Here is a 72,089-nt window from a genome sequence, read left to right on the forward strand (position 1 = left end):
TGCACAACAATCACATTGATACCAAAAATTCAGAATCCAACAAATATAAGAGACTTCAGACCTATTTCATGTTGTACAGTTTTATATAAGATCATCTCAAAGGTGATTACTACAAGAATGCAAGGGGTGATGGAAGATTTGATAGACAATTGTCAAGCTGCTTTTGTACCTGGAAGATTGATTACAAATAATATTCTTATGAGACATGAATTGGTCAAAGGTTATAGAAGAAAGAATATATCTCCAAGATGTATGATTAAATTAGACATGTAGAAAGCCTATGACTCTGTGGAATGGATGCACATAGAACAAGTGCTGAAACTTTCCTGAAATATTTGTGAGGTGGATAATGGCTTGCATCAGAAATATCCTACTCAGTGCTCATCAATGGTAGACCAACTGCACCATTTGAGGCAAGGAAAGGTTTAAGGAGGGAGATCCACTCTCCCCTTTCCTGTTTGTTTTGGCTATGGAATACTTGAGTAGGTCTTTGAAGACACTGAAAGAAAACAAGAAGTTTAGATTTCATCCAAGGTGTGCCAGATTTAACTTAGTTCAGCTGGGATTTGCAGATGACTTACTACTGTTTTGTAGAGGAGATGTACAGTCTGTACAGATCCTGCACAAGCACTTCCAGCAATTTTCTGCAGCATCAGGACTGATTGCCAATCCAAATAAAAGTTGCATTTATTTTGGAGGGGTGAGCAACTTGACTCAACAACAAATTATGGAGATGTTAGGCTATACAAAGGGAGAATTGCCTTTCAGATACCTAGGGGTCCGTTTGAGTACTAAGAGGTTGTCTACTATACAGTGTGAGCCCCTAATAGAGAGGATGTTAAGCAGGATTCAGAGCTGGACCACAAAATTCTTGTCATATGCAGGTAGAGCAGTACTGGTTAAAAGTGTGCTATTTGCTATACAAACTTTTTGGGCACAGATTTTCATATTGCCTAAGAAAGTTATCCATTTCATAGAAACTATCTGTAGAAGGTTTCTATGGACAGGTAATGCTGAACCAACAAAAAGGGCTTTGATAGCCTGGGAGAAACTATGCTCACCTAAGGTTGCAGGAGGCTTGAACTTCATTGATGTGGAGCTGTGGAACAAAGCTGCTATTTGCAAGCTGCTATGGAGTATTTGCACTAGGAAGGAGAAGTTATGAGTACATTGGATACATACTATATCAAGGATCACATAGTCTGGAGTACAGAACCAAAGAGTGCTTCATGGGTAGTACAAAAGATCTTTCAGGCAAAGGATTACTTTGCCAAGGCAGGTCTTAATGAAGAGGGTATTCAGAGGATGGTGAAATGCTCGGTCAAACAAATATACAAGACCTTACAAGGAGGATTTCAAAAAGTGCCATGGAGGAAGTTAGTATGCAATAATCAGGGGCAACCCAAGTGCATATTCATTCTAAGGTTGGCAATTCAACAAAGGCTAGCAACTAAAGACAGACTAGCAAGATGGGGTGTAATTACAGAACAAACATGCTCTTTGTATAACAAGGAAAATGAGATAGTGCAACACATGATCTTTGACTGTGAGATAACAGGGAGGATATGGAATGGTCTGCTGAAATGGCAAGGAATATGAAGAACACATCATGCATGGCAGGAAGAAATAACATGGCTGGCAAAGCTGACCAAAGGAAAGAGTGCAAGGGCAGCAATATGTAGGATGACAAAGCGCTGCTGTCTATCACTGTTGGCAAGAGAGGAACAATGTGATTTTTCATAAGAAGAGAAGAACAGACACTACTATACTTCATCTTATCATCCAGGAAATACACATAAGGGCAGCTAAATTCCCTTGTCTAGATAGAGCAATGGCTGAGTTGAATTGGTATCCGGAAGTTAGCAAGAGTATGAAACAGTATTGGTAGAAGACGAAGCAGTAGAAGCAGTCAATGATAGGTATCACCAAACTGGGGCTTCATTCCCAGTAGGTGGTACGCTAGAGGAAATTTTGTAACAGTCTAGATGAGTTGTAAATATTGTTACTTGGTAAATAAAATACTTAATTACCAAAAAAAAAAATAGTCTTGAGCACTAATTTTGTTCTTTAAGTTTGTCAAAAATGATACTTTTGATCTTCGCCAATATTTAACAGACTCTTCCAGAATTGTGATTTTCACTGGGTTTGAGAAATTTTGGTTACACGTTGAATTTTTTTATTGATATGTGTATAATTGTATAAATTGTGTTGGTTGGTATTAACCAGTTGGAATATATATAAAATTATAAATCGTGTAAATTGTATTTATTGGTAACTAGTTGTAATATTTTCTTTCCAATGTAATATTTGTGATTTGCACAAATAGGACACTTTGGTAGGGGTGGGCATATATCGGGTAAAACCGATAACCCGAACAGTTAATTATTTATTGGGTTATCGGTATTGGGTTATTGGGTTAACGGTTCGGTAACGGATTAAATTTTTTTTATTGGGTTATCGGTTCGGGCTCGGTTTGGCAATTCTGTTATTGGGTAAAATCGATAACCCAATAAAGATTAACTAATTTACTAGTTTACCCTTAAGTATATACATACTAGGGTTTCATAATTCATACTTCATAGTCCACTCTTTGATTTCTCTATTCTTTCTCAGTTTCTCCGCCTCACGCCCTCACCAATCAGCCCGTCAAGACTCAGGCCGGCGTCAGTCGCATCACGCCCTCACCAGTCAGCCCGTCAAGACTCAGGCCGGTGTTAGTCGCATTTCTCAGCTTCTTTCTTTCACTCTTCAGTTGCATCTTCACTTCATTTCTCAGATCCATCATATTCTTCAGTCGCATCTTCTTCACTCTTTAGTCACATTTCTTAGCCGCATTCTTCAGCTTCATCTTGATTTTTCGTGTAAGTTTTTAGTTGCTTCATCTTCATCTTTTTCTTAGTTTGTTTGAAAGAATTCTGGCTCTGAATTTTTCTTAGTTTGTTTGAAAGCTGAAGTGAGATTTTTGTTTATATTTTTTGGGTTGAAGAATGAAAGATAGAAACTTTGGTTAGTGTTTATTTTATTGGATGTTGCAGTAAATTTAAGTGAAATTGAACAGTTCTGAAAAGAATTTTAGCAAAACAGTTTTAGCAAAACAGTTCTTAAAATCTTATAAAACTGTTTTAACAAAACAGTTTTATACTGAAACAGTTTTATACATTGCGAAACTATTTTAGTTGTTTTATCTTATCGGGTAAACCGATAATCGAACCGATAATGATCGATAACCGATAACCAATATCTTATCGGTTTGGTTATCGGGTTATAATATTTGTAAACCGATAACCGATAGGCAAAACCGATAATATTCATAACCGAACCAAACCGACCGATGCCCACCCCTACACTTTGGTGTCACTCCTTTTGCCCCTGGTGGTTCTCTTGGCAAAATTTTAAGTTTAATACGTATTGTGGCTCGCTTGCCTCATGAGGACCGTAAAGGTTTGCCTATGAGGCAACTGAGGGTCAAAAAATCAACACCATTCATTTTTTAGGTCATTAAGTGTAATTTACTGTTACCTAGGGTGCGTTTGGTATAACGGAAAATGTTTTCGGTAAAAAATGTTTTATTGAAAAATAAGTAATAATCTTATTCATTTTCAGGTGTTTGGTACGCAATTTAAGGAAAATAACTTCTCAAGACTATTCAAGAATAACTTAGATATAATAAGCATGAAGCCATAAACTTTCTAACCAACAACCTTCCAAACCCACAAATTTCATAAATTTCCGAACTGCTAAACTTTCGAAATCGCAAAATTTCGAACCCGTAAACTTTATAATTTCTAAACCCGAAAACTTTCAAACACATAAACCTCCAAACTTATAACTTTGGAACTTGTAAAATTTCGAACCTGTAAACCGAAAGATGAAAAAACTAAAACTGAAAATACATAAAAAAAAATATTTTTTTCGAGGGGTGGGGGTGGGGGGTGGACAGTGGGGTTGGCGGGGTGAGGTGAGGGTGCAGTTAAACGAAAAAATAGAAATTTAAAATTACAAAAAAAAAAAAAAGTAAAAAAAAATTACGAGGGGGGGATGTAGTAGGGTGGGTGGTGACGGAATAAAAAACTGAAACTTGAAAAAAAAAAAAACCTTTCTCGAGAGAGAGAATCGGGTGAGTAGGCATGACGCGGGGTTAGGTGGGTGTGTGTGGAGGTGTGGGGTGGGTTGGTGATGGCGGGAAAGGTTGAGAAGGAGTTTTGAAAAATGTTTTCTCTTATCTTGATAAAGAAAAAACTTTTCTCCAATTGAAGAAAAATATGTTGATAAGAAAAATATTTTCTAAAATATTTAAACTAACCAAACATGAAAAAATTAGAAAATATTTTTCGAAAAATATTTTTCTTCGTACCAATTACACCCCTAGTCCACTTAAAGGATTTGACAGACAGGGTTAAGAATGTATTTTTTTCATTCATATAGAGACATGGAACTAATGAAAGTTTAATATCATATGAAATACGAGACTTAGTAATGTTGATAAAATCTGACTGTGGGACAATCACCTTCTTCTCCTTTCTTTTCCCCCTTTTTATTATAAACGTATATTTTTTGGCGCTCTCAAAAATAATAGTCGACAACCTGTGTCTCAAACAAAGATTATTCTACTCCTTGTTCCACAAGGAAAGGGAAGATAGAAATTTAATATTTCTAGTCCTTCTTCCACTTTAAAGAAAAAGGATTAATTATATCATTTTACTTTGACTTGTATGTTTTTTCCAGAACTTAGCAACCAAGCATTGGAAGTTCTAGATAAGCTTAATTAACTCGTACTAGGATGACCCTCCTTTCCTTAGACTTTGAATTTGTGTTTGAATCTTTAAAATAATAGAATTTTGAGTTATATACATTGAATTTTGTATATCACCAAGTCATCTTTATCTATTGTGCATCTAAATTTTCTTATTTTATGATTGCAAATCTCATACTTATAAAGAGATTTACCTGTAAATATTATTTGGATAATCTGATAATATAATTTTTTAATACCGATACGTTTATAACTTAAACTCAAAAAATAATGGATACTTATTCAAAAAATATTTTTTGCACTTTTAGCTCGCGTCAGAAACTATTTATATTCGATAGTCGAAAAAGTGTATAAAATTTGTATATAACATACTAAATGTATACATATTTTAAAAAATATACTTTTTTCGGCTATTATTTTGAGAGCGGCTATACAACGTCATTTTCCCAAACAAAAATCTAGACAGAGACAGAATGACGTGTATTTCTTCATAAACTTTAAAGACGCGTGTGATCATTTTGTTTGTCAAACAATTTCTTAATTATAGTCAAAATTTAGCTCATAAAAAAATAATCCTTTTATTTTCATCAAATATATAATACTATCAAGATCAAAGAGCTCAGTGTGGAAAAAGCCTACAATGGAGATATCATATTACAGTTTAAAAATTGCAGTCTCATCATTTGTAGTTATCTTTGTATTAAAATGGGCATGGAAAATCTTGAATTGGGTTTGGTTCAAACCAAAAGAATTAGAGAAATGCCTTAGACAACAAGGTTTCAAAGGAAACTCTTATAGATTCTTGTTTGGAGATGTGAATGAAATGATGAAGGTGGGTAAAGAAGCTTTGTCTAAGCCTATTGATTTCTCCCATGATATTTGGCCTAGAGTCATGCCCTTCTTCCACAAAACCATCACCACTTATGGTACGTAGACTCTCCGTCGTTTTATTTTCTGTGTCTTAGTTTGACTTAGCACAAAATTTAAAAATATAAAGAAAATTGCCGAATCTCGTGATTTGAAATTAAAGGTGTGTTACCATACCAAAAGTATCTCTTAAATCTTGTGGTCTTAAGCATGTCATGTTATATTGTACGATAGGGATGGAGCTAGTGTATTGCGTATGGGTTCGGCAGAATCCAATAGCTTTAGCTCAAACCATGTATTTTATTAAAAAAACAAAAAAACATATGTACAAACTACAAAATAATTTATCCAAAACCTAGTAAGCCTCTTTTTTCTCCAGAATCAAGAACTTATATACTCAGAATTCTAATTCCCCCTCTGCTATAAGAGAGTATTATTAAGGGTAATCTGAGAATGTTAAGATTAATAACTTACTAAATGTTCTGGAACTAGTTACCTAAGACCTTGAAAATAATAAGGATTTAAGTTATTGTCACTGACTTAATTAGTTATAGTAAGTTAGCTACTATGTTACCGATGTTTATCATAAAAATGTATCTTATTTGGCGTAAATATGTTTACACCGTGATAAAATTTAAAGGGATCTTTACACAAATAATCAGTTATATTCATTATTTATTTTTTTAGCCGGTAAATTATATACTGATTATACATAATTATACACATAATATACCTGAATTATTTACATATTATATATCTATCGACTGTTTTAAGTTTTAGCGATGGGAGACGGCTATTTATGTTAATTCTTCAAAATTTTAAACTCAAAAGTTGTTGTACTTTTGTAGGTAAGAATTGTTTGGCATGGTATGGGCCAAGACCAGCAATTGTTATCGTAGACCCTGAACTTATAAGAGAGGTGCTAACGAAAAATTACATTTTTCAAAAGCCACCTGGCACTCCACTTACTAAGTTGGCAGCAAATGGACTTGCTGGCTATGAAGCAGATAAATGGGCTAAACATAGAAGACTTATCAATCCTGCTTTTCACCTTGACAAATTGAAGGTTTTTAATATGAAACTATCTTGTGTCAATTTGCACCACTTTTTTTGTAGTAGTTTATTGTAGACTTGCTTAAGAATTCCGCCCATATAAGCTTGCTCAAATTGTCAGTCTCAAATCCAAATATAGGAGGAGGATTGTGGTAGGCTGACAACCAGCGTAGAATTTGCTAAATTATTGACTTGCTTAAGGTTGGATTCTTTTTTTTTTTGTGTGCTTATTTTACTTGCCATTATGTTGTGGAAACAACCTCTTGTAGAAATGCAGGGTAACGCTGCGTACGATAGACCCTTGTGGTCCGACCCTTAATTCCCCGAACCCCGCGCATAGCGGGAGCTTAGTGCACCAGGCTGCCCACTTATCATTAGTGGCGGATGCACATACGGAGTTTTTATCGGCGAGCACTCATAACATTAAAATCCTGGATCCGCCATTGCTTATCATTATGTTGTGGGATTAGGGCAAGGAAAGGGGAAAGGGGGTGATGAGTATCGAATCCGCACCTGTTGTGTGAGATATTCTCATCGATGTCACTAAACTATAAGTTTTGGTGGTTATAATAAGGTTAGATTCTTATTTGTAGAATACCTTATTATATTTTCTTCTCAAGTATAATGCCTTTTATATGCAAATAACTCAAAAATTGGAAAGTAAAGTTCATTTGATCTATCACCACTACTAATAAGAGGAGGATCTAGGGTGAGTTCGGTAGATTCAACTAAACAAATTCCTTTTTAACTCACATAATGTACGCATGTAATAAAATCGTACATATTTTGATATTACTGATTTAAATCTTGGATTCACCTCTACTGATATTATTTTGTCTAATGCATAACGTGCAGCATATGCTACCTGCATTCCAATTGACTGCTAGTGAGATGTTGAGCAAATGGAAGAAAATTGTCTCGACAGAAGGATCAGAGATAGATGTGTGGCCATATCTACAAACTTTAACAAGTGATGCCATTTCAAGAACTGCTTTTGGCAGTAGTTATGAAGAAGGAAGAAAGATTTTTGAACTTCAAAAAGAGCAAATGGAACTACTTTTACAAATAGCACGCTCATTATACATCCCCGGATGGAGGTACAATTACTGATTTCATTGGGTTCTAAATTAATCACTATCGTATTTTAAATATGTGATTTCTTCTGATAATGAATGGTGGTGAGACTCGAAAGCATATCGTTGATTGCTTTGATACCATATTGAATTGTACGATCATCTCATCTGAAAGTTTAAACTGTTTGAGAAAAGCACACTTTTGTTTTCTTTTAGTATTACCTGTTATTCTTTTCGTTTCGATTTCTTACTAGCTTATTGTTGTTACTGCTTGGTGCTATTATTTTCTCTTGTCTTTTGTGAGCCGGGGGTCTATCAGAAACAGTCTCTCTACCTTCAAGGTAAGGGTAAGGTCTGCCTACTACCCTCCCCAGACCCCACTTGTGGAATTATACTAGGTTTTTTGTTGTTGTTGTATTTAATTGTGTGTTCATAGGCGGCCATAGTGTTGAAAATTCCTTCTGATATTGAATGGTAGTGAAACTCCAACATATATCGTTGACTGCTTTGATACCATGTTGAATTGTATGGTCATCTCATCTAAAGGTTTAAACTATTTGAAAAAACACACTTTCTATTACTTAATTATGTGTTCAGTATCTACTATGAAACTTTTCTTATTTGCAACTTCAATTCTACTTAATTTCTTGAACCATAGGTTTATACCAACAAAAACAAACAGAAGGATGAAGCAAATCTTTAACGAAGTGCGCGTATTGATATTGGGAATTATCAAGAAAAGAATGAGTATGATTGAAAATGGAGAAGCTCCTGATGATTTATTGGGAATATTATTGGCATCCAATTTAAAAGAAATTCAAAACCATGGAAATAACAAGAAATTTGGTATGAGTATTGATGAGGTGATTGAAGAATGTAAGCTATTTTATCTTGCTGGGCAAGAGACTACTTCAGCTTTACTTGTATGGACTATGATTTTATTGTGCAAGTATCCTATTTGGCAAGAACAAGCTAGAGAAGAGGTTTTGCAAGTGTTTGGAAATGATGAACTTGACTATGACAAGTTGAATCAGCTAAAAATAGTAAGTATTCTCTCCATGTTCACTTCAAATTACTTCTTCCGTCCTAATTTCTGTGACATTGTTTGACTGAACACGGATTTTAATAAGAATAAAGATTTTGGAAACATTTGGTCTAAAATAAGCCTTAGAAATTTACGTGACTATAAATCATCCATTAACAGTAAAATAAGAATTTTAAAGTTATTTTTTTTAAGTATAGAAAGTTGACATTATTTTAGGACCGAATAAAAAGAAAAATATGCCACATAATTTGAGACAGAGGACGTAAAATTTTCTTAATCCTTTGAGCTAGAAAAGAGTGTCACTTCTATATACATATAATAAAAAAGAATTTTTTTCACTTAAAAAATAATCAGGTAATAGTCCATAGAAAGTGTGACCGATTACCCGAAAAGTAGGACAAATACCTACTGCAATAAGTTAAAGGCATTAGCAGCAGTGGCGGAGCTATGTTGGCCAAAGGGTGGTCAACTGACCACCCTTTGCCAAAAAATTATACTACATATAAGATAAAATATTATTTGTTATTGATTAAAAATAGACTTTGAACACCCCTGCATAGTCCACTGACAAAGGGTGTTCAAAATTTGAACACCCTTATTAAATTTCCTGGCTTCGCCACTGATTAGCAGTATTATTTTGTTTATACTTCTAGTATATATATAAGTACATAACTTAAATATCCTAGAAAAAACCATGTCGTCGTGATGGCAATAATCACATGTGGTGGAACTGTTACACAAATAGCCAGCCAGATTCATCGTTTACCTTTTCTAGCCGGTATATATAGATTATATATTAACTATATACAGTTATACACATACTATACATGAATTATATACATCCCCCTATTACGTAGACGGTTGTTTGGGTTAATTCTTCTTTTTTGTTTGATAGGTGACTATGATCTTAAACGAGGTCATGAGATTGTATCCTTCAGGATATTTCATTAATCGAATGGTAACCAAAGAAACAAAGTTAGGGAATTTATGTTTACCTGCTGGGGTGCAACTTTTATTAGCTACAATTTTGTTACATCATGATACTGATATATGGGGAGATGATGCAATGGAGTTCAATCCAGAAAGATTTAGTGAAGGTGTAGCCAAAGCAACAAAAGGACAACTTGTGTTCTTTCCATTTAGTTGGGGTCCAAGAATTTGTATTGGCCAAAACTTTGCTATGTTAGAGGCTAAGATGGCAATTGCCATGATTTTGAAACACTATGCATTTGAACTTTCTCCATCTTATGCTCATGCTCCTCATCCACTTCTGCTTCAACCTCAATATGGTGCTCATTTAATTTTGCACAAGTTGCAGAAATGATCAGAACGGGAGTCTTACAGCTTGTTTGGATTGTTGTTACATGTCGTTTCATAATGTATCATATTGTATTCTACTGTATTGTATTGTATTGTATTGTTTGATGAATAGATTGTATCGTTTGCCGTTGTTTCATGATGTCATGACACACCAATAGTATGAAGATTAAATTTGTAACATTACTAAGAAAAGATAGGATACAAAGTAGAATTATTATATAAAAAAAGTACGATAAGGGATAAAATATGATTATTTAATGATAAGGAGGGGCAAGATGAGCGAAAAAAGCAAGAAAACGACATCACCACACCAAATCCGTCGTTCCATAAAGTGACACTTTTCGTCGTTACTTAATGATGGATTTAACGATATGATACAATAAAATTTAAGTAACATGAAGATAAACATTATTTTTAAAGTAACAATACGATATAATACAATATGTAACAACCATCCAAACAAGCCGTTAGAGCAACAGTAAAATTGTTTCCGTGTAACATATACATCACGGGTTCAAGTCTGTGAAAGTAGCCATTGTACTTATCTTAGAGTAGGTTGTCTACATTATACCCTCGAGGTATAATTCATCCCCGCCACCCTACGTGAATACATGATATTTTATGCGCCAGGCTGTACTTGTAAAAATGATGAACCGGAACTTAGTTATCAAACCTGTATGTATCATTGTAATCAACTATCAAAGAATTGCCTTTTCTTGTAAGATATTTATCATACTCTTCGATAAATTTAGTAGTACTATTTTATTCGGCTTATTAATGCAACTAGTTGGAAACCATTTCACTTTCATAAGTCTTTATTATTGTTCTTTTTTATAGTAGTGTTTGTAGAATTTAAACACATACATAGAGCCAACGCGGCGAAAATTATACAAGGAACGTACCTTTAACCATTGTTGTTCAAGTGTTGTTGGGAATCGCCTTGGAAGAACCTTGACAGAAAATCTAGAGTCTTCTAGCATGTGCCTATCGTTGGATGCCAGACTGATGGAGTCACATGCGTATTTATAGGTAGGCTAGGGACTCTTAGGCAAATACTTTAGCCCTAGGGACTTCTCATTAAATTATAATTACCCTAAGGGCTACTAATATATGATAGTTTCTTTCCATCAAAGAAATTACCATATATGCATAACTACAGAATATTATCTGATATATTATTTCCTTTGGGAGACAAGGTAAGTAATTTACCTTATATGTGGGCCACACTAGAAGTCTCTAGAAGAGACAGTAAATTTCTAACATTCTCCCACTTGGCCCACATATTAAAATCAGATAATCCTTTATGAGAGATAAACATATAATATGACCATAGACTTTATCACTCAACTAAAAGTTATGCAATAATCACATTAGCTAGAACATATCATTACATGAATCATGGCGGTCATGCTCTTAAACAAACACTTCATTCCATGTATTACAATGCACAATACATTCTAACAAAGTGTCAACAACTTTATGAATGAACTTAATATAAGTCACTCAGAGTCCAACTTTATTGATCCAATGATCACAAGATAATACATGAAAAATCAAAGAGTGCACTGTCATGTACATCAAAATAAACATAGCGTCTAGACAAACTATTAGAGAATAAAGCATGGCTAAATTGATCTACTAAGAACCATATGGGTTACATGATCCTTGAAAATATTAGGCGGTAGACCTTTAGTCATAGGATCAGCAATCATCAAAGTAGTACTAACATGCTCAAAACTCACATCTTGCTTCTTCACATAGTCTCTAGCCATCAAGTACTTTATGTCGATGTGCTTGCTTCGGCTGTCACTTTTGTTATTCATAGAAAAGAACACTGCAGCTGAATTGTCACAGAAGATTCTCAATGGCCTTGAAATGGAGTCGACAATCCTAAGGCCGAAAATAAAGTTCTTCAACCATAACGCCTGTGATGTAGCTTCATAGCATGCTATAAATTCAGCTTCCATTGTGGATGTTGCAACAATGTCCGCTTGACACTTCTCCAAGATACAGCACCTCCAGCAAGAAGGAAAATGTATCTTGAAGTGGATTTACAAGTGTCTTTGCATCCACCCAAATCAGAGTCTGAATATCCAATCACCTCCAATGAGTCAGAGTATTTGTATATGAGCTTAAAATCCTTGGTTCCTTGCAAATATCTCAAGACCCTTTTACCAGCTTTCCAATGGTCAAGACCGTGGTTACTTTGATTTGCCAAGCATTCCTACCGCAAAAGCAATATCAGGTCTAGTACAGACCTGTGCATACATAAGACTCCCAACAAGCGAAGCATAGGGAATGTCTTTCATTTGCTCCTTTTCCAATTCATTTTGTGGATATTGATTCAAAGAGAATTTGTCACCTTTAATTATGGGTGCTTCTTTCAATGTAGGCCTTTTGAGACAGTCCAAGTAATCTTTGGGATCTGTCTCTGTGAATCTTTATGCCAATGACATAAGAGGCTTCACCCATATCCTACCGCAAAAGCAATATTAGGTCTAGTACAGACCTGTGCATACATAAGGCTCCCAACAAGCGAAGCATAGGGAATGTCTTTCATTTGCACCTTTTTCAATGTATTTTGTGGACATTGATTCAAAGAGAATATGTCACCTTTAATTATGGGTGCTGCTATAAGTGAAAAGTTTTTCATCCCGAATCTTTCCAGAATTCTTTCAATGTAGGCCTTTTGAGACAGTCCAAGTAATCTTTGGGATCTGTCTCTGTGAATCTCTATGCCAATGACATAAGAGGCTTCACCCATATCCTTCATCTCAAAATTCTGGATAAGAAACTGTTTAGTCTCGTGCAACAATCCCAAATCACTACTTGCAAGCAAAATGTCATCCACATATAGAACTAGAAAAATATATTTGCTCCCACTTATCTTAAGGTATATACACTAATCAATGATGTTATCCGTAAATCCAAATGAAGAAATAACATTATGAAATATAATATACCATTGGCGGGAAGCCTGCTCTAGCCCATAGATGGATTTATTCAACTTGCAAATAAGGTGACTTTTGTCCTTATCACAAAATTCTTCAGGCTGACGCATGTATACCTCCTCTTCAAGATCTCAATTCAGGAAAGCTGTTTTCACATCCATTTGATGTAACTCTAAATCAAAATGAGCTACTAATGCCATGATTATTCTCAATGAATCCTTCTTTGATACTAAAGAGAAGGTTTCATGGTAATCAATGCCTTCCCTTTGAGTAAAATCCTTAGCTACAAGTCTGGCTTTTTATCTTTCGATATTACCCGATGAATCTCTTTTAGTTTTAAATACCCACTTGAAACCTATGGTAGAGGATCCCTTTGGCAATTCGACGAGATCCCCTTTGGCAATTCGACGAGATCCCCGACTTTATTTTTAGCCATAGATTCTAACTCTTCTTTCATGGCATCATACCAAAGTGTGGAGTTTTCTCCACTCATGGCTTGTGAAAACGAGCATGGATCATCTTTTAGTCTAATATCATAATCAGACTCTTGGAGATATACAACATAGTCGCTAGAAATTGCTGATTATCGAATTCTTGAGAATTTTCTCACCCCCACTGGTTCAGACACTTCTTCAGTGGGTTCAGGTAAAACGGGTTCATCTTCATGTGGCTCCTCAAGTGGTGGTGGCTCTTGAACTTGTTGTTGTTCAGATAATTCATGAGAATTTTTCCGAGCAACATTTAAGTTCCCAATGTATAAAGGTACCACACGTGGTTCCCTTATTTCTTCCGATTCCACCATTTGAGTCAAATCACTCCCACTTTCTTCATGTTCCTCAAGAAATTTAGTATTTCTAGCCTCAACAATTTTAGGAGAATGAGAAGGACAATAAACATTTAAATCCCTTAGAGTTAACTGCATAGCCTATAAAATAGTCGCTTATTGTTCTTTCATCCAACTTCTTTAGTTGTGGGTTACAAACCCTCACTTCAGTTGGACATCCCCAAACGTGTAAACGATTTAAACTAGGTTTCCATCATTTCCATAACTCGAAAGGTGTCTTGGAGACAGCCTTGGATGGAACCCTATTTAAAAAATACACAAGGATTTTTAAGGCTTCACTCTATAAGGATAAAGGTAAACTTGATCTGCTAATCATGCTTCTTACCATGTCCATTAATGTCCGGTTCCTTCTTTCTGCCACACCATTTTGTTGTAGTGTTCCTAGCATGGTATATTGAGCAATCATACCTTCACTTTTAAGGAACTCAGCAAATGGACCTTTAACTTGTCCCTTATTTGTGTGTATACCATAATATTCTCCACCCCTATCAGTCTTACAATTTTGATCTGAGCACCAGTTTGTTTCTCTACTTCTGTTTTATAAACTTTAAAAGCATCAAGTGCTTCTGATTTGTTAAACAGAAAATAGAGATACATATATCTTGAATAGTCATCAATAAATGAGATAAAATATCTCTCACCCTTCAAGCAAGGGGTAGGAATAGGTTCACAGATGTATGTATGTATGATCTCAAGCATTTGAGAACTCCTTTTGGCACCTTTAGTTGATTTGTTGGTCTGCTTACCCTTTATGCAGTCCACACAAGTCGCAAAGTCAGAAAAATCAAGAGCTTTTAAAACTCCATCATTAACCAACCTTTTGAATCTATCAATAGAGATGTATCCCAAACTCTTGTGCCAAAGACTTGATGAGTTCTCATTGATAATACATCGCTTAGTGCCAATTTCTTTGTCATGCAAAGTTAAAACATTGCATTCAAATGTGGGGTCTAGCTCAAGTTTATATAAATTTCCATTCAAATTTCCAAAACCAATAACTTTATTATCTTTCAAAAGTTTCACAGAAGGATAATGAAAATTCAAATCATTTCCACTAATTAATAGTCTTAAAAGAGAAATTAAAATTCTAGAATATTCTGGAACATAAATAACAAGACATCAATAACAACGACCAGCGACACACGAGGATCTAACCTCAAGTCATGTTTCCTCAATATGGCTGGTTACAATGATAAAAGTTCCATAACAAGTTCCAAATTGACCATTTCTACAACTTATACAAAATTAATTGAGCACCATATTGAGGTTGAAGTAGTAGTGGATGAGGAGCATGAGCATAAGATGGAGAGAGTTCAAGTGCATAGTTTTTCAGAATCATATGCCATTTTAGCCTCTAACATAGCAAAATTTTGCCCAATACATATTCTTGGACCCCAACTAAATGGAAAGAACACAAGTTTTCCTTTTGTTGCTTTGGATATTCCATCACTAAATCTCTCTGGATTGAACTCCGTTGCATCATCTCCCCATATTTCAGTATCATGTTGCAACAAAATTGTTGGCAACAAGAGTTGTACCCCTGCTGATAAACACAAATTCCCTAATTTTGTTTCTTTGTTTACCATTCGATTAATCGCATATCCTGCTGGATACAACCTTAAGACCTCGTTTAAGATCATAGTTACCTATAAAAAGATAAATCAAACTAGTGAATATTGCTCTCAAAATATATGGCTTTTAGAAGATGAGAAAAAGTTCAAAATTAGGTGAAGCATTCAATGGTGTCGTCTCGTAGTAAATGACATGGGTGAAAACTATTGAAGATCAGGGGTGTGTTTGATATGAAAGAAAATATAAGTCATTTTCTTGCAATCAAACACCAAAAAATATTTTCCTTGAGAAATATCTTTCATTAAAAGAGGAAAATTAACTCTCTTCGCTTATGTTTTTCCGATCGTCCATTTGAAATAGTTTCTAAACCTTAGAGAGTGTTGGATAGTGACACAAAGTTTCTTCTGAAAAATATTTTCTTTAAAGCAAACACGCCCCATGGTTCAAATTAAATCCCAACAGGAGATAAACAACCCTAGTTGATTTCTTCCCATATATCTAAGCTTTAGTGATAATGTTTTCCGGTATCTATGCTGGTAATAGGTACCTGTTCAGGTATAAAAAACTTACTTGTACCAGGTGTTTACACTAAAACTGTACCAATTTAACATACATTTTAAGAACTATATATGGTTTAGTGATAAGAATGTATGTGAAGATATATGTCATGTATTCATTGGGTTGGTATAAATGGTAGGTATAAGTAAGTTCTTATTCGATCGAAGTGTGCACAAACAGACCCGAACATCACCATTATTAAAAAGAAAAAGTTCAAAATAATTGAATATGTAGATAATACTTACTATTTTTAGCTGATTCAACTTGTCATAGTCAACTTCCCTACTTCCAAACACTTGCAAAACCTCTTCTCTAGCTTTATCTTGCCAACTAGGATGTTTGCACAACAAAATCATAGTCCATACAAGTAAAGATGAAGTTGTCTCTTGCCCAGCAAAATAGAAGAGTTTACACTCTTCAATCACCTCATCAATACTCATACCAAATTTCTTGTTATTTCCATGTTGTTGGATTTCTTTTAAATTGGATACCAATAATATTCCCAATAAATCATTGGTTTTTTGGATGAATTCACACAGATTAAGAAATTCACCTTCCAACATTAATTAGCAATAAAATTGATCATATTAACCTTTACTATCTCACATAAACACTCCTAACACATACTCCAAGGGCAATGTAGGAAAAAAATAATTAATTCATTCTTGAAATCTGGAAAAATCACTTATTTTGGACCACAAAAAAAAGGCCAAAAAATCACTTATTTTGGACCGGAGGGAGTACAAAGTAAAATGTAGAAATGACATTAGGTAGCCACTATTTAAGAATTAGCCGGTGCATCATCACTTTTAGTTTTTCAGTATAATTTTATAGGAAAAAAATATGCTGAAATTGTCCTAAAATTAAGATTTTTAGTTTAATATTTCAAGATAAAATAAAGGCAAAATACCTAACCGTCCCTAAACTTGACACGGATTATTAGTTATAGCCTTAAACTATTCGTGGTCTTAATTACCCCCTCAACTTGTCCTTTTGAGAGTCACCCCTGGACGCTGATGTGGCAAAAAGTGTGGGTGCACTCGCCTGCCACGTGGATTTTTCCGATATATGTGGCATTTTTTTGAAAAATAAAATATATTTTTACCTTTTAAGTATGTTACTTCATTAGATAAATTTTTTTCGAATACAATTTATGATAGAACTACATAATTTTGGCTAAATATTTTTATTTGGCTAAAAATAATAACGCTTTAGTTAATCTATTTTTGAATTTGATCTGAAAATAAAGATTTATACAATTGAAATAAATAGTCAAGGCATCATAAAAGTTATAAAAATACATAGTTTGAAATTAATTATTTTGGCTATAATCTTTTATATAGCTCTAAATTACGGTGCTCTAAAAATATTTTTTTTTTACAGATTTTACTTGAAAAAGAAAAAATACACAGTTGAAATAAATAGTCATTGTGTAAAAATACACAGTAAAAATATATATTCTTCTTTTGACGGGGGTTTTAACTGTGTATTTTACTTTTTCAAGTAAAATCTATAAAAATATATATTTTTAGAGCACCATAATTTAGAGCTATATAAAAAATTATAGCCAAAAGTTTTTTAGATGCCTTGACTATTTATTTTAATTGTATAAATCTTTATTTTCAGGTCAAATTCAAAAAAAAGATTAACTAAACTTTATTATTTTTAGCCAAATAAAAAAAATTTAGCCTAAATAATGTAGTTCTAGCCAAGTTTTATCATAATTGTATTCGAAAAAAATTATCTAAAGAAGTAACATACTTAAAAAGGTAAAAATATATTTTAATTTTAAAAAAAAATGCCACATATACAGGGAAAATCCACGTGGCAAGCGAGTACACCCACTCTCTTTGCCACATCAACGTCCAAGGGGATAATGGCTCTCAAAAAGTCAAGTTAAGGAGGTAATTAAGACGACCAATAGTTTAAGACTGTAACTAACAATTCGTGTCAAGTATATGTGGGTTATAAGGTATTTTGCCTAAAATAAATAATGGCTAAATTCTGACAAACATCATAAAAATGGCTATCTATGAAATCCATTTGCTCGGCCCAATTCGATAACGACTACTCATCTCCCTCCGCTGTCCATTTTTCCCGGCGAGCTTCTCCGGCGAAACCGAGTTGCAGATTTTCCCCATTCTTTTTCCAGCGATTTTAGCTGTAATGTGAACAGAGTTGCAATTCAAATTCATAAGGAAAGCCTCAGCTTCAATTACGCGTAGTTCTTTGCAACTTTTACGAGTTACTTCGTATATTTGTTAGTCCCTCAAGTGGTAATGTATTCAAATATTAATTAAGCTTATAGTTGAAGGGTACAAATATTCAAATCGCATACCAATTTTTATTGAATTATCGGTATCCATTCAGCTCTATTTGTATTCTCACCAATTTTTTCAATTGTGCTAATAATGTTGAAGGCCATAAAACTCTATTTCTTCTTATTCTTATGCATTTGAGTCATTCTGTTATGAGAGTTGGATTTTTTTTTCCTTTTACATAGATTCTAACACTACAAATCGATGCTATAGCCATATGTGAATAATTAGATTGAGCTATGTATCCTAGGGTTCCTGAATAAATTGATCTTGAATCATGTGCAGCTCAGGATATCCTAACTTATTTTGACACCACAGTATCAAGAGGAAGGTAGTTAGCTATCACCGCCAAAGGGTGGTGTAGTGGTAAGTACTCTTTCGGTCTTAACAAGAGGTCTTGGGTTTGGGTATGGATTCGCCTTTGGTAAGGAGTGCTTTACCTCCAAAGTGGAACTTTACGGCGCGAATCTTGATTAGTCGGGCCCCAAAACGCGTACCCGACACTGCGTGAGAAACAAACAAAAAAAGAAAAGAGGAAGTTAGCTGCCAGGATAAACCTGGGGGGAGGATTATTAATAATTTGTTGCACTGTGGAACTAGTGCAATCAATAGTGTAGTATAACTAGTGATGGACTTTGCTTCTAAATTTACTAAATTAATTACTATATACATTTTAGCCTTCTGTGTGATTTGCAGATAAGGGGATACTTTCTGCATATGATTAGTAATTAATATCTGTTTGGATAGACGCAACATGCTCATTTCATAGAACACAACGATCTAAGGGTGTTCACAACCATGTGTTTAGCGGTTCATAGTCAGAAGATCATTTTTGTCTGATTAAACCTTCATTACATGAAAACTATAGTTGCTTGCCTTAATTAAGATTGAGCGTGAGTATGTCTGTTTTAGTGCTCACACATCTGTTGTATCATACTGTTCAGTGTGCACAAATAGGTCTTTCTATTTTCTGTTCTTCAGCAGAAAAGAATTAAGTAGGTCCATGCCTTAGACGAAACTTTTAGTCTATGAAAACAGGTACCCATAACACTTTCCTTTGCTGATAAGTTGACAAATGATGAGGTATTAAACATGATCAACTGTTTTTCTTAAACACGTCGAATCATATGGTATTGGTTATGGTAATTAGGACCTTTTCAGTTTTATGTATGCTTCATATTTTCTTACTGATCACTTCTCTAATAGTCATCCTTGTCCAATCTTCTTGAAATACAATATTTCAGTGGCTAACATTTATTTTTTTGAGAATGGTAACATGTTCAGTGGCTAACATTTATGATGTTATCAAGATCCTAACTTAGCAAAATAAGGCATCATCTTATCTTGGCAACTAATGTTAACCAAGTAGAGAAGGTTTATATAGAATCCAAGCTCCACCTCTCCCTCAATATCTATTTCATTGTAGATACATTGTTGTGAGTGATTTTATTGTCCATATCCTATTTGTTTCCCTTAGACCCTTACTTTCCTTTTATTATCCTTTCGGTTGCTCCGTGTCAATCTCTTTATTCACCACCGCTCTCCTATTAATTGTTGTCGGTTTCTCCAACTTCCACCTTCCTTTTGTTCACCACTCTTCCTCTTTTTCTTCAGCGCGACAGTTGTCATCTTCGATGTATCCATGTTTATCTTTGTTTCGGTGGTGTCTCTGATAGTCCTCATGTTTTTCCCAGATTTGAAAGTTTGTTCTCTGTCGCTCTCTCACTTATGACCTTGCCTAATTGGTAGAGTTGTAAGTGCTAAATTTCCCTGTTCCTTTGAACTTGTAAAAGTTGTTCAAATCCGCTAGTTATCAGGCCAATCTTTTAGCACTTCTTTTGCCGTTACTATCTTAATAAGCACGATGATCTCTGCTGATCCACCTGGTGATGAAATAACAAACATTTTGTCAAGACTTCCAGTCAAAGCTCTCATGCAATTCAGGTGTGTTTGCAAATCTTGGTTTAATCTTATTAGAGATCCTCATTTTGTTAAGATGCATATGAATCAGCATTCATCATATAAGAAAAGCTACTTGATAAGTAAAGATATCTTAGATGTTGGGGAAAAAGAATGTTGCACTTTGTACTGTGATGAAACATTTGCCGAGCACAAGAAACTGGAATTTCCTTTGTGGGAATCAACTAAAAGTTTTGAAGTCTTTGGCTGTTGCAATGGTGTTCTCTTTCTTCTTTACCCTATAACTCCTAGATCTGGTTGCAACATGTATTTTTGGAATCCAGCCACAAAAATAGTCAAAAATCTTAGCAGTTCTACTGTTCAGCTTCCTGACATTCCTGTTCATGTGGTGTTTGGGTTTGGATACATTCCTAAATTGGATGAATATAAGGTGGTAAGGATTTTGTATTCTGAGCAAATGAATCTAATAGACCCCCCAAAACTTCCGCCTATTGTTGAAGTTTACTCATTGAAAACAGATTCTTGGACAAAGATTGAAATTGATCTTTCATACTTTATTACAAGCCATATGGCAAAGGCATTTCTAGATGGATCGATATATTGGGTTGCAAGAAAGGTTAATGAAACTGTATCTGATGACTTTATTGTATCTTTCGATATGGCTGGCCACGTTTTTGAAGAAATAAAGCTGCCAAAGTCTTGCCTCGACGATGGTGCATTAACTGGATCGTTAGCAGTATTTCGTGATTCACTTTACCTATTTGTTCATTGCCCTGAATCACTAGATTGGTGGCATATTTGGATGATGAAAGAAGATTGTTCTTTAAAAGTTTGGTGCCATCAGTTTAAAATTGATTGCTCATTCAAAATCTGTTGGCCCCTATGTTTTATGAAGAATGGAGATGTTGTATTCGAATCCATTGAGGGGGACTTTTCTATTTATGACCCTATAAACCAACAATTTCAAGATCTTCACTTCCAAGGGAATCATGAGATGATAGAACTATTTGCATACAAGGAGAGCTTGGTTTTACTTGATTTAGTAACTAAATCTTGGCCTAGCAAATTTCACGACAATTGGAACGAAAAAGTTTGAGAGCCAAACTCTGAGGCAAAAGCTTCACAGGTAATGACTAATGAGCCAGTGAAGTCCATGTGAAATCTTTGACTGATTTTCTTCTTGTTTCTGAAGGTTTAGCTGTTCATTAGCTTTCTGCATAAAGTTTAAATTTTGGATTGTTAATATTAGTCACCTCTATGTTGCATGTATACCTTTGTGAGGAAAATGAAAGACATGGTAATTGTACCATTGTGTGTTACATGAGCTCTTTTACTGCCAGTTTTTTATTACAATGAATCCATGCAACATATAATCTTCTTTGCGATGAACACAGATGTGAGAGTTGGCTATCGATCCTCAGTAATGGGGCTCTCAACAATATTGCATTGCTCAATTCGAAGAATGCATTTTGGAATGTTATTTGTATAGCTTGAAAACGATTGGTCTTGGCTTAAGTCCTGCTAATGCACATCTTCTACATTCATTGCTCTCTGGTGGACCAGCCATTGCTGTTTCGATCCGTTTTCTATACCCTAAGATGTCTTACTCTAGTGATCCTGTTCTGTTATTGCACTTGTAAAAGGTACAAAATTTAAAGATCTTCTTGGTTCTTCATGCAGGTTGACAGATTATAACTATTTCCCGAAAATCTTTTGTGTCGTGACTGCAATAAATAATGCATCAGTGAACTTTAAAAGTTTGCAGGAACCAACTCTTTACTGATGGCTGTTACAAACTCGTTGTTGATTCTTCATGTTTGATGTGTAGTCTTAATAGAGCAGGACCTTCTTGTATGTGAAGTTCATTGTTTGAAGAATAGCTTGTTTTGTATGGACTACTTACTGCTTTTTTCACTTTTGAAGTTGCTCTCTCTCTCTCTCTTTCTATCATTGAAATTGTTAATGTTTGCTAGAAGCTAAAAATGCCGCTATTAGGGGGACTCAAGCACTGGCGGAGGCAGGATCTCCACGAAGGGGGTTCAAAAAAAGAAAATTGTAGTTAGTGGAAATTGAACCTATGATTTGAACCACCTTGACCACTAAGCTACACTTTTGGACTATGTTAAGGTGGTTCAAAACTTAATATATAGAGGTAAAAAACAGATTTTGCCTTATATACATATTGTAATTTTTCGGCGAAGGGACCCTCTTCCGCCCCCTAAATCCGCCCCTGGACTCAAGAGGAAACTAATATCATCCTCTGCCTCTACAGAAAAGCTGAAGAAAGAGCAGTATTTAAAGAATGGACTTGCACTGCTAAAGAACGGACCCCTTGATAAAATACTAGTAATTCTTAAAAAATAAATAAGAATTTTAACTAAATTATTCTTAATTAAAATTTGCGAATTATTAACTTGACCGATTGATATATATGTAAATAAGGGCAAATTTTAAAAAGTAAAGTTAATTCATTTTGATTATGTAAAAGAACACTTGTTTTGAACAAAATAAAAAGGTCAAAAAAAACCAAAGCATCACTTATTATGAATCATAGGGAGTATGATGTAATAATACTAGGTGAAGTACATGCTACTCTCCAAATAATGACTCATAAAGGTCTATTTTTTTCCGTTGTGGGTGATGGTAAAACAAAGAATATTTTCAAAAATTATTTTCCATGATCAAATACTTCAAAACAAAAATGTTTCGATCAAAATTAATAGATCTTACAAATTTATGTGCAAATATCGTACGATTTACTAATATTATTAATAATCTATAATGTTTATTTTTCCAAAAATTAATTTTCACATTGGAAAATATTATTTCTAGCACATATTTTTCATAAAAAAATGACTCTAGTCATACCATACCTATTATGAAAAAAAATCAATTTCCTCAATTTATCAAAAAGTCGCCTAAAATGAGAACTCATTAAATTAGTAAATTGAAAAATCATTCACCTTTCAAATAGTAACAAAACTATTCTTCTTTTGGCAAGGGAGTACAAAATCACATGAGCCTAATAATAAACAACACATCCCAAATCAAATGGAGTCTTGACCGAATCACCATGTAGATGTATGAATAATTCTGTAAACTCTATTCCAGTTTGCGTCAGCCTATTTACTTTTTGTCCCGTTCAAAAAAAAATGACATCTTTCTAAATTTGAAAACAATTTAGCTTAAACTTCCATTTAGACCCTTAATAAGAAACTATTATAACCACATAAATATTATGAACTCCTTTTTGACTTATTTAGGACCATAAATTCGAAAAATCTTCATTTTATCTTACACTATATGCTCAGTCAAACAGGTTCACACAAATTAGAACGAGAGAGTACATGATTCACATGCAAATGGTAAAATGGTTTGTGCAGAATTCACATTTATATCTTCACTTATTGTTGCTTGAGCAAAGTGCCAATTGAGCAAACCTCTGCTTTACCAGAATAACTATCTGATTCACTGTTCTTTTCTCAAGGAATAGTTAGCTATGAAAAAAAATACATGTATTACAGTACCTTTGCCCACACGTGAAATCTATTCAGTTGCGCATAGTTCGATAATCCGTGGACCGTGGCCCGTCCCTGAAACTTTCTCCATTTAAATATCAGGTTTTTGTCTACCGCATGGTTCGGACTCGTTACGTGCGCATAATTCACACATCATGCGTTGCGCTCTTACTTCTTGACCAAAGCCCCGAGGGCCATTTTTCTAACAAAATCTAAAAGGGCCATAAGTCACCCCAGACCGATCTTCGAGCCTGATGATGCAATGTTGGGTTTTTGCTCTTTGTAATAACAATTCGGTCAAACGAGCCTTCAGTGCCTTCTCGATCCATTGATCGACAAATGTCCATCTCAACCCGCTTGCCCCTTCTTAGAGGATTGTATATGATTCTTCCCCAACCACTACCAAGATTAGCATGGGCTGTTTCTTCGCCTTCTTCCTCCCAATCATCATTTTCAGTAATGGCGTCTGTTTCTGTAACATCGGAATCATAGGAGACTGGATCTTCATCTTGAACATCCTCATCTTCTGAGATGAACTGGTCCTCTGACATAAAAGGAAAAGTGTCACTATTTTGTAATGTGTTAACAGCAGGTTCTAGATAAATATAAAAGTTTTTAGATGGCAAAGCAAATCAAAGATCAAAATACTGATAAACAAATACCATAGTCAATCTCTAAATCCTCTGGATTTCTTCTGGCATGCTGCTCCTTCAAAGTCTCAAACTTCATACCATCCAGTGGCCAAGGCTCCCTAATTGAAAGAAATAATAAGTTCAATTAAAGGTTAGCTTAAGGTAGTGAAACAAAAACAATGAAATTTCACAATTGTGGTGATATAACAAGCTAAAAACAATTTAACTAATAGCATGTTGTATTCTTAATGAACAACTTGCCTTGGCCGTTGTCCTCGTCTAAAAGCGATAAAGCAAAACTTTTCATCTTCAAAGCCACGTAGAGGCTTACCTTTCGACCGCTAACAGACCATGAAAGAAACGGAATCAGAAACGTGATTAATACCCATGTATTGGGAAAAAGAAAATGCAAGCTTACACAGGAAACGGAGACACCATCAAATTCAGAGTGCACATTTTGTAGGGAAAAGGAATATGAGGCAAACCTTGTAGGCACGTTGTGATGTTGTCCTCTGCAAGCGTTGAACAAAATGACAATATTTTCCAGTGTTATCCAAAGGACAACGTCCATCATGCGGACACTGCAAACAAAAGATCAAATTCATTGAGATAGAAAAGTAGTGCAAATCTATTCAGGTAGTTTCATTACAAACTTTACGCTTACTGGTGCAACTATATATGCCCCATTCTTCAGTGTCGTCAATGCTTTACATTCTTTGCCAGATGCATCTTCTAGTTTGCGGCTTCTCTAGAAATTACCATTTTAGAAAAAAGGGAAAAAGATCATTTAGAATAAACATCCCAACTTGGAATAAACCAGCTCCCTCCCCGCCGTCCAAGCAAAAACCCAAAAAGTGAATTTTACCCTTTTCTCCATCCATAAAATGTGAGATCGCATTTGAGATATAATATTAGATCCTTGTGGTGTTCCTGGTTCAACCAAGACCTGCTCAACAGTATATTGTTAGAGGAAATAGCTTTTTCTCTTACAAAAAGAAGATTTTTGATAGAGAGATAAGGAGGAGATATTTAGTAGAACTACAGCTGTGTAAATGAGGTTTCCCCTCTTATCTTTTTCTAATACAGAGAGAAGACAAACTAAGAGCCCGTTTCGATTGGCTTATTTTAAGTGCTTTTAAGCCAAAATAGCTTTTAAGCTATTTTGTAGTGTTTGGATAAAGTAAAAAAGTGCTTTTAAGCACTTGTTTTTAAGCTAAAATGCCAAAAATAAGCCAGAAGCCAAAAGCTAGAATTCCTAACTTACGACTTTTGGCTTAAAAGTCACTTACAACAAGCCCATCCAAACGGGCTCTAATTATCATCTTATTCCAAGATCTTGATCAAGTTATCAGTTTCAGATAGTACTTGAACTGGTGAATTGAGAACTAACAACATCAATAGTATGTGAAAACTTTGAAGAAAAGCATATAATATAGTACTTGAAGATCAGAAGAACTTCCCTAAACCATCAGAAACTTCAGATAACACAAACATAATGAATCGACTAACTGTTGAAGCTTGATGAAAAAGCCTGCCACTTGGATGCACGAAAAATAAGTCTGTAGGAGAAATGGAATAGCAGGCTCTTCCCGCTTTCCGTTTGGGGTGGGGGAATAGAAGGCGGATGGGGGAAGGGGTTTGGACTGCTGAAATATGGACTTCAAAACCTACCAGAACATCTCCTGTCAGTTCCCAGAGCTGCCGCACAACCGTGATTCTGTCCTTCAGAGATGGAATCTCTCCAAGTACATATGACTTCAATCAAACAAAATTTAAAACTAATCAGCACCATAATCAAAACATGATGCAACAGAGCACAACATATATTCTTAACAATGACAAGATTAAACACATTAAAGAAATACTTCATAGTTTGATGAAGTAATAAAGTATTATAATTTGGAGAAGCCCCTACACAAAATCTAAGGAGCAAACCACAACAAAATTGTACTTACAGCAATCACAAGATCATGTTGTCTGTCACTCTTTTTGACATCCTGAGAGAGTGCTTGAATACTTCCATAACTTTGAATGAGTGGCAAATTTTTAAGACCTACAGCAATTACAGGACATATTTTGCCACCTTTATCAGCTTTTCTAAATACAGCGGTAGAATAGTAATAAAAATATATGTAAAGGGGTTATAGGTTCGCATTCATGAAAAGTAAAGCACTCAAAACTGCTAGAGAGAGAGAAACAAGAAAGCAATCCTTAACCACAGGCCTAGATACTCCTTTATTGTACAACAGTAACTCCAAGATATGACATCTTAGGTCGCGGCTTGTGAATCTCAGCGAATCTCCTTCATATAAACATGACAAAAGCTCAAGGCATACAAAATCTCTTCTTGTTGGCAAATTCTATACTCTGATAAGAGGACAATTTGCAAGGCTGGAACAAGTTGCATCAGCTTTATAAAAATATGACGTACCCATATAGAATTGTATTACGTTGTGTCTGAAGAACAGATTTGATATACTTTCACATCAAAAAAGCACAATAGACATACTTCCACATAAGCCAGTGACTCAGAAAAATTAACTAGCTGATCAACGAGGCAGTAAATAGCTAGTAATTAGGATTCAAGAAAATGCTTCCTAAGAGTATCAGACTTTTCCAGATCCGAAGGAGTCCATAGAACACCAGAATGTACCTTTTATAAGGCTCTGTCCAGCACGCTGCATGGACTGTGATGGCTCCACCAAATTAATTCTATTCAACGACCGTGGCCACACTTCTCTAAGTGCCCTGCATAACCACACAATTCAACAACTTATTAACCCAAAGGGTCAACAGATATTAACATATAGGTATGACAATTAACCAGCAGAAATCAACTAAATACAATATCAATAATTTTCTCACCAAAATGCAGAACCAGTCCCAGCCCCAAAATCCAACACCTTAGCTGGTGAAAACCCAGGCAATCTTCTACGAACCTAAAGTAAAATCATATCAAAGCAATCACTTTTCGCAACCAAATTCATATTCATGTTTCAAAACCCAAATTTTGGAAAATTCATCTGAAAGGACAAAATAGGAATGTAAAAAATCATTTCAATGGGATATCATATTTGTTTACCTCACTAAGCACTCTATAAAGAGCAGAGTAGACAGCAGGCATACGGGACGCCACATAGGCCATTGTTTCATCCTCCCTATACTTGAGGCCAATGTCACCATAGGCGCTTTTAATTTTCCACCGCTGTGAACATTCAACAGACTTCAGAGGATCTTCAACGAGCTCCTTGGATGTGGAGGTTGGCAGCATCAAATTCACTTCCTTTATTTGGCTGAATGATTCTGATAACCCCAACACTTTTCTCTTCATATGTGGCTCCTCTTGCTCTGCAATAAATTAGATCCACCCGAAATACAACTTTAGAGAGCGATCTAATAGAATTGCATCAATCAGTCAACCAACTATCCTCAACCCCAAACTAGTTGGGGCCGGCTCTTCCTGCTTCACAATAAGTATACCCAGCCAAAACACAAAATTTTAGAGTGAGATCACACAAAAGCATGTCAATCAGTCAATCAACTGCATGTCAATCCTAAACTAGTTGGGGTGGGCATCCTAGCTCTTAAATAAGTAGATCAAGCGCAAACACTAAACTTTAGCGAGAGATGAAATAGAAACATATACTCAATCATCAATCAACTATGCCCGCAATCTCTAACCATTTGAGTTCTCTTACTACGCAATAATAGGCCCAACCCAAGCATAAAACATAAGATGAGAGCAAATAAAAGCATATCAATCATTCAACCATTCCTCAACAAATTAGTTAGGGTCAGCTATACAAGTCATCTCATCCATTCCACTTTCTTTGGGGCCATTTGTAGGATGTGAAGAAAAGGGCACAGTTTTGGCCTAAAATAATCCCACAAGTATCACTCTTAATTTAACTTTATCCTCGAAATATCACCTCTGATAGAAAAAAATCTTTTTAAACATAAATTGAGAACTTTTGGTTTCACACCTATGGGATTAAACTCTGCTACATAATGGGTCTCATTGAGCCAACCCCAAATAGAATTTCAAACTCTTGAAAGTCTTATAAGTCCTGAAAGAGAGTCTCATTCCCGTACCTTACATACACACAATTCCAAATCAAGCTTTCTCATCTCCTTCGACATACAATATCACAGTAAACTCAAACAACATAAATTCCGTTCACAAAAAGGTATCAATATTTGAAGCATATGAAAAGTGGTGGCTGATGCAAAACCAAGAAAAGGTATGGCAGCAAAAGAAACATAGTTGTACTTGGCAATGACTTGAATATGACATAGTAGACTGCTAATGTGAAGGGAACCGATGAGTGTTACTAATCACTACTTTTTTATTCGTTGATATCTTATATGCCATAATTTCGGAGAGAACAAAAGGGTCAACTAACATGGTGTTCATTAGCACTGGAATTCAAATCCCTATTAAGCCCGTGTTATTCGCAGATATTCTCAGCATGAATTCTATATCCGCTCCACATTAAAATAAATCAGTACAACTCTAGACAAAAATGAAGGTTAAACCAAACACTTATCAAGCTCTTAGTACCAGGAATACCAAGCTCTAAATCTTAACGCAAGAACTTGACTAACCAATAAGCAACCACCATTGTCACAAATTAATCTTTTTTTACAACCAGGGTGTCCGGGCACAAGCTGGACTAACTCCACATGGTACCTGTTGCCTCCCACAAGCACATGCACCGAGTTTCACAAATTAATCCTTTTGCCAATTTTAACTTTTGCATGCTTGAAGGAATAAATATGTCAACGGTGATATTTTGAGTATGAAATGTAATAATTGAGGGACTATTTCAGCAAAAAAACTCTAAACAGGCACGTCCTAATGAAATCAATGTTTGAACAAACGTGCATAAAAAATAAAAATAAAAAGTTGAAATTTACCTCGGAGGTACTTTTTGATAGCTCTACGAAGGCGGAGAGGAACAATATGGCAACGTTCAGATTGTTTAGCTGCGGATTTGAGTGCTTCAGCGGTGAACTTTGGAACCGTTTCTGATACTATTGACGCCATTTCTGGTGGCGCTTGGCAGTTTCCGGCGAATTTCTGGCAGATTAGAAGCGGCAAATTAGGGATTTAATGCTTCATAGTAGGGTTTAAGGTCTGCTATAGGGAAGGTCTCTTCGTTACATTTGCAGTAGAATGAAGCTGTTGCATGTGTTGGGCTGTGATGGGCCTGTGAGAGTACCTTATAGAGGGGGATTTGGCATGGCATGACAACTAGTCCAATAATTGCCATGAAAAAGCCAACGTTTTAGGATTTGGCATATGGTAGCCTAAAGTTATTCTCTCTCTTCTAATGGTTCAATCACCATCCTAAAAATAAGTCCCATCAAAATTATTTTGCTTAAAAATAGCAAAAAATATTTAAAATCCTCTGTCTTCTCTCATAGCAACCATCATCCTAGAAATTAGGTTCCATTTCCTTCAGTAGTATCAGAAAAAACTTCGAAATATGTTATAATTATTTTTTTTAGTTTTTTATCTGTATATCCAAATATATATATATATATATATATATATATATATATATATATATATATATATATATATCCTCTCTACCCCAGGATAGGGGTAAGGTCTGCGTACACACTACCCTCCCCAGACCCCACTAAGTGGGATTATACTGGGTTGTTGTTGTTGTTGTTATATATATATATATATATCACATTAATAATTATATTATGTGTATATTACAGTGTATAACATAATAATAATGTGTATATCAAAAAAGTTATATTAAAATTTTATTTTCCTTCTTTGTATAACACATTTCAAATTGAAAACTCAAGTTCAAGAAGACTCCACATGTGTATCCCCTATTGTATCCTGTGTATATCTCTATGTACATCAGTGATATCTCATGTATATCATATGTATCTATATATATCCATGAAAATTTATGTTATATATACGATATATAATGTGATATACACGGGCGTCCATAAAAAAATTGTGTTGTATACACGATATACAAAGTGATATACCCAAACGTCATTAAAAACATGTGTATGATATACATTGATGTACACGATATACAACGTGATATACACATGTCGCAGTTGGATTTTTAGGTCTGATTTTTTACCTGAAACCAGTCTAAATTACTTCTAATCTTGCTCAAATTTTGTATATAGCCTCGTTTAGGCATTTTCAACCAATTTCAATCACACCCACTCGTTCAATCCAACAAAAAAAAAAAGAAAGAGAGAAGAAAAACAAAGTTAAAATGTATTTTTTTTCTTTCTTAGTTTTTGCTTATGATTTTCTCTGATGTGAGATCAACCTTACCTTTTCATCCAATTTTTTTTGCATAATTTACAAGAATTTTAGCTATGAGAGCGAAAGAGAAGAGATAGAAGAAAAAATACAAGGAGAGAAGGGGGGAAGGGATGCAGTGAACAAGAAGAGAAGTGAGCGGCGAAGAGGGGGGAGTGTCGCGCCTCCTTTTTACTATCCCGGAGGGGGTATAATGGAGTTTTTCCAATTTAAGTGACAATCGAAACGGGATTATCATTTAAAATCAGAGTCGCCACTTGGGATAGTTAATGGTGTCCCAAGTTACCGGTTTAGAATCCCGAATCGAGGAGATTTGACTCTGTTTTAATGTCTGCGAAACACAGAAATCCGGGTAAGGAATTCTGTTAAACCGCGAGAAGGTGTTAGGCATTCCCGGGTTCCGTGGTTCTAGCACGGTCGCTTTGATCATACTTGGCTTAATTAGATTGCCTAATTACTCATTTTAGAACCTATGTGCATTTGCCTCTTTTAATTAAGAAATTATCTTAAAAAAGGTCACGCGCACGTGTACCCATTTGTTTGGCGCGTCAAAAATCATGTCACGTGTACGTGTCCACGATTAATCACGCTTTATTATTATTAAGAAATTTTGGGTCGAAGTTGCACGAACGCATACCTCGATTTATTTTTAGAATCATAATTGTGTCACGCGAACGTGTCCACTATTGATAACATTTATTATTATTAAGATTGTTTCGTCCAAAGTTGCGCGAACGCATACTTCGGTCTTAATTCAGAACACGTAATTATTCTAAAGTGACATTGCGATACTTTTGGGTGCTATTACTACATGAAACTTGCAATATAGACTAATCTGAGATCAATGTCGGTTGTTTGCTATCTTTTCTTTTCCCAATATAGACTAATAGATCTGAATATTAATTAATCAATTTTTTACACAAATATGATGATTCCATACTACTCTAATCTACGGAAACATTTGAAACTAAAACTGAAAGGAAAAGGTTAAACCAGCATGCGTTCATTTCGTTAGCGAATTAACATCGTGCATTCAACACAAATCAAGCACAACTATACCAAGATGGGAACAGAGGCATATTCTAAGCTCATCATGATTAAAATAGCAGAAAAGAGTTATGAAGAACAAAACAACCCAACTGATACGATCTATTTATACTGCTAGAAAATGTAATATCAATTTGAGAAAGGAAGTAAAGCTTAAAACCAGCATATTTTCAGATTCAAACTTACTACCAGCTGAATTTTGTGACAATAGGCCAACATCACTTGTGTACAAATTTGTGTATGCTACTGATGTCAACTATAATATTTCAAGAATTCACAATCTATTAAAATTAAAGTTCATTCAACTGAAAGTCCAAGACTGAAAAATGAAGAGCACCAAGCAGAAAATGAAGAGACCTGGAGGTTTGGGGGGTTGAGATGAGCTGAAATTCTTTTAATCAACAGTGGGAAAAATTCAGCAAACATACACTCTTTCGATCCCAAAAATCTGACGAGAAACAACGACAAAATCGAATAAAAGAGCCGCGACCAAGACCATGAACCGACCTCGGATGGCTGCTTCAATCTGAGCTTTGACGGGGAACCTCAAACAAACCTCGAACCTCGCCGGAAAAATTCGAACCTTGCCGGCGAACTCGGACACTACTAGAACCAGAGAACATCAATGGTCGCTCATGGTGATTAGTTGGTGGACTGTGTGTTTTTGTGCTATTTTCGGGGAGTATTTTATGGCTGGTTTCCGGTTGTGATGTGAAGTCGTTGATTCTGTTGTACAGGGTGCAGGTGACAGCTCTGGAATAGAATGAAGAAGAGGGAGCGGCTATGGGTGAAGGGAGGTGGGCTCGGCAGTTGGCTGGAGATGGGTCTGGCCGTGCTCCAAGTTCAGGGGGTGGTCGTGCGTTGTGCTGAAGAAGACTAACATCCGAAGAGAGGGGGGGGGGGGGGGGTCTGTCCCTTAGCGCTGAAGAAGATGAAGAACGGGGGGTGGTCTCTTGTTCAGCGGCGGATCTCTAGCTGCTCTAGGTTTGTTAGGCGTTAGGTTTAAGGTACTTTTTTCTGCTTCTCCAAAACTACTTCTGCTTCTCCTCAAAAGCACTTTTTTTCCTTCCAAAAGCTTGGCCAAACACCTCAATTTTTTGCCAAAAGTGCTTTTGGCAAAAAAAAAAGCACTTTTGGCCAAAAAGAAACTTGACCAAACTGGCTATAGGTCTAGGTTGTGTATATATCTAGAACTAGTTTCTCAACACGTGCATTATGTATCTTAATCAATTAATATAAATTTCTTATCCCATGTCAATGAGTTCAAAATCCAATGTCAAGCTCGATAGATGAATTATATATGCGCGTATTAGACTACCATTCTATTTAATTGGTCTATGTTATAGTGTTATAGGATAATAAGATGGTCGGAATCTTTTATTTTTTAACCTAATCGCTATTTGGACATCGGAAAAAACTTTCTTTATCAATTGCTATTTGTTCTACACACGAATTCAAAATCTTTCCTGATACCTCCCAAGGAAAATCTCGTATTTGGATCCCAAGTTGACTGGTTAGAGTGGGCTTATCCATGCGGATCGATTTATCTCACAACGTTCTGAACCCAGCCCACGTGCCGCTTTAATGGGCGAACAGCCCAACCCTTGAACATACTACAGTCCATGGTAAGGATCCGACATCGAGGTGCCAAACCTTCCCTTCGACGTGAGCGCTCTCTTCGGAACCAAAATTTAAAATGTTGATAGATAACTCATATACTATAACTCTTTGGTATCCTCATATGCTACAAATTTTCATTATACTCACAACTTTACATTCCATACTCTATTACAGTTACAACGATACATAGACAATAGAATGGGAGGAAAAAAGAACCAAGTAATGAGATAAAAAAGCAAGATGAAAAATGAAAAAAAATAACTATGTGGTTTTAGAGAAATGTCAAACATATGAACTTGACTCCCATGATAGCATAATGTCAAGTTCTGCAGACGTATATAACTTTTTTTTGCATTTCACGCATTTGAAGAGAGGTAGGTTAAGAATTTAATGGGAGAATGTTGTAGCTGCAAAAATGAAATGATCACTTTATCACTTATAGCCAACTATATGTCTGTTAGAGCAGTGTCTTCATGTCCCAAACATCTACTTTTTCCTGGTACAACAAACTTATTCTTCAACTAATAAAATACTGTATTAAAAACCCCAAAAAAAGAAAGTAACAAAATACTGCAGAACTATAATTAGCATACTTTAAATTAATTTAGCTAATAACATGCAAGGTACCAACAAAGAAGAAAAATAGTAGTATTTAACAGAAAAAAGTGAAAAGGCGAAAATGAAAAGAGAAAAAAATAAACCTTCCTGGCATGTTAGTTGAGAGTGGGAGTCTTGTTCACATTTTATGGACTATGGTCAGATTCGATATTTGTGAGGGTTACTCAAAACAATGGAGATATGAGATTATTATATAGAGAAGGAGAAGATACAAAATTTAGTCATAAGGGAGTTGGAGATCATGTTTTTTAAGTAAAAAAAAGGCAAATAGATATGGAGGTTTTTTTGTAACTCTTGAGACATAATGAGATGTAATAAATAGGGTAATTAATTTTGAATTTTAAACAAATTAAATGGATGGAAATGATAGAAAGGACTCCTTGTGCCATATTCGTTCTAGTAAAATAATGATAATGGTCTTAAAGGTTTTTAATATTGATTAGGTACTAAAGAGGATGGTAAACAATGAGTAATTGCAACAAAAGAGTAACATATAAAGATTGAGTGTATTAATTGTAAATTGAAAGGAATGAAGCTTTTTTGACCAAAAAATCCTTAAAAATGAGTAAAAAGATAAATGGCAATCCTAATTTTAGAGAGGTGCCAAGTCATCGTTTTTATTTTATATATATATATATATATATATATATATATATATATATATATATATATATGATCCAAACAACCTTTGGCTTTTCCTCTTCCTTTCTTCCCAAACGTCACCTCTGCCCATTCTATCCCCTTAGGAGTAATATCTTGCATTGAAAAAATGAAATTATTAATTTCCACATTAATTACTCATAATCTATAGTTGTGAATTACAAAATATTGATAGATACATCCTCAAAAAACACCTTCATACATCGTAATTAAATTTTTTAGACATTTATTGGGAAGTTATTTTAGTTTTAAGTTAGAGGGTAATTTGGTCATTCAATTTTTAAAGGATATTTTAGTAAATTAACTTCTCTTAAAAGTGTTCATACTTATAATATAGTATGATTAATTAGGTTTTAGGGTTATAAAATCAGATGGAATTGTGTGGGCTAAGGTTAATGGGTCATCCGGATTTGGGCTCAATTTGGTTTTTAATTCTATACTTCTTGCAATTTGGCCAAAATATTAATTTCTTTTCCTAAAATAATACCATAAAAATGTAAAATTAATCTTTGTTAACTAAAATAAACAATATTAACTAAAATAAATAATATTATATTGTGAGATTATTTTGGTATTTTTTCAAGATTATATAAAAATAAAAGTCCTAGTAAAATAGTATGACTACAAAACTTTAACGAAATTATTTTTTGTAATTTTTAATTTTTTTGTGATAAAATAAAGTAAAAGAGTCAAAACTAGTTGAAATAGCTATATTAGGCCTAAACTAAATATTTACATGCTAAAATATATAAAATCTTGGGGAGGGTAAAAAATCACATGTCTACAGCTGCCCCTCTTTGACTGGAAACACGAAGTATTTTCGGACAAAGAACGACTAGACAGGTTTTTTGACCCGACCCTTATTTAGAGAGATCAAAACTAAGAGAAAGGGGATTGTGACCGAGCCCTGGTATCTGAGCTGCCTACATATCCTTGGTTATAAAGGAATCAGGCCACGTGTAGTTTAGAAGTGAGTGAGATGATGGAGTATACCGAGGTAGAGAGCCGATCGAGGTGCCGTTCCGTCGAGGTTCCAGTCCACGGTCCTGATATTACATCAAAATAAAAATAAAAAAGACTAACTAAGCCTGTCAACTATGAGTTACAAGATTCCTATCTATAAGTCTTCTGAAGCTTGATCTTGAGTCTTGAATGGTTCTTCATGCAGACTTTGGATTTGAACCTTGACGCTTGCTAGTTGCAGGTGCTAGTTCATTCTTCTTCACCTTTTCGGATCAAAACCGGACACACCATGCTTGTGACTTCAGTCATGTCTTGAGCGATCCACCTCTTGTCTCAACTTCTGCATTTTGGATTCACTTTCCTTTTCTTTTTCTTTTTTTTGTTTTTCTTTTTTATTCTGGATTGAGATTACTTATGTTGATCATCTCGGACTGTTGACTCACATTCTTGCCGCGAGCTTCTGCTACTTCTAACTTAGATTGAATTCTGAAATGACTTCCCTTGTTCTCTAGGTGGGCGCCTGATTGCTAAAACTTGAACTGTATTCCTTTAAAACTGCTTTCCCTTGAAACTTGAACTGTTTTTCCTTGTTTCTCCAGGTGGGCGCTTGATTGCTGAAACTTGAACGATCTTCCCTTATTCTCTAGGTGGGCGCCTGACTGCCGATACTTGAACTGTCTTCCTTCGAAACTTGTACTGCTTTCCCTTGAAACTTGAATTGTTTTCCCTTGTTTCTCTAGGTGGGCGCCAGATTGCTGAAACTTGAACTGTCTTCCTTTGTAACTGCTTTCCCTTGAAACTTGAACTGTTTTCCCTTGTTCTCCAGGTGGGCGCCTGATTGCTGAACTTGAACTGTCTTCCCTCGTTCTCCAGGTGGGCGCCTGACTGTCGATACTTGAATTGTCTTCCTTCGAAACTTGAATTGCTTTCCCTTGAAACTTGAACTATTTTCCCTTGTTTCTCCAGGTGGGAGCCTGATTGCTGAAACTTGAACGGTCTTCCCTTGTTCTCCAGGTGGGCGCCTGAGTGCCGATACTCGAACTGTCTTCTTTCGAAACTTGAACTGCTTTCCTTTGAAACTTGAACTGTTTTCTCTTGTTTCTCCAAGTGGGCGCCTGATTGCTGAAACTTGAACGGTCTTCCCTTGTTCTCCAGGTGGGCGCCTAACTACCGATACTCGAACTGTCTTCCTTCGAAACTTGAACTTCTTTCCCTTGAAACTTGAACTTTTTTCCCTTGTTTCTCCAGGTGGATGCCTCATTGCTGAACTTGAATTGTCTTCCTTCGAAACTGCTTTCCCTTGAAACTTGAATTGTCTTCCCTTGTTCTCCAGGTGGGCGCCTGATTGCTGAACTTGAATTGTTTTCCTTCGAAACTGCTTTCCCTTGAAACTTGATCTGTCTTCCCTTGTTCTCCAGGTGGGTGCCTGCAATCAAAACAAACAAAACGAACAAATGTTTTTGCCCCAGTTTGCACTTGCAAGTAAAAACCTTCTCGCACAGCCTTTGTGCTGACAAAATTTGGTCACGGCACTTCAAAAATTCAAGCTTCCAAGCTTTGATTTGGACATAGTCTTCGTCCCTATTTCAAACAAAGAAAACTTGTGAGTTTAAACATGGTGGTTGGTTTGTGTCCTTGACTTTGAGGGCGATTGCTCATTCACTTCCCATGATAACTTTGATTTCAACTCGAAAGACCTTGCTTGTTTATTGACTAACCACTTTCTCTGTCACCCTTATCCCAGAAGATACCTCTGATTCGTTCAAACCCAAACCCTCTATCTGTTGCATTGTGCTCATGAATTGACATATGCCGAACCTTTGTATTTCACATGAATCCCAAAGCATGTTGATTGTTACCAACTCAGTGCACTTGTTGTTCTTTCCTGACGTATGCCACTGGCCTTGACCTTGAGGTATGTTGCTCCTTCACTTGCCATGATAACTTTGATTTCCACTTGGAAGACCTTGCTTGTTACTGGTTAACCTCTTTCTCTGTCACCCTTATCCCAGAAGATACCTTTGATTCGTTCAAACCCAAACCCTCTATCTGTTGCATTGTGCTCATGAATTGATATATACCGAACTTCTATATTTCACATGAATCCCAAAGCACGTTGATTGTTACCAACTCAGTGCGCATACTGCTCTTTCTTGACTTATAACACTCTGATGCACTAGCCAGACTCCGCTTTGTGCAATTGGAAAGCTGGTAGCATATTTTGAAGTTATTTATCACTTGTTTTGACCAAACTGACTCAAAAGAGGACTTGAACAACAAAAAGATCAAAGTAAGGGACAATGGAAAGACATGAGATCTAGCAAGAAAACTACAAAGTAGAAACTTATCAGATGTGGATACCAACTCTAATGACCATGACACGCATTTTTGGACTAATGGCCTAATCTGTCAAGAAAGTCTAATGTTCAACTCTTGTTGTACCTCTCCGGCGTGAAACTGGGCTTCAATGCTCTGATCATCCTAGCTGATTCACGATCCTTATTCGACTTGTGGTGCCCGAAGGGTTTCACCATCAAGCCTCTCTTATTTTGTTCTTTCTCTCAACTCACCATCGCCTTATGGTGCCTGTGAAGGTTTTCACCAATAAGACTCTCTCATTTTTGTTCTTTTCTTTTTATTTCCTCTGATTCCGCAAATGACAAGGCATTACCCATAGTAAAACATCATATGCTCCTGACATGTCTAGCTCGGCACTCTCAAAGATTATTTGGGAGGTCTTTATTGGACCGTAATGTGACTTTTGGGCAGGGTTAGAAAGAAAGGATATCATAAAGGCTCAACACAACTTAAATGGATTCAGAATTATAACTTTTGGAATCAGATCTTTTACAAACCTGCAACTCCTGCCCCAGTTTCCTTGCCTGGGGAATTTCGAATTTTATTTTGATGGGACCGAACCGTGAGGTTGCCTACGTATCCTTAAAAGGAATCAGGTTGAACGTAGTTCATGAGATAAGAATTGCTTTGTTTTTTGTACTTTTCTCTTTTTTCTTTCCTTCTTTTCTCTCTCTTTTTTTCTCTTTTTTTTCTTTTCTTCTCTTTTCTTTTCTTTCTTTTGCTTTACTTACTTTTTTTCAATTTCTTTTCTCTTTTCCTCTTCTCTTTTTCCTCTTCATTTTTTTCTTTTCTTCTTTTTTCTTTTCTTTCTTTTGCTTTACTTACATTTTTGCAATTTCTTTTCTCTTTTCCTCTTCTCTTTTTCCTCTTTTCTCTTCTTTATTTATCTTCTGTATCTGTGTTTCTGAACTTTGCTACTGATTCCAAAATAGGGGTATAAAAGAAAGCAAATAAGGCTCAAAAGGGGTAACAAAAGATAAAGTGTTTAGATAGCAGAAGGAGGGCCTCCCAATCTCTAAGAATACCAAGTATAACACATGCAACCTGAAGATGAAAAATGAAGAATGCATAGCATTTCGTTTGCAGCATCGGCGTTGGTATCACAGATATGCCTTCCACCATTCTTTAATGCCTTGTCAAGTGCAGAGCTCTTTTCTTTTTCAAAATGGATGTGCTTCGTCAGGTTGGAGCGAACTCCCTTGACTTTATGTTGTAACTTGAGATGCACTTGAACTGAAAGTTGCTTGCTTCAAATTGTCTGGGACGCACTTTCTTGTAATAGATTCTTGTCTTCCTCTTAACTTCCCAAACCATCTGCCCCAGTTTCACACAATTCGGGCTTTAAATGACCTCAAAATGTTCAAATCTGTACTTATTTACCTCAAATGTCCCTATCATTTTCAAACTTGTTTCATTGCTTCATGATTAAACTAACTTTTTGAGACCAGGCTTAGAATTATGCGTGCATGTCATGTCACTAGAGCCAGCATGAAAAGAACTATAAAAGGAGAAGAGAACTAAACAAAAATGACTAAAAATAACGGAAAACAGAAAATTGCATTAGACAGACGGTGAAAGAGTTTGAACAACATAAACTGGGGTTACAACCCTGGAACAAACCTAGATAACACTAAAAGAGTTACTACGACTAAACAAACTAGGCAAAATAAAAGGATAGAAGGGTTTGAGCCACAAGACAATACCCAGATTACAACCCTGAGATATCCCGGACAATAGAAACGACAACAAAATAAACTACCAAGACTCCTTCCCAACTAGCCACGAAAGGAGCATCTTTCCAATCACCAAGCTCAACATCCTAGCCACTGAGTTCCGCATCAACAGTACTAGGACCTTCGCAAGTCTCCATCACATTGACTTTAGCAAATTGCGTATGGGTCCCTTTTGCCAGCTCGTTCTTAAGATCAACCTCCGGAATCGAGACTGATAGCGCTGAAAGCATTCCAGCACGTGGACCTCCGAGGATATCAGAAGGATTCTCATATTCCTTTTCAACACAAATCATACCCACCATATGCATCTCATTATGAACAGGCAATGGACTTTGGCTAGTGTCTACTGCATCTGGATTTTGCACGACAATGTCACCTGCATCAATAAGCTTCTGAACTGCTCTTTTCAGATGCCAACACTTTTCTATGTTATGACCCGGGGCATTAGAGCAATATGCGCACCTTTGAGAACAATCAAAATTCTTTGGAAGAGGGTTCGGCATTTTTATCTGAATCGGCTTCAACGTGTCCAATTGCCTCAACCTTTGGAACAAACTGGCATATGATTCTCCAATGGGAGTGAAAGTCTTTTCCTTTTGTTGTTTCCTTTTCATTTTATACTCTAGCCTCGGTTGGAACCTTTTGCGGGTAGGTGGTTGACATGCTTGAGGAGGCGGGTAAGACATTTGTGGAAGTGGTGCAGGCCTTAGCGGGTCCTGTGGATGTGGAGCACATGCTGGTGCATTGTGGACGGAGTACTGGGAATGTGATGTATGACTTTGGGGTTTTGTGGAGAGAAATAGCATTGGGGAGGATTATCAGGAGCACAGGGATATCCGTGGGGTCGATATTGAGGCTGAAAGCATTGAGCAAGAATGCCCACTAGATCCTGTCGTTGGCGCGGCTCAACAACATCTTTCCTATTTCTCTTTCTTCCATCCAAACTTACTGAGATGTTCTGAATGTGTTTTGTAGTATCTTTCAATGCAGAGTAACTCATGATTTTGCCTGACTTGATTCCCCCTTCTACCATCTCCCCCATTTTTACCACATCATTGAAAGGTTTACCCATGGCCGGGATCAAATGACTGAAGTAGGTGGGCCCCTGGGCTTGTAGAAAAAGCTCAACCATTTCTTCTTCACCAATCGGGGGACTGACCCGATCAGCTTGTTCCCTCCATCTGAGCCCAAACTCCCTAAAGCTTTCCTCCGGTTTCTTTTCCATATTGGATAGGGAGGAGCGGTCTGGGGTAATGTCTATATTTTATTGAAAGTGTCGAACAAAATCTTGAGCCATGTCATGCCATGTATGCCACTTACCGACATGTTGACGTGTATGCCATTCCAAGGCTGCCCCAGTCAGGCTCTCATTGAAATATTCCATTAGCAACTCATCTTTCCCGCCAACACTTCTCATTTCACTGCAATAATCCCTCAGATGGGCTACTGGATCTCCACGCCCATCATACAAATTAAACTTCGGCATCTTAAACCCTTCAGCTTTTTGGATATCTCATCTTGCTCCACTATCTTAGCAGGCTTTGCAGTCTCACCGGGAGGCTCAAAATAAGGAGCGTAAAAGTATGGACCCGAGACCTTGAAAATTGGTTCTGGAGCATAGTGTTGGGCATCGGGGATTTTGAACACAGTCTCGCTAGAGGATCGAGGAAAGGTAGCAGGTGGATGAGCTACAAAAACATGAGTGGTCAAAGGAGCGGGATATGAGGTGGTTCTAGGGGGTGGAGTGTGAAAAGGTTGTGGGAGATATCCTGGACTTGTGACAGTGGCAGAATGGTGACAAGGCTTTTAGTAAAGTTAGTGGGAACTGATAGTGGAGGACGCCCACTAATCCAGGCTTGGTATATTTCGGCCATCTGCCCTTTCAACCTTAAGACCTCTTTTTTCAACTCAGATTCTGATTAAGCAATTTCCTTAGACAGATCAATAACCCATGTGTCCAAGTCTTTGCTAGCCATGGCTACCTTGCTCTGTGACCTTGTGTTGTATGGATGAGTTACTTAAAAACCACAAACCAACCACCCTTAATCTGCTCAATGAAGATAACAAAAGGAACAAAATGGGACATCCTGTTAGCATTAGGGCATTTAACAGCTAAAAATATCACATTGCGTGCAATGCACCTAGCAACAATTAACGGTTCTAGAATGACTTCTAGGGTCACAAGGTCACTTGGCATCATCCCAATTTTGTTCATTTCAAACTTCTCTTTTCTTTTCTTTTCTAACATTTCTTGGCTTGCTCATTTTCCTTCCTCTTTTTTTCTAATTATCACTCTTTTCTTTCCTCTCATTTCTTACGTCCCATAATTTCATCTTTTTTTTTCCTTTTCTCTTTTTTTTTTTTTGTTTTTTTTAACTTTTTATTTAATGATTCGATCGAAGTAGGTTGCCTACGTATCATGACGCTGCATGAATCAGACCAAGCGTAGTTCTGGAAGATCAGGAATAAAGTAAATAAACTAACGTTCTTTCTTCTTCTTTTTTTAACCTTAATGACTACTCTGATGAGAAAAAGGGAAATAAAAGAAACAAATCTCTTTTTTTTTTGAATTTTCTAGACTTAACGCTCTATAACCTATTCTAAACTCAAGCTTAAACGAGCATCTATCTTTTTTTTTTTTGGAACAAAACTCTATGAGAAATTGTTAAGGAAAAAAAACCTAGAAGAAAAGAAGTATTTGTTGATTCTTTTTTTTAGGAAGGAAATCTAAAGAATAGACCAAAGGAAAATATTTTGAATTTTATTTAATATTCTGAAGAAAGATTTCGAAACGAGAAATGAAAAAGATAAAAAAAATATTTTTGGATTTCAGTTTTTGATTACCTAAGGGAGAAACTCTAAAGATAAACAAAAAATAAAGTATATTTTTTTTCTTCTATGTATAATGTCCTAATGTTCTAGTAAAAAGAACTTTTTTTTTTATTAATTTCTCCAAAGAAGAACCTCAAAAAGAAAATCGTTTGGATTTTTGGAATTGATATCTTAAAGAAAACTTCTAAAGAGGTATCAAAAGAAAATTCTTATTTTTTTTTTGAAATTTTAGTATCAATATACTAAAGGAAATATAAAAGCAATTTTTTATTTTGAGTTCTAGATATTAATTCAATAAAGGAAAACCACCTCAACTTATTTTTCTTTTTTTAATTTCTAGAATTAGTATTCTAAAGAAAACTTCTGACGAAAATATAAAAAAGTAAAATTTCTCTTTTTGGATTTTTGGTTTATAAAACATTTTTCAAAGACGAAAAAAAGGAAGTACAATAACAAAAGATTCGACATTAATGTATAAAACTAGAAGGTAAAAGACACATAAAAGGAAAAACATTTTCAAATCATAAAAAAAATAAAAAATCTCCTTAAGCAACTTCTGAATGAGCGATCCTGCCTGGATGGTCCCAGGGTGTCTGTCATGCTCAAACTCCGGTAAGTAGACCCACACCTATATGAGAAAATTGAGATCAAATAAAGTTAAAGACCTAGAACACTATGTGAGACAATAACCCTTCCTGTTGGACACATGCAAGACATGATTGTGGCTATTTTTCTAAAATTAACCTATGTGGCTAAAAATGTAAGATTTGGCTAAGACCCCGCGAAGCCAAGAACCTAAGACTTAACTAAGAAGACCGGACCCTATGTGGGCTACCTACATATCTCGCCCCGAAAGACGAGAATCAGGTATGCGTAGTTCGGCAGATTGGATACGGTCGAGAATAAATATAAAAAACCAATTTAGAAAAAATATGTTTTTTGTCATTTTTTTTGAAAAATAAAGGGAAAGTGCAAAATCTTTTTGGATTTTACCAATTTTTTGTCTTTTTTTTTGTCTTTTTCTTCAAAAAAATGTGAAAAGAAAAATATAACTGGGCCCTACTTGCTTTTTTTTTTACACTTCACCCTCTTTTTTTTTCCTCATATATCCTCAACCATCATTGGTCCGCCAAATGACCCTTTTACCCTTGAAAAAATGCAACATGTAGCACATAGGATGCGTCGGGACGGTCTTTTATTTTTGGGTACACTTGTCCTAGACGGACCCAACCCCTGTGTTGAGTCCCCTAAGTCAAATGCACATGATGCAAATAAACGTGCCTACTAGGGATCCGGCATGAGGTTATGTTATTCTAGGTTTAATCATGTCACGCGTACGTGTCCACGATTAATCACGCTTTATTATTATTAAGAAATTTTGGGTCGAAGTTGCGCGAACGCATACCTCGATTTATTTTTAGAATCATAATTGTGTCACGCGAACGTGTCCACAATTGATAACATTTATTATTATTAAGATTGTTTCGTCCAAAATTGCGCGAACGCATACTTCGGTCTTAATTCAGAACACGTAATTATTCTGAAGTGACACTGCGATACTTTTGGGTGCTATTACTACATGAAACTTGCAATATAGACTAATCTGAGATCAATGTCGGTTGTTTGCTATCTTTTCTTTTCCTAATATAGACTAATAGATCTGAATATTAATTAATCAATTTTTTACACAAATATGATGATTCCATACTACTCTAATCTAAGGAAACATTTGAAACTAAAACTGAAAGGAAAAGGTTAAACCAGCATGCGTTCATTTCGTTAGCGAATTAACATCATGCAATTCAACACAAATCAAGCACAACTATACCAAAGATGGGAACAGAGGCATATTCTAAGCTCATGATGATTAAAATAGCAGAAAAGAGTTATGAAGAACAAAACAACCCAACTGATACGATTTATTTATACTGCTAGAAAATGTAATATCAATTTGAGAAGTAAAGCTTAAAACCAGCATATTTTAAGATTCAAATTTACTACCAGCTGAATTGTGACAATAGGCCAACATCACTTGTGTAAAAATTTGTGTATGCTACTGATGTCAACTATAATATTTCAAGAATTCACAATCTATTAAAATTAAAGTTCATTCAACTGAAAGTCCAAGACTGAAAAATGAAGAGCACCAAGTAGAAAATGAAGACACTTGGAGGTTTGGGGGGTTGAGATGAGCTGAAATTCTTTTAATCAACAGTGGGAAAATTCAGCAAATGTCACGACCCAAAATCCACTAAGGGTCGTGGTGGCGCCGGATACCGTCGTCAGGCAAGCCAACTAAAATACTTAATTAGATTCCAATTTTAACAATTTTGAAAACCAAGATTTTCCTTTAAATTTCATCAGTAAAAAGATAACCGCTTCAATTCAAATTAAATAATAAGCAATCAATACAAAATATTTCAAAACCCTCCCAGAACCTGGTGTCACAAGTGCATGAGCAATTTCTAATAAATAATATAATACAATATTGGACAGGAAATAAATACAGATAACTGAAAGAGACTCTGCTGGCTGCGAGTCGCCTCGAGAAGTGCTGCTCACCTAAGTCTCCGTATCAACCATGCTACTACGCCCAGTAGGCCACTAGAGTTACATATACCTGTGCAACAAAAATGCACAGAAGTGTAGTATGAGTACGAAAACAACGTGTACTCAATGAGTGTCCCGTCTAATCTCGAAGAAGTAGAGACGAGATGGTCGACTTCGATACTTACTAGTGGTCCAATAATGATATATTAAATGTATGCTAAATCGTGAATTTTTATGAACATGATTATAATTCGATAGGTTGAAGCAAGTAAAGAATTCCTCCTTTTATAGGAAATTTCCAAATTCCTTTTTTTTAATCATTTATACAATTATTCTCAAGCCGGAAAGAGGCTATAACAACTTTAATAAGTTTCAAGGCAAGCAATACAAGCATTTCGCAAATCATGCCGAGGCGTACGGCCCACTCCAACAGAAAATAAACTGTGCACTGCCAAGGGTCGAACGACGCGAACCATAGATGCATCTATTACCCTGCTCACGAACTATCCATGCGACGCGGTCAACATAAAAATAAACAATCACCCTGCTCGCGAATCATACATGCGACGCAGGTACACATAGAAATACATGCTCAAATAGCCAATTAAGAATTTATCGGGGAATGTTTATTCAAATAAAAGCTACTTTCTCTTTTAACAATTTAAGAAAAGAAGTTTAATCCTTTTTGAAATTTATTTATTAATTCGATGTGGTTTAAGCAATTCGAGCTGTCAATAAGTTTACAATTAATCCAAGTATAGCATGCTTTTGGGTCCTAGACTACCCGGACAATAGCATAATAGTAGCTACGCACGGACTCTCGTCACCTTGTGCGTACGTAGCCCCCACAAATAGGAGCGCATAACCAATTAATTCACCTATGGGGACAATTCCCTCTTACAAGGTTAGAAAGGAGACTCACCTCGCTCTGAAATTTTCATAACCGGCTTCCAAGCCCTTCCAACGACTCCAATTGATGCATAACGCCCCAAAACTATTCAAATAACGGGAAAACCAATAAAAATTCACTCTAATACTTGTAACAATTCAAATTATATAAGTTCCCAACTCCGCTCGAAAAGTTGACCAAAATGCCCTCGGGCCCACGTGCCCGGATTCCGAAATTTCTCGAAGATAAATTCTACCCATAGCTTTACTAAGTCAAATATACAATTTGCTCAAACTTTCATGCTCAAATTCAAGGTAAAAGTCCAAAATTCCAAGTTCTAGGTCTTCCCCAAAAATTCCAAATTTATACTAATTTTCCATGTCTAAATCCATGTAAGATCACATATTTAACTCAAAAATAGGAAGAAATCACTTACCTAGTGTTGCTTGGTGAAAATTCCTCCTTGAGCTCTCCAAAATAGTCCAAGCCAAATGAAAGAAATAGGCTAAAACTCGTGTTTAAAACAATCTGCCCAGGCTTCATCGAGTTGTACCTTACGCTGTGCAGGTTGTACATCCTATTACTATTTTCCCCTGCTGTACACCTTTTATTAAAACGCCCATAACTCCTTGTGGAAATATCCAAATGACAAACCGTTTGAATATTTAGAAACTATATTCAAAGATATTTCATTGATAGGCTGTACACCATATAACTCTTTATATATTCTGAGATATGAGCTTCTAAAGTAGGCTCCATGCATCAGAAAATTCTGTCAAAACTGCTCCACCAGCCATTTTCAATCGATCATAACTTTCTGATAAAATGTCCAAATCATGAATGGCTTAACTTTCTGGAACTAGAATGCAAGGGTAACAACTTTTATGTTTTACAAATTTTCAGATTCCTTATAGATTTCTAGATATAAGCTTCCAAAGTATCCTCCTCGATTGCACCATTGCTGTCCAAAACAGCAGTTGCAGCAGATTTTCAGCAGCTTTAATGTTCCGAAATCGATCCATTAGCCTTCCGAAATCCACCCGAGACCCTCGGGACTTCAACCAATTATACCAACATGTCCCAAAATACAATACGAACTTAGCCGAGGCTTTAAATCACATCAAACAACGTCAAAATCATGAATCGTACTTCAATCCAAACTTTATGAACGTTGAAATTTCAAACTTCTACATTTGATGCCGAAATCCGTCAAATCACGTCCGATTGACCTCAAATTTTGCACACAAGTCATATTCGATATTACGGACATACTTCAACTTTCGGAATCGGAATCCGACCCCGATATCAAAAAGTCAAACTCTCGGTCAAACTTCTCAAAAACCTTCAAATTTCTATCTTTAGCCAAATGACTTCAAAATGACCTACGGACCTCCGAATTCACTTCCGATCGCACTCCCAACTCCAGAATTATCATACAGAGCTATTCCCAGACTCAGAATCCCAAACGAACATTGATAACCCTGAAATGCACTTCAACCCAAACTTATGAAATTCCTCCAAAATGCTAACTTCCACAATAGGCGCCAAAACGTTCCCGGGTGTTCCAAAACCCGATCCGGACATATGCCCAAGTCCGAAATCATCATACGAACCTGCTGGAACCTTCGAATCCCGATTCCGAGGTCGTTTACTCAAAAATCCAATCTTAGTCAATTCTTTCAACTTAAAGCTTCCGAAATAAGAATTCTCTTTCCAAATCGACTCTAAACTTCCCGAAATTCAATTCCGACCATGCGTACAAGTCATAATACCTGAAGTGAAGCTGCTCATGGCCTCAAACTGCTGAACGACACGCTAGAGCTCAAAACGACTGGTCGGGTCGTTACAGCAAACATACACTCCTTCGATCCCAAAAATCTGACGAGAAACAACGACAAAATCGAATAAAAGAGCCGCGAACAAGACCATGAACCGACCTCGGATGGCTAATTCAATCTGAGCTTTGACGGGGAACCTCAAACAAACCTCGAATCTTGCCGAAAAAATTCGAACCTTGCCGGCGAACTCGGACACTACTTGAACCAGAGAACATCAATGGTCGCTCATGGTGATTATTTGGTGTACTGTGTGTTTTTGTGCTATTTTTGGGGAGTATTTTGTGGCTGGTTTCCGGTTGTGATATGAAGTCGTTGATTCTGTTGTATAGGGTGCAGGTGACAGCTCTGGAATAGAATGAAGAAGGGGGAGCGGCTATGGGTGAAGTGAGGTGGGCTCGTCAGTTGGCTGGAGATGGGTCTGGCCGCTGCTCCAAGTTCAGGGGGTGGTCGTGCGTTGTTCTGAAGAAGACTAACATCCGATTAGGGGGGGTCTATCCCTTCTCGCTGAAGAAGATGAAGAACGAGGGGGGGGGGGGGTTCTCTTATTCAGCGGCGGATCTCTTGCTGCTCTAGGTTTCTTTGGCGTTAGGTCTAAGGGTCTAGCTCTAGGTTGTGTATATATCTAGAATTAATTAGATTTTAGGGTTATAAAATCAGATGGGGTTGTGTGGGCTAAGGTTAATGGGCCATCCGGATTTGGGCTCAATAATTGGAATTTTTACCTCATGTAGCAAAGGTTAACACCTTATTTATTTTAAATAAATACCATTTAAAAAAATTATATTCTATAGATAACTTTTAAGGTTTATAGCAAAATATTAAATTTTGGTTACCTCCTAGCCCTAAGCCACTAAATACGATAATCAGTTACAATATTTTATTTCTCTCTCTACTTTGATACATCCCATTCTCTTCTCCCATCCCATTAAAATTTCCGATTCTCTTCCTCTTCTGTGTCTAGTTCGCTTGCGATTTCTCCTCCATCGATACAACATTATGAATTTTCCCCGATTTGTACAAAACATATTTGTATGATGTAGTTTCCCCATTTGCTGAAAATGGGTAGCTTCCCGGAGTTGTACCGTACTGCACCGTCGCCGGCGTGCCAAAGTCTTCTGTAATCCATGAAATCCTCATCTTGTCTTCACCAACCATGGAAATATGCACCTGAAAGTGTGAGATGGCTAATTTGTAATACTAACCGTATGGTCTAAAAGCTTAAACACTCATCGATCTAATCGATCTCAACCGGATTCTCCGATGTATCTTCACCGTTTAGCAATTTCTCTGGAAATTAACCCCCGAGGATTACAACCCTAAAGAAGATATGCAGATGCTCATCATGAATTTGAAGTATTTCAAACGCAAGACCCATCCCCTCCACCAGATTGTTATCTAAAGTTTTTTAGTTCTTATTCATCATTTTCTTTCTTATACTATTCAAACTCATGCTCTAAGATTTTTTTTCATTATAATTCAATGTATCTCGTTGTATTCCATGTATTTCATTGTATTCACTATCTTTTTTTCTCATTGTATTTTAATGTATCCCATTGTATTCTATGTATTTTATTTTATTCACTGTCTCGCTATAGCCATGAATGTATTCATAAGTATTTTTTAATTAATATAATTTATGTATTCAGATGTATTATATAATTTCTCTGAAGATTGCTATTTTTTGGGTATTTTTCGGTTGAGAATCTTTTTTATAACTGAAAATACAAAATTTGTGTGTTATAATTGAGTTAGTTGAGTTATATTAGGATTCTATTATGTTAATTGATTCACTTTCCCTTTTAAAAACAGTGTAATCCCCTATTTCACGCCGTGAATACAGTCGAATACAATAATCTATCTAGCTGTAATCCCATATTTCACTCCATGAATACAGTCGAATACACTCGAATACAACAACTAATTAGCTGGACTTCCCTGATTCACGCCTATTTTTGCTACTGTATTCATGAATACAATAACTTAAATACATCAAATACATCTTATAACCACATAAAAGGTATCTATAATTCGTAATATTGCAAATGGTATCTATAGATGGCTAATTACTACTAAAAGATAGTGCTTTATGAAAATTTCCCTTTTTAATTCTATACTTCTTGCAATTTGGCCAAAATATTAATTTCTTTTCCTAAAATAATACCATAAAATGTAAAATTAATCTTTATTAACTAAAATAAACAATATCATATTGTGAGACTATTTTGGTATTTTTTCAAAATTATATAAAAATAAAAGTCCTAGTAAAATAGTATGACTACAAAACTTTAACGAAACTATTTTTTTGTAATTTTTATTTTTTGGTGAAAAAATAAAGTAAAAGAGTCAAAACTAGTTGAAATAGCTATATTAGGCCTAAACTAAATATTTTTTTTTGGTAAATAAATGCTTTTATTACCAAGTAAATATGTCACGACCCAATTTCCAAACCCGGTCGTGATGGCGCCTCTCGTGAAGACAAGGCCAGCCAACTAACCCAAATTGTCTCTTTAACATTTATTAAACATAAACGAATAGGTGAATATAGCTTAACGACAATAATAACCAGTATGTACAACCCAACACAACCCGACCGGGGTGTCACAAGTCATGAGCATCTAAAGAAACCTGAACACAACTACAGGCCAATAATAATATATAAAGAAAAATTCAGGAAAATCAAAAGACAACATCCGGTGCCGCGAACGCTGGCGGTCACCTTGCTCAGCTACAATAGCCCTACCTTCAATCGGCTAATAACCCGCTACCGGGTGAACAATACCTGCAACTGCACGCGAGGTGCAGGGAGTAAAGTGAGTACTTCCAACTCAGTGAGTAATAATAGTAAATAATAACTGAGAGACAAGAAATCACGTAAGAGCACTCCATCATGCTATATAGGACAGTACAACTCTTTGAGAAAACAGTAAAACCGTGAAAATCCTTTAGAAAATATTTGGCTCAGTTTAAAACCTCTTTTGAAAACATCTTTTTCCAACAGTCAAGCAAATGAATGCGTAATCAGATAGTGCAAGTCCGCACATAAGTCAACCCCTCGGGCACAGCACTCCACAAACAATTAACACTAGGGCGTCTGGTAAACAGTACAAGAAGTAGCATGGATGCCAGTGATATGAGAGTGCTGAATGTAATGACACGTAGTACAAACAGGAACCAATGCATGAATGCAATGCAATGCATATGACCGCTGCGGCACGTAGCCTAATCCATTTGGGTACCCGCGCTCACTGTGGGGGTTCAGACTCCGGAGGGGCTCCTACAGCCCAAGCGCAATATCATCATAGTATCGCTGCGGCGTGCAGCCCGATCCGATCCTCNNTACTGTAGTCGGAAATATAAATAAATAAATAGTTTTAAATTAGATTTGCGACCACGGTAGTCGGAACTATAAATAAATAAATAATTTTAAATTAGATTTGTGCCTACAGTAGTGGAAAAACTCAAATAAAATTAAATAATATTATAATTATATATACCGTTTGCGACCGAAGTAGTGGGAAAGTTAATATAAAATTAAAATTTAATTCAACCTGTTTGCGACCGTGTCAGTCGAAAACTTTACCACATTTATTAGTCGTTTTTCTATTTTGCCTTAGCGACCGTTGTAGTCGCAAATTACGGACGAATTCGGTCGCAAACTATTTCAGACCAGCTATTTTGCAACTAGGACTTTTCGGTCTGAATGTAGTCGGAAATTAGCATTTTCTGACCACTTTTTAACCGTTTTTGCAGTCACAAAATAGCCATTTTCTAGTAATGAATTAAACTGATATGCTGATTTCATAAATTTTCTACCATAAAAGGTAAATACATAAAAGAATGTATAGCTTAAATTGGGATTATATTTATCTTTCAACATATACAACTAAATTATTACCTCAATAAAAGTGTGAACACCCAATTTTCCAATTATACACTTATTTATATGTTATTACCATGTCTGGATATGATAGATGGATTTTCTATATATGTCCTAAAAGTAGGTCATTGAAAGATATATAGCTACCCTCCCAAGCCTCCATATATACTTTATTTTATACCTTTAAACTTCCACAGTTGGAATAGAAAGTGTATTTTAGGTCTTCCTTGAAAAATGGTTAATGAGCATAGAAGATCAGTTGTTCTTCAAGAAAGGATGGAAACTTTGTTTAAGAAAGCAGAAGAGCTATCTGTTCTATGTGATGTAGAAATTGGTATTATTGTTTTCAGCCCTGATAAAAAAAATGCTGTATATGAGTGGCCATCAAGAGATAAATTTAAACAACTCTTGATGAGATATCTAGATAAACCACTGGTAGAGAGGCTTAAGAAGTTGACAACAAATGAAATGTTCCTCATGAAAGAGATGGATGCTAAGATGAAGATAATTGAGCAGCAGAAGACTGAAGAAAAGGAAATGGAACAGCTATTTAGCCAGTTATATCTTGGGGAAAAGACTGTCTTTGACCTGGATAAAAGACAACTTATAGGTGTTCGCAACTTAGCTATAAAGGCGAAAGAGAAGGCCGTTAAAAGGAGAATACAACTCAAGTACTTACAAGATCAACGTCTTTCGTTACCAATTGATCGCATACCACTTCGAGTGGCTCCATTTAATGTACAGGATCAACGTATTCAGTTACCTGTTGATGATCCTTTGGCACTTCGATTGGCTCCACTTAACATACAAGATCAACGTCTTCAATTACCTGTTGATGATCCTTTAGCTCTTCGATTGGCTCCTCCCGAGAATTAATGAATATGTTTAATCACAGTCAAAGATTAGCGCAACAACAATCAAAAGTTTATTTGTGCAACTTCGTGTGATCGAAGCTTCATATTCTTTGCCTATAGGAAAGCTTACATGTGAAACTATCAAGATATTTGTTGTGTTCTATTTCTCTTTAATGTATCTTTTCTTCCTTTGGTTTCTTATTTATTTTGTTTTCTATTTAGCAATAATCGTCGTCCAAAAGTCACTTTATAGTTTCAGTTTTGCAAATCAAGACTACTATTACAAGAGACTATTAGTATTCGATGGTTACATCGCATGTTGTATGACTATTAATTCAAAGTAGATAGATTAGCCGAGATCCTCATATGCTATTTTTCTTGTTAATTTCAAATTAAATCTTCCATGTCTATAAATAAACAACCACTGTAAACTTGTGATACTTAGTAGAAGAATGCAGCAACCGCCTTCCTCCTTTCATGCTCTAATAATTCAAAATCATATAAAGAGAAGGGAAAACATTTTCCAAAACTTCTTCTCAACCTTCCCACCCTATTCCCTACCATCACAAATCCACCTCACACCCACCCACCCAACCATCACCCATGCCTACCGACCCCCTCTCTCCAAAAAGGCATTTTTTTTTCTTTCAAATTTCCATTTTTTCTTCCAGCCACCCCCACCCCGCACCCCCCCTCCCCCCGCGCAAAAAAAAATATTTTTTACATTTTTTTGTAATTTCAAATTTCTGTTTGTTCATTTTTCTGCACCACCCAACCCCCACACCGCACAAAAAAAAAAGATTTACCTTTTTTTTTTTGTAATTTTTAAATTTTTATTTTTTCGTTTTTCTGCACCCCCTACCCCCAAAACCCCGCACAATTTTTTTTTTACTTTTTTTTTTGTAATTTTAAATTTCTGTTTTTTAGTTTTTCTGCACGCCCCCGCCCTTGCCCCCGTCCCCCGCCTCCAAATTTTTTTTTTAATATATTTTCAGTTTTAGTTTTTTCATCGGTTTATAGGTTCGAAATTTTACAAGTTCGAAAGTTATGAGTTCGGAGGTATATATGTTTGGAAGTTTACGGGTTTAGAAATTATAAAGTTTACGGGTTCGAAAGTTCGCGGTTTCGAACGTTTATCGGTTCGGAAGTTTGTGAAATTTGGGTTCGGAAGGTTGTTGGTTCGAATGTTTATGGCTTCATGTTTATTGTATCTAAATTATTTGTGAATACTCTTGAGAAGTTATTTTCCTTAATTTGCGTACCAAACACCGGAAAATGAATAAGATTACTATTTGTTTTCCAAGAAAATATTTTCTTGAAAATATTTTTCACGGAAAACATTTTCCATTATACNACAATTGATTTGGAATGAAACTTGTTCTTGAAAAATCGCCCAAAGAAGTTGTGTTTTGAAAATGGGATGAAAAATGACTCAAAAACGACTAAGTATAAAAATTGCTGGGCTGCAGATATGGGAATTGCGAACTGGGGTTCGCAATTGCGAACCCCGACCATTTGTGGGAAATGCGAAGCTGGGTTCGCATTTGCGAACCCTTACTGGATTGCCAGTTTTCGCATTTGCGAACACAAGATCGCATTTGCGATCAGCCTCCCTTCGCATTTGCGAGCAAATGGATCGCATTTGCAATCCTATGCCCAGACCGAAGGCGTCGCATTTGCGACTCAAAGCTCGCATTTGCGAGCTCGCAATTGCGAGACTCATCTTCGCAAATGCGAAGATCACAGAAACAAAATACCAGATTTTTCCTAAGTTAAAAATGTACTGCGACGCCTATCCAAAACTCACCCGAGTCCTCGGGGCTCCAAACAAATATGCACACAACCTCAAAAACATCCTACGGACTTATCCGCGCGATCAAATCGCCAAAATAAAATCATATACATCGAATTAAACCTCAAAATTCATAATTTCCTCCAAGTTTTCTCAAAACATCAAATTTCCATTTTAAGTCCGAAACACGTCAAACGGCGTCCGTTTCCAACCAAACTTTACAGAAAGTGCTTAAAACACATATAAGACTTGTACCGGGCGCCGGAACCAAAATACGGGCCCGATACCATAGTCTTTTAATCAATTTTCATTTCCAATTTCCATAATTATTTCCAGAAAACAATTTCACACAAAAATTCATTTTCTCGGGCCTGGGACCTTGGAATTCGATTCCGGGCATACGCCCAAGTCCCATATTTTTCTACGGACCCTCCGGGACCGTCAAATCATGGGTCTGGGTCCGTTTACCCAAAATGTTGACCGAAGTCAAATTTATTCAATTTAAAATCAAAATTTAGCATTTTTCTCACAGAATTCATATTTGAGCTTTCCGGCTACGCGCCCAGACTGCGCACACAAATTGAGGCAACCCTAAATGAGGTTTTCAATGCCTCGGAAGCACGGAATGAGTAAGGAAACAAGTGATGACCCTTTGGGTCGTCACATTCTCCACCTCTAAAACAACCGTTCGTCCTCGAAAGGACAGAAGAAAGAAGTACCTGAGTCGGGGAAAAGATGAGGATAACGGCTCCGCATATCAGACTCGGTCTCCCAGGCTGATGCCTCAGGGGGCTGACCTCTCCACTGAACACGAACAGAAGGAAAACTCTTGGATCTCAACTGACGAATAGGGATGGCAAATGGGGCGGGGCAGGGCGGGGCGGGGCAGGGCAAAATCTTAATGGGGCAGGGCAGGGCAAAGTCTTAATGGGGGCAGGGCAGGGCAGGGCGGGGCGGGTGAAATCACATTTTCTAAAAATAGTTAATGGGGCAGGGCAGGGATAGGGCAATATGTAGTGTATTAGAGGACAACAACCCATTAACCAAATGACCTCTTGTAGATTTCTCAATTTTCACAAGAACTACAACACATACGTGTAGATTTTTTTGACCAGAATTTGACACTCCAGGTTTTAATCTAACCTTTGAGATAGCTCTTAAGCCATTATTCTTCGGCGCGGCAACAGATGAAGCAGCAGTGACAGAGAATGAAGAAAAGCTTGGCAAAGTTCTTGATGTGTACGAATCAAGACTTAAGGAGTCAAAATATTTGGGTGGAGAAAGTTTCACACTAGCAGATTTGCACCATATACCTATTGTTAACTATTTGATGGGGACTAAAGTTAAGAGTTTGTTTGATTGTAGACCTCATGTTAGCGATTGGTGTGCTGATATATTGGCAAGGCCAGCTTGGTCTAAGGCACTTGACTACTTGAGTGCAGAAACAGTGAAATTACCACATGAATATGGCCTATGTATCATCAATTTAATTAACATGGGCCAAAGTTCAGATTATTTTAGTTTTGCTTTATGTTGTTTGTCTTTTTTTCCTTTAAGTTGAAAAGGTAAAAGAAATTAAAAGCATACTGCAAAATAAAAAATAACGAGAAAAAAAAGAAAAAAGAGTCTAAACGGGGCAGGGCGGGGCAGGGCAAAATTTTGACAAAAGGCTAAATGGGGCAGGGCAGGCGGGTCAAAATTTTAGCTGGTCAAGGCTTGCCGTGCCCCGCCCTACCCTGCCCTGCCCTATTTGCCATCCCTAATGTGGAGCCCCGAGGTCTCGGGTGAGTTTTAGACGTGTTTTGGATTGGTTCGAACTTGTTTCAGGTTGTTGGTGTGTTGGTGCTGCAGTTATCACAAATTGCAAGCACCAGCATCGATTGCGAAGAGGGCAGATGAGGATCATATTTCGGAAATGGGACGCCCTTATCGAATTTGCAAAGTCAGTGTTAAGTTGGGTCAAGTCGCATTTGTGACCATTTGGTCGCTTTTGCGAAGTAGGCTGTAATAGTAATCGGGAAGCCTTTGTCGTAACTTCGACATCTCTGTGGTTGTTAGGGTTCGCTTTTGCAATCCCTGTGCCGCAATTGCGAACCTCTTGTCACATTTGCAACATCCGCAGTTGAACAAACGGTTGGAATTTCAGGACTTATCTTTATTTATCACCTTTTTGAGCCCTAGATTCGGTGGGAGGTGATTTGAGGAGAGATTTTCATACCAAATTATTGCGTAAGTGATTTTGATCCATTTTTATTAAATAACAATATAACATGATTGTTTATGAGAATTAACATCAAAATCATGAGAATTGTAGAGAATTTTTGGAAAATTCTGATTATGTTTTGAAAAATGAATATTTGAGATTTGAGAGTCGAATTGGATTCAGATTTGAAAACAAAATACATATATGGTGTCAGGACACCAAAATCCCGCCTTAGGAATCATGAAGGCACCTAGTCCCTGGGAATAGATAAGCCTAACATATGCTGAAAATTAATGGAATCCAACTAACTTAACTACAAAACATTTGTTAACAACTTAAATAACATACATGAACCAACATTAGTCATACAATCTTAAAATTGGGCAGTACAAGTCGTAAGCTTTTCTAAGAGTAACTAGGAATATCAAGTACATCACTTTCACGACCCAATTCTCACTATAGGTCGTCATGGTGCCCAACGTCGCTATTAAGCAAACCAACGGTGAACTATCTACTTAATAATTTATTTATTGTATTACTTTTGAAATCATGATTTATATTAAATAAAGAAATCTATGCATTAAAAATCATTGGTACATACAATTTAGTAAAATATAAAATAGAACGGCGACAATATTAGGCAAAACCACAAACAATTACTAGAACATCCCAAAACCCGGTATCACAAGTGCATGAGCTTCTACTAAGAAGAATTATAATTATACAACATCTGTCGGGAATATAAGATAGACAAGATAAAGTAAATAAATATGACGGAGACTTTGTTTGCTGTAGATCATAACATGGAATACAACTCACCATAAAGTCCCCTCGGCAACTACGACTACGTGCCCAAATGACCTTCAGAAATGTACCTACATAATAAGTGCAGAAGTGTAGCATGAATACATAAATCAACGCGTACCCATTAAGTATTTAGCCTAACCTCGGAGAAGTATTAACGAGGGGTCGACTTCAACACTTACTAGTGGTCCTATAAATCAAGTATAATAATGGAAGTAGACAGGTACGAAACACGGCAAGTAAGAATAGTGAAAACGGGTATAAATACATAATACGATCTTCAACTGATTAGTAAACACAAAGTCCCCATATATCGGATACTACCTCAAAAGGAATACATAATGGTTAACACCAGGTAAAAGGTCACATCTCAAATCAAGAAAACTCATGGGTACATTGACTTCTTATCAAACATTACGCACGATTCTACCGAGGCGAGCGGCCTGATCCCATAAGAGTGTTTCAAAAAACTGCTGAGGTGAGTAGTCCGATCCCATAAGAGTGTATTACAATAATCATGTCGAGGCGAACGACTCGATCCCATAAGAATATGATACATAATATTGCCAAGGCGAACGACCCGATCCCATATGAGTACTAGTGAGGCGTTCAACTTGATCCCATTAGAATTTGCAAATTTAACGAGTCCTTGACCCCATTCATGTGATTTATGAATTTCAAGAAAAACACCTATGCATACGGGCAACACGGGAAAAATCCGTAAGGGAAGTACAAGTTTCACGGTTGATAAAGCAGCTCGTCAAGTTTCTAAAATAGCAAGTCCATCACTCAACGCGAGTCTAGTCTCAAGTTATAATACGAATTAAAGCATTTCAACAGGCAAGAAGAATTCAAATAGTACAATTAAAGCATGGAGTGAGTCTAGGGTTACCCGGACATAATCAGGAATTCTAGCATACACATGGACACTCATCACCTCATACGGGCGTAGCTCTAATAATATGTAGCACATAACAAACATAATACCTACGGGGTAAATTCCCCCTCATAAGGTTAGATATGAGATTTACCTTGCTCTGAAATTTGATAACCGGCTTCAACGTCTTTCTAACACCTCAAACCGATGCCCAAATAATCCGAAACTAATCAAACAGCGTTCAAACAAATCAAAATATACTCCATGACACATCTTTTAGTTGTCTTTTATTCCACCAAATTACACGAATGGCCATAGTTTTTGAAGAAATAAAATATTCAAAACATAGCCATATTTTACAAGTCTTTCTCAACTTTGTAGATATAAACATTTCAAAAGATTTTCACGAGACATAAACTTTATAAGAACATGTAACCCTTTTTCCAAAGTGCATATACCTTCTTTCAAAATGGTAGATTTTAAACAAGACTTAGGATAATTTGCAGACTTTAAGCACTTAAATAAGCAGAATGTAGATCATTACTTCCCCGAACCTAGTGTAAGTTCTAAGGAGCTACCTTAGGTAGATTTTAGGGGGTGCCTAATACCTTCCCCTTAGAAGAACAAGAACCCTTACCCAAATTTTACTGGTTAGCAGACTAATAGGATAATAATCAAATATAAACAAGTACGTACCCTAATATACCATAAAATATTAGGTGGCGACTCTCTTTTCTCAAAAAAAGAAGAACCACTAGTTGAATTTATTCTTTACCTGTGCAAAATAGGGTGTAACATTAACAGTGTTGGGAAGGTTTGGAACAAGGTTCTAGTTGATATAAGTTTGTTTACTGGTACCGAGTTTAATGAGAGCTACTGTGGCCGGATGTTTTGCTACGGGCTTATGTGTGATATATTGCATCGTGTGGTCATACGTTGTGGATGTATACATGAGCTGTTGCAGCTGGTTGAGGTTGATACAATGTTTTTATGTGGGATTCAGGTCTATGGGGGATGATCAGATGTTGAAATTTGGTTCTAAGGCTTATCAGCTTGGGTGAAAGTAATAATCTTCGGCTGAGATGGTTTTGCCAAGCTTATGTGGATTGGGGTGACATGGGATCACTAGTGTGAATGTGTATGGTGAGCTTCTATAGTGATTTGATGTGACGACCCGACCCGTAGTCACGTGAGTTACCACCCCGTTTCCCCCATATAATGTTTCTCTACGTTTCAGTATCGGTATTTGAGGTGATCGGGTAGAACTGGATTGGTTGCAGTTGGAAATGAGGCACTTAGCCTCTTCGAAGGAAGCTTGTTTTGGAAAAGTCAACTGGAAGTTGACTATATAGTTAGAGGGCTCGGATGTGAATTCCGGTGATTTGGTTAGCTTCGAGGGATGATTTGAGACTTAGGAGTGTGATCAGAATTGAATTTGGAGGTCCGGTGAGGAATTAGGTTTGAATTGGCGAAGGTTGAATTTTGGCGAATTCGGTTGGTAGGTGAGATTTTGATCCGGGGGTCGGAATGGAATTCCGAGAGTTGCAGTAGCTTCGTTAGGTGATTTTGGATGTGCGGGTAAAATTTCAGGTCATTTGGACGTCGTTTGGTTGGGTTTTTGATCGAATGTGAGTTTCGGAAGAATTTGATAAACTTAGGCTTGAATCCGTGGTGAATTAATGATTTTTGTGTTGTTGGACGTGTTTTGATGATTGGAACAAGTTCGTATGATGTTTTGGGGTAGGTTGGTGTTTTTGGTCGAGGTCCCGGGGGCCTCGGGGTGATTTCGGATGATTTAACGGGAAGTTTGGACTTAAGTTTTGCTGCAGAAAATTCACAGCAGATGCAGCCCAGATTTGGTCATCGCGTTCGCAGGGGTAGAACGCGTTCGCGGAGAGATGGGTTGCCAGTGCATCGCGTTCTCATGGGTGTCATCGCGTTCGCGTAGAAGGGGCCAGGGGGCCTGCCTAAGTTGTTCAATGCATTCGCGAGGGGCTGACCGCGTTCGCGTAAGAGGAGTGGTTTGTGAAACGCGTTCGCGTGGAGTAGGACGCGTTCGCGAAGTTATAAGACCTGGAGCATCACGATCGCGGGTTAGGTACCGCGTTCGCGTAGAGTAATTTTTGGTCAAAGTAATTTTCTTCATCGCNATTGGCCGCCTTCTGAAAAGTGATGTCACTCCTCGCCTCTCTAGCCATCTGGAGACGAATAGGCTGAATGAGTCCATCAATAAACTGTCTCACTCTCTCCCTCTTAGTGGGGAGTACGACAATAGCATGACGAGCCAACTCAATAAACCTGGTCTCGTACTGGGTGACTGACATGGATCCCTGATGGAGACGCTCGAACTGCCTCCGATAGGCCTCACGCTGCGTGATAGGGAGAAACCTCTCCAGAAACAACACTGAAAACTGATCCCATGTCAAGGCTGGAGACCCTGCTGGTCTAGCTAAACAGAAATCCCTCCACCAAGTCTTGGCGGATCCAGATAGGCGAAATGCAGCAAAATCAACTCCATTGGACTCAACAATGCCCATGTTCCGAAGAACATCGTGGCAGCTATATAAGAAATCCTGGGGGTCCTCATAAGAAGCTATCCAGCCTCCACAAAGCATTTGCAGACATAGCCGCTCCATCGACGGTCTGAGCAGCTACCCCCGGCTGAACTGCCATAGCTGGCTGAACCACTGGAATCTGACCCTGGGGAGCTACCTGCTCCGGAGTACGTGTAGCAGGAGTCTGGACCCCTCCTCCAACCTGAGAGGTGGCTGGTGCTACAGGAAGCAATCCTGCTCGGGTGACACTCTCCATGAGGCCTACCAATCGGACTAGAGCATCCTGAAGAACTGGGGTAGCAATAAACCCCTCTGGGACCTGAGCTGGGCCCACCGGAACTGCTGCGGCTGGGGCCGGAACCTCCTCTTCAAAGTCAACCTGAGGCTCCGCCGTTGGTGCTGCTGCTCGGGGCTGAGCTCTGCCCCTACCTCGGCCTCTAGAATGGCCTCGGCCTCGTCCTCTGCCCCTAGCGGGAGCCGTCTGGGGCTCGGACTGCTGATCGGAAGATGAAGAAGCACGTGTTCTCGCCATCTGCGAAAGAACAGAGTAGAAATTCATTTAGCATTGAGAAACCAAACCGCACGACAAGAAAGAACAAATGTGAAACTTTTCCTAACTCGGTAGCCTCTAGGGGATAAATACAGACGTCTCCGTACCGATCCCTCAGACTCTACTAAGTTTGTCCGTGAGTCATGAGACCTATGTAACCTAGAGATCTGATACCAACTTGTCACGACCCGGATTTCCCACCCTCGGGAGTCGTGATGGCGCCTACTCGTAGAAGCTAGGCAAGCCAAATTTAGCTGCTTTTCGTTTACAACATAATCCCTTTTTAACAATTTATAGCAACAATATAAAAACAACGAAATTAAATAGTAGCGGAAGTCTTAATTATAGAAACTGAATCAAAATGTGGAATAGTCAATATAAGTCTCTACCCAAGACTCGTGTCACAATACTCACGAACTACTAAGAAATACTAAACACAAACGTCTGAAAGAAAACATAAGCTGTTTGTCTCGAATACAATGAGGCAACAGGCTGAAAAGAGAGAATAAGGGAGATGCCGGGCTTGCGGACGCCTGCAAGGCTACCTCGGGTCTCACTGGACTAAAGGCCTGCTCCCGTACTAATGCTGCTCCTGCTTCTTCTCGAAACCTGGACCTGTGCAAATGGCACAGAGTGTAGCATCAGCACAACCGACCCCATGTGCTGGTAAGTGTCTGGCCTAACCCCGGCAAGGTAGTGACGAGGCTAGGACCAGACTCCAAATAAACCTGTGCAGATATATACATACAAGTACAATGGAAAAATAACAAGAAATAACAATTTAAGCAGGGGAAGGGAGCATGCTTCAGGGTAACAGATAGAATCAAAATATCAGGAATAATGGTACGTACATCTACAGTTTAACTTATAACAATAATGAAAAGGTAAAACAACTTTCATATTCAACTCATCTTGTTGCAGGCGTGCAACCCGATCCCGTTTCTTATTATCTCCTGGTAGGCGTACCACCCGCTCCCAATTCAACATCACTCGTGGCAGGCGTACCACTCGCTCCCATTCAATATCATTTGTGGTAGGCGTACCACTCGCTCCCATTTCAATATATCATTTGTGGGAGGCGTACCACTCGCTCCCATTTCAATATCTTTTGTGGTAGGCGTACCACTCGCTCCCGTTTCAATATCATTTGTGGTAGGCATACCACTCGCTCCCATTTCAATATCATTTGTGGTAGGCGTACCACCCGCTCCCTTTACTTTCAACACAACACATAATACAATCCCGGCAAAGGAACAATCAAATTAATACTCTTTCCCGGCAAGGGAACTATAACAATAAGTCAAACATCCCGACAAGGGAGAGTCAGCTATAACCAATCCTATTCAACTTCTTCCAGGCACAACTAATACCAATATTAATCACAACGTTCATAGGATCAAACAAGGGTACACAATTATCAAATTAAGACTCACGATCATGCTTGACACCGACGCATGGATACTCGTCACCATGCCCATACGTCGTACTCAACACAAACAAGTAGCAATTATGACTCAACTCCTAATCCCTCAAGCTAGGGTTAAACCAAACACTTACCTCGATGTCTTGAATTCCACTCAAACCTCAACTATCGCTTTACCCCGCGATTCCACCTCCAATCCGCTCGAATCTAGTCACAAATTGCTCAATTACTTTAATAAACACTAAATGAATCAATTTGAATGCATAAGAATGAATTTCCCAAGGTTTTCCCCAAAAATTCCAAAATTGCCCCCGGGCCCACGTGGTCAAAACCCGAAGTTCGAACCAAAACCCGATTACCCATTCCCCCACGAACTCAAACTATGTAATATTTTTTGAAATTCGGACCTCAAACTTGAGGTCCANCTAAACAGAAATCCCTCCACCAAGTCTTGGCGGATACAGATAGGCGAAATGCAGCAAAGTCCACTCCATTGGACTCAACAATACCCATGTTCCGAAGAACCTCGTGGATGCTGTCCAAATAATCCTGAGGATCCTCGGTAGATGCACCGCTGAAAGTAGTAGTGAAGAGCTTGGTGAACCTATCCAACTTCCACAAAGCATCGGCTGACATAGCTGCCTCATCACCGGCCTGGGCTACCACACCCGGCTGAGCTGCTCCAACTGGCTGAACTGCTGGAGTCTGAATCGGGGGAACTCCCTACTCCAGAGTGCGAGTAGCAGGAGTCTGGGCCCCTCCTCCAGCCTGAGAGACGGCTGGTGCTACAGGAAGCAATCCTGCTTGGGTGACGCTCTCCATGAGACCCACCAATCGGACCAGAGCGTCCTGAAGAACTGGGGTAGCAATAAACCCCTCTAGGACCTGAGCTGGGCCCACCGGAACTGCTGGGGCTGGGGCCGGAACCTCCTCGTCAATGTCAACCTGAGGCTCCGCCACTGGTGCTGCTGTTCGGGGCTGAGCTCTGCCCCTACCTCGGCCTCTAGCATGGCCTCGGCCTCGCCCTCTACCCCTAGCGGGAGCTGTCTAGGGCTCGGACTACTGATCGGAAGATGAAAAAGCGCGTGTTCTCGCCATCTGCGAAAGAACAGAGTAGAAATTCATTTAGCATTGAGAAACCAAACCGCACGACAAGAAAGAACAAATGTGAAACTTTTCCTAACTCGGTAGCCTCTGGGGGATAAATGCAAACGTCTCCGTACCGATCCCTCAGACCCTACTAAGACCTATGTAACCTAGAGCTCTGATACCAACTTGTCACGACCCGGATTTCCCACCCTCGAGAGTCGTGATGGCGCCTACTCGTAGAAGCTAGGCAAGCCAAATTAATTACTTTTCCATTGATGAACAGACCTTTTTTAATAATTTATAGCAACAATATAGCATAACGAAATTAAATAATAGCGGAAGTCTAAATTATAAAACTGAATCAAAATGCGGAACAGTCAATGAAAGCCTCTACCCAAGACTGGTGTCACAATACTTATGAACGACTATGAATCACTAAATACAACGTTTGAAAGAAAACATAAGTTGTTTGTCTCGAATACAAAGAGGCAACAGACTAAAAGAGAGATTAAGGGAGACGTCGGGCTTGCGGACGCATGCAAGGCTACCTCGGGTCTCACCGGACTGAAGGCCTACTCCCGTACTAATGCTGCTGTTGCTGCTGCTCGAAACCTGGACCTGTGCAAATGGCACAGAGTGTAGCATCAGCACAACCGACCCCATGTGCTGGTAAGTGTCTGGCCTAACCCCGGCGAGGTAGTGACGAGGCTAGGACCAGACTCCAGATAAACCTGTGCAGATATATATACAAGTACAACGGAAAAGTAGCAAGAAAATAACAATTTAAGCTGGGGAAGGGAGCATGCTTCAGGGGTAACCGATAGAAACAAAATATCAGGAATAATGGTACGTACATCTACAATTTAACTTCTAACAATAATGAAAAGATAGACAACTTTCATATTCAACTCGTCTTGTTACAAGCGTGCAACTCGATCCCATTTCTCAATATCTCGTGGTAGGCGTACCACCCGCTCCCATTTCAATATCACTCGTGGTAGGCGTACCACCCGCTCCCATTTCAATATCACTATCACTTGTGGTAGGCGTACCACCCGATCCCTTTACTTTCAACACAATACACAATACAATCCCGGCAAGGGAACAATCAAATTAATACTCTTTCCCGGCAAGGGAACTATAACAACAAGTCAAACATCCGGACAAGGGAGAGTCAGCTATGATCAATCCTATTCAACTTCTTCCTGGCACAACTAATACCAATATTTAATCACAACGTTCATAGGATCAAACAAGGGTACACAATTATCAAATTAAGACTCACGGTCATGCTTGACACCGACGCATGGATACTCGTCACCATGCCCATACGTCGTACTCAACACAAACAAGTAGCAATTATGACTCAACTCCTAATCCCTCAAGCTAGGGTTAAACCAAACACTTACCTCAAACTTCCACGGCCAATTCAATCCTCAACAACCGCTTTTCCTCTCGAATTCGGCTCCAAATCAACCAAATCTATACAATAATGACTTCATAGTATCAATATGTGCTAAACAAATCAAACCCAATGTCTAATTATAGCTTTTTTCATCATTTTTTCCCAAAAGGTCAAAAATGCCCCCGGACCCACATGGTCAAAACCCGAAGTTCGAACCAAAACCCGATTACCCATTCCCCCATGAACTCAAATATATAATTTATTTTGGAATCGGACCTCGAATTGAAGTCCAAAACCCCCAATTTTAGGAAACCTAAGTTCTACCCAAAATTCCCAAGTTTCCCCATTAAAATCTTTGTTTTGAAGTTGAAATTAAGTTAAAAGATGTTAAGGAGTGAAGAAAATGAGTTAGAAATCACTTACCAATCGTTTTGAAGAAGGAGAGTTGTTTGGAAAATCGCCTTTTATGTTTTGGGTTTTTGAAAAAGTGAAAAATAACTGACATTCCCGACTTTATATACCCCCCTGAAGTCCCAGCGCGGACCGCGCAAAAATGGACCGCGGCCGCGCTGAAGAAGTGAACAAAATCCCACTCTCTGAACCTTCCAGCGCGGACCGCACAAAAAGGGAACACGGTCGCGCTGGTTGACCTGGAAAAATGCTGGCTCTCTGAAGTTAGCTACGCGGACCGCGCATGGATGACCGCGTCTGCGCAGCACGCACCGCGAACCGCGCTAAGGCGACCGCGGGCGCGCTGGAGCCTGCAACTCTCCTGAACCTGCAACACCTGGTACTTTAAGTCAAGGACCTCCCGGAATCTACTCAAAATTCACTCGAGCCCTCGGGGCTCCAAACCGAACATTCACACAACCTCAAAAATATCCTACAAACTTATCTGTGCGATCAAACCGCCAAAACAACACCATAAACATCAAATTAGGCCTCAAGACCCATGATTTCCTTCCAAATTTCATAAAACATCAAGTTTAGAGTTTTAAGTCCAAAGCACGTCAATCGACGTCTGAATTCAACCAAACATTACAGAAAGCGCTTAAACCATGTATAAGACTTGTACCGGGCGTCGGAACCAAAATACGAGCCCAATACCACAGTCTTTTAATCAAATTTCATTTCCAATTTCCTTAATTATTTTTCAGAAAATAATTTCACATAAAAATTCATTTCTCGGGCTTGGGACCTCGGAATCCGATTCCGGGCATACACACAAGTCCCATATTTTCCTACGGACCCTCCGGGACTGCCAAATCATGGGTCCAGATCCGTTTGCCTAAAATGTTGACCGAAGTCAAACTTGATCAATTTAATATCAAGATTTAACATTTTGCTCACAGAATTCATAATTAAGTTTTCTGGCTACGCGCCCGGACTACGCACACAAACCGAGGCAACCCCAAATGAGGTTTTCGGGGCCTCAGAAGTACAGAGTGAGCGAGGAAACAAGTGATGACCCCTTTGGGTCGTCACAGCGGAAGTGTTTGTTAAACAACCTCCTGTATTTGAGAGTGAAGAGTTCACTGATTATGTGTCAAGCTAGATAAGGCACTCTATGGACTGAAACAGGCTCCAAGATCTTGGTATGAGAGGCTCTCAAAATTCCTCTTAACAAATAACTGTGTAAGGGGAAAGGTGGACAACACACAATTCCTGAGGAGTAAAGGAAAAAATCTTCTGATTGTACAAGTATATGTGGATGATATTATCTTTGGGGCTACTAATGAAGCAATGTGCAAGGAATTTGCTGAAATGATGGGGAATGAGTTTGAAATGAGCATGATGGGTGAATCAAACTTCTTTTAGGGGCTGCAAAACAAGCAAACACCTACCAGAACCATGATCCATCAACATAAATACATCAAAGAACTATTGAAAAAAATTAACATGGACTCTTCTAAGTCAATTGATACTCCCATTTCCACTGCGACCAAGTTGGACCTTGATGAAGAAAGGAAAAGTGTGGAGCAAAAGCTGTATAGAGGAATGATCGGATCACTGTTGTATCTCACAGCAAACAGGCCTGCTATTGTATTCAGTGTAGGACTGTGTGCGAGATTTCAGGAAAATCCCAAAGAGTCTCATCTAAAGGCTATCAAAGAATACTTAGATATCTTAAAGGGACTCCTGATCTATGTCTATGGTATTCTAGAGGATACAACTTTGATCTAGTTGGTTATGCTGATACAGACTATGCGGGGTTTCATGTTGACAGGAAAATCACTTCAGAAACAACACACTTTCTTGGTTCTTGCCTGGTGTCTTGGGGAACAAAGAAGTAGAACTCAGTGGCTTTATCTACAGTTGAAGCAGAATATGTGGCAGCAACATCTTGCTGTACTCAATTGCTATGGATAAGATAACAGCTAAGAGACTATGATATTTTGTTGATTATGTTCCTATTTTTTGTGATAGTACCAGTGCCATAAATATTGCTTAAATCCTTGTCAACACAAGAGAATCAAGCACATTGATATTAGACATCACTTTCTCAGAGACAATGTTGAAAATTGAAATATCTCAATTAATTTATGTAAAACTGAAGATTAAATTGCTGATATTTTTACTAAGGCATTGAGCAGGAACCATTTTGAAGAAATAGACTGGAACTGGGATTAGTCAATACTTCCAACTAGGTTGAACCCCAACGATTGGCTAGAAAAAATTATAATTAGATGTAGATGGTTGAGTATAATACGTTTGATTCAATCTCGTCCTTGTCTTAAGCACATACACTCGCCTAGAAAAGTCTAACTGATAACTATGCCTACTAACATATTGTGCTGAAGCTTTACTACAGAAATGACTAAAGAGATGGTTCTTTGACTCAGGTACGTACCATCTTGTCTTAAATCATTGGGACTTAATAACTGAAATTACTGCTATACTAAGACTCTCTAATCCCGTTAGCATTACTCATACTTTTTATCAACGTCGAGGATCAAGGGGAAATCCCAGAGAATTAGAATATAATTGTGTTTAAAAGTTTAGCAGTCAAAAGTAACCATTATTAGAGTCCCGTTAGAACTCAAATTCAGTTACCCTCTTTCCTCTAGTCAAATAAGGACTACCCTCTTTAAAAGCCCTGTTGTGATACATCTTTCAGACCTCATTGTTCCTCTCAAACCCTAAGCATGAACCAAAGAAAATTATTTCGTTCTCTCATCACCATGATTAAGTCAAGCCAAACCCCCTCTAAGGAAAAATATTCATCTAAGACTGAAGCAAAACCCAAGATCATGAAGCCCAAGCCCTAAAAAATAGCAAAATCAACCAGTACATCTGCACCCACACATGTTGCATCTCACCCACACTCTATACCGTACCCGCACCATCGCCCCCCGCCACCATTACACCTGCAATTTCCACCTCTACTGGACCTTCATCTCTAAAACCAACTGCTAAGGCACTTTTACCTATTCCCAGAATCACCTCCAAACCTACTAAGATCAAGGTTACACCAAGAAAATCAGTTAAGAGTGACAAGGTGGTGATTCGTGCTGCTGATAAGGGAGAAACAGTAGTTAAGGAAGTTGTGGCTCAGGGAAAATCTACATATGTCACGTCTGATCAGGTAAAATTACCTCCATCAAATCTTGATTTTCTAGTTTCCTCTATTGAGGTTGCCCCTTTGGAAATTGTTCTACCCATGAGTGAAAAATTACATGTAGAGGATACTACTGTGGAAACTGAAGTTGTAACTCAGGAAAAAATTGTGGACACGACGAATGTCATACCTGTGGTTGAGGGGGAAGGTGAAAAAGAACCAGTGAATAGAGAGGCTTCTGATGGTATTTCTTACAACTGGATTGAGGATGAGGATGATGAAGAAGTTGATGGAGAGGGAGGAGAAGTAGCCATTTATGAGGAGCATCAGGTTCAGGAAGTGGCTCATAATACTGATGAGAGAAGAATGAGAATAAAGGGGAATTAGGAGAGGAAAAAAGAGTGAGTTAGAACAACAATTAGGTGAACAAGTGTGAGGGTGTGGAAAATAAGAAAAAAAAAGTGAGGGAGAAGGTGACTCTCAGAGTGAGGGTGATGAAAATGAAAAAGAAAGTGAAAGTGAAAGTAAGGGGACTGAACCTGAGAGTGAGGAAGAAAATACTAGTTGGGAATCTGAAAGCTCTATGGCCCCTTTAGAATAAGTTCATGGAGAGGAAGGGTTGAAGAACCTAGGCCTTCGTTAACTCCTTTATTGAATATGAGGAGGTCAGCAGTGATGAGGATGATATGCCCTTGTCTGAGATAGGAAAAAGGGACATGAAGGCCCCTTTGAGATCTACAAAACTAGTTCTCCCAGCAAGGAAAGAAGTAACTCTTCCTGCTAGGGCTCCTCTCACCAGGAGAAAAAGAAATTTTGCAGATGAAAAGATGATCAAGGAATCCAAAGGTGCCAAGAAAATAAGAAAGCACACTCTTGTTGCTGAACCTGTAGTTGAGCTGGATGAAGAGGATGAGTCTGATCCTTCTCCGCAGCCCAAGTAACTAGCAGTAAAAAGGACTGTTTCTAAACTCACCAGGGAAACTGCCACCTCTAAGAAGGCCAACAAAGGAAAGAAGAAGAGGTCTATACCTGCTGTGGTTGACAGGCTGACTGAATTCAAGAATAGAAAAGTGTTGAATGGGAAATACTTGCAAATACAGATAAGATGGGTATGGCCCAGAAAAGCTTGATTTGCAGGGATGGAGACATATATTTGTTAAGCCATTCCCCCCTGTGTGTATGCTTGTTGTAGTTGACTTTTATGCCAACTTCCAATTTGATGGCAAGGTGGTTAAGAGTTCTGTAGGAGAATTTGATATGGAATTTGATGCTGAAGAGCTTGGACTGCTACTGAAAATTCTTTCTTAGGATTTGACAACTATCTGAAGAAGAAATGGCAAGCTATAGATAACGATGTGGACACAAGAATTGTAGTTACCAAGAAATTCTCTCAAAAATTTGAGCTGGATGCTCCCCAAAAGGTGTACAAGACTAACGTGACTCCTTTTCACAAATTACTGTTTCACTTTGTGAACTCCTGCATTCTGCAGATATCTGAGAGGAGGCATGAGGCCACCCTTCTTGACATGGCTGTGATGGAATTGCTGGATACAGGTAGAGCCATAAACCTTCCTAGCCTGATAATTCAGTACATGGCAAGGGCTACAAACACCTCCAAGCCTAAGCATGCTATGCCTTATGGCTTCATTCTAACTAAGTTGTTTGAAAAGCTCAACACTGTCTTGTGTGAGCTAAAGTTTGGGAATCAGAACGAAGTTATGGATGATACTACATTCAAGCAGTGTGTCTATGAGGAGATCAAGGCTAGAGGGCCAACAGGTTCTGCTATCTTACCCGGTAGCAGCAGGGCAACTGAGCTCTCCAAAAGGTTGGAGCTGGCTCTTGAGGAGAATGCTAAGATTAGAGAAGATAATGATAAGAAGAGGAAAGAAACCAGGCAGCTCAGGGAGGAGCTCAAAAAAGACAGAGGGGCCCATGCCCAACAGATTGCCACCCCTGTAAAAGCCTTGACCCCCTTATCTTCTCACCCTGATCCTGGTCCTTTACCCCTTGTCTCCAGTTTGTTTTATTAAACCAAAGGTGCATTTTTTTTTTCTTATTTTACTTCTGAGTAGGTTGCAGGATGTTTCAGTTTATTTTGGTCCAATGTTTTTGTACAAGGCACTGGGCTTAATTTGGCACTAATTAATAAACTTTCTTATGTTGTTTTCATGCTTCTCACATAGTGTTATCGTCAGCATGGTTTATTTATTTTGATAATTCTTGAGCTTGTGTTGTAGCCTCGATTTCCAAAAATCTTGCATTAACTGGCTTGGATTGTCTAATATCTTTTTGTTTTTTTCGATGATGCACAAAGAGGGAAGATAGAGTTGGGGGTGCTTGATGTGGTGCTTGCTGTGCTGTGTACCTGATGTACTTACTCTGAATTAGGTCACAGTGTGTTTGTGTTCCACTGCTATTGTGATAAGATGATTACCTGGTTTATGCGCACATAGTTTGTCTTCATCAAAAGGGGGAATTTTTTGAGTAACAACGTTTGTCCAGAGGAAATACTCTAAGAACCAGGTTCTCAAGGTAGCTGATGAAATGCTCTAAGAACCAGGTCCTCAAGGTCGTTGTTGAAGATTCTTACAAGGCAGTAACTTTTTCACAAAGTTACTCGAGGCCGAGTTGTTGGAAGAAGGTTGCTAACGTGATAAGGGTTGTCCAAGAAGATGTGCTTGCATAAGTGATAGACAAGAGTCACAAGAATTGTGGAGTCCTTGGAATTGTAGGAGTCCTATCAAATAAGAAGTTGACTATGCATAACACTCCTAAAAGATCTCTGAGCCCAATAAACTTAAATACTATCTTTTTGTACTGCTGAGGCTATCCTTTTTGTACATCAACCGTGGAACTACATGTTCAACATTCAAGTAGATTACTAGTCTTAGTGTTCTTCTTGAGTCAGTTAGTTAATGTGTTTTAGGAAATCGAGTTGTAATCAAGTGTCATACATAATCAGTTAGTTGAAGTAATTGTTTGAGTTTGCAAGTTAGAGTAACTTGTAAGTCAAATAGTTGAAGTAGGAAAATTGGTGGGTATTAATTCACAGGCCTTGTAATCGATATATTTGGCTCATTTGTTTAGTGAAGTTGAAGTTAAAATTCTACGTGGTAGGTCATGGTTTTTACACCTTTGAGTTGGGTGATTTTTCACATAAAAATTACTGTGTTCGTTTGATTGTTTATTTTGCTTACGCTTAAGGAGTAAGGTAAAGAACCAAGTTCTTTAGTAATTCATAAAGGGAGAATTA

General features: G+C 37.5%; 4 protein-coding genes and 1 pseudogene across 7 annotated transcripts; 3 read left to right on the plus strand and 2 right to left on the minus strand.

Annotated features, from left to right (window-relative positions):
• The first annotated feature begins 5,382 nt into the window (after positions 1 to 5,382).
• LOC109209213 (cytochrome P450 CYP72A219-like) lies at positions 5,383 to 10,277 on the plus strand. The gene is made up of 5 exons (XM_019372439.1): positions 5,383 to 5,679; positions 6,469 to 6,686; positions 7,529 to 7,770; positions 8,405 to 8,789; positions 9,687 to 10,277. Exons 1-5 carry the CDS (start codon positions 5,394 to 5,396, stop codon positions 10,113 to 10,115), a joined length of 1,560 nt encoding a protein of 519 aa, XP_019227984.1. The 5' UTR covers positions 5,383 to 5,393; the 3' UTR covers positions 10,116 to 10,277.
• Positions 10,278 to 15,009: 4,732 nt separating this feature from the next.
• Positions 15,010 to 16,494, minus strand: LOC109209217 (annotated as a pseudogene).
• A 1,567-nt stretch (positions 16,495 to 18,061) lies between these two features.
• LOC109209214 (F-box/kelch-repeat protein At3g23880-like) lies at positions 18,062 to 22,188 on the plus strand. Of its 2 annotated transcripts, none has more exons than XM_019372441.1 (2): positions 18,062 to 21,400; positions 21,669 to 22,188. In XM_019372441.1, exon 1 carries the CDS (start codon positions 20,219 to 20,221, stop codon positions 21,368 to 21,370), a length of 1,152 nt encoding a protein of 383 aa, XP_019227986.1. In that variant the 5' UTR covers positions 18,062 to 20,218; the 3' UTR covers positions 21,371 to 21,400; positions 21,669 to 22,188. The 2 variants fall into 2 exon arrangements, with proteins under 2 accessions (XP_019227986.1, XP_019227987.1); XM_019372442.1 differs by having other exon boundaries at positions 21,955 to 22,188.
• A 1,443-nt stretch (positions 22,189 to 23,631) lies between these two features.
• LOC109209215 (methyltransferase-like protein 17, mitochondrial) lies at positions 23,632 to 32,683 on the minus strand. 3 transcript variants are annotated; one of them, XM_019372443.1, is made up of 13 exons: positions 32,142 to 32,683; positions 29,342 to 29,504; positions 27,507 to 27,772; positions 27,290 to 27,363; positions 27,078 to 27,172; positions 26,380 to 26,477; positions 26,096 to 26,179; positions 25,290 to 25,370; positions 25,089 to 25,172; positions 24,910 to 25,005; positions 24,686 to 24,765; positions 24,455 to 24,543; positions 23,632 to 24,336 (listed from the first exon to the last, which is right to left on the minus strand). In XM_019372443.1, the coding sequence occupies exons 1-13, from the start codon at positions 32,208 to 32,210 to the stop codon at positions 24,005 to 24,007; spliced, it is 1,611 nt and encodes a 536-aa protein (XP_019227988.1). In that variant the 5' UTR covers positions 32,211 to 32,683; the 3' UTR covers positions 23,632 to 24,004. The 3 variants fall into 3 exon arrangements, with proteins under 3 accessions (XP_019227988.1, XP_019227989.1, XP_019227990.1); XM_019372444.1 differs by having other exon boundaries at positions 23,825 to 24,336; positions 32,292 to 32,683; XM_019372445.1 differs by lacking the exon at positions 29,342 to 29,504 and having other exon boundaries at positions 23,825 to 24,336.
• A 19,226-nt stretch (positions 32,684 to 51,909) lies between these two features.
• LOC109209216 (MADS-box transcription factor 31-like) lies at positions 51,910 to 52,660 on the plus strand. The gene has a single exon (XM_019372446.1). The coding sequence runs from the start codon at positions 51,957 to 51,959 to the stop codon at positions 52,596 to 52,598; it is 642 nt and encodes a 213-aa protein (XP_019227991.1). The 5' UTR covers positions 51,910 to 51,956; the 3' UTR covers positions 52,599 to 52,660.
• The last annotated feature ends 19,429 nt before the right edge of the window (positions 52,661 to 72,089 follow it).

This window comes from Nicotiana attenuata, unplaced genomic scaffold (assembly GCF_001879085.1).
Source record: "Nicotiana attenuata strain UT unplaced genomic scaffold, NIATTr2, whole genome shotgun sequence".
Taxonomy (NCBI): Eukaryota; Viridiplantae; Streptophyta; class Magnoliopsida; order Solanales; family Solanaceae; genus Nicotiana; species Nicotiana attenuata.

What these genes read in the sequence shown, in the direction of transcription:
- LOC109209213 (XM_019372439.1), top strand. Translation starts at nt 5,394, where the DNA reads ATGGAGATATCATATTACAGTTTAAAAATTGCAGTCTCATCATTTGTA. An exon ending in CAAAACCATCACCACTTATG is followed by an intron (nt 5,680 to 6,468) that starts GTACGTAGACTC and finishes GTACTTTTGTAG; the next exon opens with GTAAGAATTGTTTGGCATGG. An exon ending in AGTTGAATCAGCTAAAAATA is followed by an intron (nt 8,790 to 9,686) that starts GTAAGTATTCTC and finishes TTTGTTTGATAG; the next exon opens with GTGACTATGATCTTAAACGA.
- LOC109209214 (XM_019372441.1), top strand. Translation starts at nt 20,219, where the DNA reads ATGATCTCTGCTGATCCACCTGGTGATGAAATAACAAACATTTTGTCA.
- LOC109209215 (XM_019372443.1), bottom strand. Translation starts at nt 32,210, where the DNA reads ATGTTTGCTGAATTTTTCCCACTGTTGATTAAAAGAATTTCAGCTCAT. An exon ending in TCAACCCCCCAAACCTCCAG is followed by an intron (nt 29,505 to 32,141) that starts GTCTCTTCATTT and finishes CTAATCTGCCAG; the next exon opens with AAATTCGCCGGAAACTGCCA. An exon ending in AACATGATCTTGTGATTGCT is followed by an intron (nt 26,180 to 26,379) that starts GTAAGTACAATT and finishes GTTTGATTGAAG; the next exon opens with TCATATGTACTTGGAGAGAT.
- LOC109209216 (XM_019372446.1), top strand. Translation starts at nt 51,957, where the DNA reads ATGGTTAATGAGCATAGAAGATCAGTTGTTCTTCAAGAAAGGATGGAA.